A 72,089-nucleotide genomic window follows, 5' to 3' on the forward strand; every position below is an offset into this window, starting at 1 on the left:
CCGAGATCGTGACCTGAGCCCAAGTCGGACGCTTAACCGACTGAGCCACCCAGGCGCCCCAAAATTTTTTTTAATGAATGTGCACAGTCCCAGAACATGAGGGGTCTGGTGCCCATTGCTTTGTCTTGGCTGGCAACCTGAACTTCTCTTCTGCCTCTGTTCTTCTGGTCTGAGCATTTGTATTTTTGCCTTCCCCTCACCATTGCTAACCCCTTGCCCTACCTGTATCCTTGTGACTTCAACCCCAGGCAATGGCCTCTTGACCAGTATCCTTAGAAAGTAACCATAACAGTCCTTTTAACAGAGGGGAGATTCGGACACGTTTTACAAACCTTATCAGCTCAGGGCTTCTGGGCTGGAAAACTTTGGTCTTACTCAACCACATTCCTTTTTCTTTCTTTCTTTTTTTCTTTCTTTTTTTCTTTCTTTTTTTCTTCCTTCCTTCCTTCCTTCCTTCCTTCCTTCCTTCCTTCCTTTCTTCTTTTTTGTTAGTTTTTATTTTAGAGAGAGAGAGCATAAGCTGGGGAGAGGGGCAGAGGGAGACAGAGAAAGACCCCCAAGCAGGCCTCATGCTCAGCATGGAGCCCACTGTGGGGCTCAATCCCATGACCCTAGGATCATGACCTCAGCTGAAACCAAGGTCCAGACACTCAACCAACTGAGCCACCCAGGTGCCCCTCTTTTGTTTATTGAGTTGTAAGTCAAATTTCATCCAAAATTTATTAAAAGCTTCAAAGTACCAGCTGCATATTGCCTGGTGACCTGTAATTTTGTGTCCAGTCTCTCATGGCTTCTTTTTTCTTTTTTTTTTTAATTTTTTTTTCAACGTTTATTTATTTTTGGGACAGAGAGAGACAGAGCATGAACGGGGGAGGGGCAGAGAGAGAGGGAGACACAGAATCCGAAACAGGCTCCAGGCTCTGAGCCATCAGCCCAGAGCCTGACGCTGGGCTCGAACTCACGGACCGCGAGATCGTGACCTGGCTGAAGTCGGACGCTTAACTGACTGCGCCACCCAGGCGTCCCTCTCATGGCTTCTTTAGTCCAGGCTCTTCCTGCTCCCAGAATACTGCATGGCATATGTAAATGGTGGTATTTTGCCATAACTCTGTTCTCAGTCTCACTCTTGATCTCCTCACCTTGAGCAATTTTGTGGACCTTATTTTATCCCACATATGCCTGGCTTTCTATGTACCCTCCAGGCTCAGTTTTTGTTTCTGTCTTTTGCTGTTCTATATCCTTTTTTTAAAATAAAGTTTTTATTTAAATTCCAGTTAGTTAACATACACTGTAATATTAGTTGCAGGTGTATGATACAATATAGTCATTACACACTTCCATACAACACCTGGTGCTCATCTCAAGTGTACTCCTTAATCCCCAGCAGCCATTTCACCCATCCCCCCACCCACCTCCCCTCTGGTAACCATCAGTTTGTTCCTTACAGTTAAGAGTGTTTCTGGTTTGCCTCTCTCTCTTTTGCTTGTTTGTTTTGTTTCTTGAATTCCACATATGAGTGAAATCACATAGTATTTGCCTTTCTCTAGTTGACTTATTTTGCTTAGCATGGTACCTTCTAGCTCCATCCATGTCAAGATTTCATTCTTTTTTATGGCTGAGTAATATTCCATTTTATATTGTGTCTTCTTTATCCATTCATCAATCTATTTGCTTTTGCAAGGTGTTGTCTTCCTGGGTCTGATCTGGACTCCTGTTGGCAAGGATCTGGGCCTGCTCCTGGGTTTCTTGGTAAAGTCTTTCTTGGGGGTGAATTGCCCAAGGCTTCCTACCCTTTTACCTACATGGTCATTATTCTCACCTTATTTTTCCCAGTCCTTTAAGTGATGTCTGGTATTTCCTTCAGTCTCTCACCTTCATTTTCATTAGATTTTCTCAGGATGATTTAATTTGTGAGCTGGAAGAGACCTCAGTGCTCATCTGGCCCAACCCTTTCATTTTCTAAAAGTGTGAACTGGACAGAGGTGTTTTGCTCTAACCTGTGTGTCGTTAACTAAAAGAGGGCTGCTAACCCTGGTCTTTGTGTCTCTTGATCTTTCTTCTGGTTGTTTTTCCATTTAACCAACATTATCAAAGTGTTGTTGCTCAAAGAAAAGTTCTGTGGTCAAATAAGTTCAGGCAACAAAGGGCTACCAACGTTTTAAAATGTTTCTTTGCTGTAAGAGTTTTCTGAGCCTTTAAGATGGATATCCATAATGTGAAACTCGGGTGGGTAGGGGGTATGCTATATTCAATGATTCCCAACTTATTTGAAAACAGAATTCCAGATACACCCAGAATTATGCTGGATAGTGTTCCTCAGAACACTTGGTAAGTGTGACACCAGCTTCAAGGCTGGAGGTTCTTGAATATTTTCACAGGTAATTAAGTACTCCTCAAATACATATTTTTTTAATTTTACCCACCAAAAATTCTTATTTATTTTTATTTTTTAGAAGTTTATTTATTTATTTTGAGACAAAAAGAGAGAGTGTGAGTGTGGGGAGGGGCAGAGAGAGAGGGAGAGAGAGAATCCCAAACAGGCTCCATACTGTCAGTGCAGAGCCCAACACAGGGCTCGAACTCACCAACCGTGAGATCATGACCTGAGCCGAAATCGGGAGTCAAACGCTTAATCAGCTGAGCCACCAAGGCTACCCCCCAAAATTCTTTTTAATAATACACTGCTTGGGGTGCCTGGGTGGCTCAGTTGCTTATGTGTCTGACTTTGGCTCAGACTGTGAGGCCATGATCTCACAGTTTGTGGGCTCGAGTCCCATGTCAGGCTCTGTGCTAACAGCTCGGAGCCTAGATCCTGCTTTGGATTCTGTCTCTCCTTTCCTTTCTGCCCACCCCCCTCAATAATAAACAAACATTAAAAAATTTAATAATAGACTGCTTGATTCTTTTTAAAAAATTTTTTTTTTTCAACGTTTATTTATTTTTGGGACAGAGAGAGACAGAGCATGAACGGGGGAGGGGCAGAGAGAGAGGGAGACACAGAATCGGAAACAGGCTCCAGGCTCTGAGCCATCAGCCCAGAGCCCGACGCAGGGCTCGAACTCACGGAGCGCGAGATCGTGACCTGGCTGAAGTCGGACGCTTAACCGACTGCGCCACCCAGGCGCCCCTAGACTGCTTGATTCTTGAATCATCTTTACTCAATGAGGTCAAAAGTGCAAGGTGTTAAAGAAGATGGTCTCATTCAGGTTCTCAGTTCCTCCCCTTCAGGGAAATATGTGCAGGATTTTTGGCATCTGGCTTTGTCTTTGAGTTGGGTCCCCTATTTGTCAAACCTTTAGATTTGGGTTATAAACATCGAGGTCAACTGAAGGTGAAACCAAACAGTTCTAAGAAAGCCAAGAGGCAAATGCATGTAGTTGATCCAAGAATGTTCTCAGGGCATTTAGCCTTTCCAAGCTATTAGCACTCAGACACTGTTATTAGCACATAGACATCTAATCACCCCATGTGCATTAGCCAAATTAGATGTGTTGATTAAAGATACAAATTGTGCGATATGTTTATATATCAAAATAAGGTAGTTTTAGTTTGACAGGAGAGCTTTGCTCTGGGTGTGTGTGTGTGTGTGTGTGTGTGTGTGTGTATGTGAGAGAGAGAGACAGAGAGACAGAGAGACAGAGACAGGTAGAGAGGGGCAAAGGAGATGTGGTAAGTTATCAGAAAAATCTCTATTTTGGAATTTTTTTAAAAAAGCGATCTCTGGCAAAAATCTGTTTTCCCCTATCTGACATGGTATTACAGGGAGATCATTTTAAAAATTAAGTGTGTCTATAATGTGAAATTCCTAGTAAGTGTGAAATCAGTTAAGAAATCAAATACGTTGAACATTACAATAGCCAAGCGGGACACTGTGATATACTGATGAGTCTTATAAATCTTCAACTTCTGTGTCACTCATAACAGAAAGTGTGATTCTAGCTGGAACCATGTCACTTTAAGGAACACTCTCATTTCATAAGGAGGCGTCTTTAATGGAACTAATAAATTGTTTATCACCTTTCAAAATATGGCCGTACACAATGAATGATCACTGGACCCAGGAAGGAGTTAGTTACAAAGGGCTTTGTAAGATAGCTGAATTATGTTTTATCTTTGGTAAAATTCATAAAACAGGGTGAAAGAGGTACAAGATTATCTGCATTTAGAAGAACATAAAAATGATAGTGAAGAATCACACTGAATGTTTACATGCAGCTCTTACAGCCTCTGCCCCTTAATCTTGTGGGTTATATCCTTATAGGCTGCTAAGATAAGGCTTCTCTGTACACTCATAGTTCCTCAGACACTCTTGGGCATTGAGAGGCAGGGGTTACCTTTTAGGACCTCTGCAACCTATTCTTTTTAATTTCTCGCTACAGAAGAGATTAGCAAAATCCTTAAACATTTAGCTCTTACATTTTCTGATATTTCCTCTAAGGAAGACATGCATACACAATAATTAGTTTTCCTTGACCCTTTTATCTAATTTCATCAAACCCAGAACACCATGGATTGTAAGAGGCACCATTGTTTTGTGTTCCACCAAGAAAGATGCTTCTGCTTAACCTATGACATGCCATAACGTATAAGATGCATCTTAAATTGAAATGTTAAAATTGGAGGAAATGGGTGTCTTATCATCAATGAACTATGGATGTATAATTTCTGGATCTAGGTAGAAGGTTTTGTTCTTTGGTGTATTCCTAGTCTATTTGGGAGTTAGCTTGCTACCCTGACATCATGGTTGAACTCATGAACTATGAGATGATGACCTGAGCCAAAGTCAGACACTTAACCGACTGAGCCACTCAGGGGCCCCTAATTATTTACTTTTGAATTAATTAGGATTTATCTTCCTAGTTGGATTGTACGTTTTTATTATTAGGTCTTCCAATTCAGCCCAGAGTAGTGACCCTTGCAAATAGCAGGTATCAGTAAGCACTTCATTTCTTCATATGTTCATTCATTGAACAAGGATATGTGCATATTGAACACCTACTATGTGTCAGTTCTTTTGCCAAGTGGAGGAAATCCAGTGAACATGGCATAGACTCTCTTTTCAAGGATCTTTCTGGATAGTGGAAGAAGCAAACAAATCCATCACTACGATACAGAGTGTGAAGTGACATGATTCAGTGGCCCCGGGTGCGTGGGAGCATAGAGAAGGCCACCTTATTGAGCCTTGGGTCAGGAAGACTTCCTGGAGGTGGTGAGCTAAGCCACATTGGGAGTGTGGGTGTCAAGTGTTCCAAGTAGAGACACTGGGTGTGAAGGTCAAAAGTCAGGAGAACATGAGAGTCTAACATACCGAAAGGAACTCAGCAAGGGTGGAGCACAGATTGGACGGAAAAGGGGATGGGGAGATGAGAAATAAGGTTGGACACGTAAGTAGGTATCACATCATGAAGATCTGAGTTCTTTTTTTCTTTTTTAAGATTTTAGCTTTTTAAGTAATCTCTACACCCATCGTGGGGCTTGAACTCACAACTCTGAGATCAAGATATGCACGCCCTACTGACTGAGCCAGCCAGGCATCCTAAAGATCTTAGTGCTTCAACTTAATAATTTACTGTCACCCATGTTGTCAGTTGGTCAGTCAACAAGCATTTAGCCTTTCATGTGGTAGCAAAAGAAAGAATCATGATAATAAATGCTTATACAGTGCTAAACATTGTTCCAAGTCCTTTGGATTAATCTTGCCATCTAATGTTCCCAACAATCCATAAAGTGAGTATTACTGACATCTCATCTTTCAGATGGGAAAACTGAGGAATAGAGTGGTTAAATAAGTTGCTTAAAATTTTACAGAAACAATGTGGGATTCAAACGTGCAGTTTGGCTCCACCATCAGCCCATTTAACACCACTGTGTAATTCCTTCTGGTGACCAGAGAAGGCTCCTGTCCATCACAAGCTGTGCCCCTTGGTAGCTTGATGTGAGAATGAGGACTAGAATTCTCCCTTCTTACTATGACGGTGATGCTAACAGGTGACAAAGGCACACTGAAGCTGCTACTGGATGGCAGGAGTAATAAAGCAGCTTGTTTTCCGATAATGACAGTGGAGACACCCACATGGGAAGGGACCGCCAACCTAGGACCTACTCCCAACACTGGCCTTTGCAGCTGGCCTTGCAGGAAGTTGTATGGTTTATTGTATATATCTTGGAGCCATTTGCTTCTTGATCTTGATTTCATCAGAGTGAACTTCTGGTCACAACAGCAAGTTTCAATAGTTCTGAATAGGAAATAGACTTGAAAGGTAAGGATCTTGTATTTAATTTAGAAACAAAGGTGCATGGTTCTCCTTGGTGACATTTTTCTCCAGGATGTGTTACTTGATCTTTTTTTTTTTTTTAACTAAAGGAAGGGGCCATCAGTCCACTCTTTCATACCTGTTTTTTAGACATTCTATCAGGAAGGATGTCTATCTTTAAAGTTAGTGGATATATTCATGACTTTCAAATATCTTGCAATCATAATAAGTAGGAATAAATATGAGAAATAACAATACAGGCAGATTCCTAGCTTCACCAGTGTGATTAATAGATTTCCTTTTTCTATCACTGAATATTATGACAAGCACAGGGAGAGGTACCTGAATCTTATCCAGTGATAGATCCTAGGAGTTGATCTAGGTCAGGTTTAAATTTTTTTTTAATGTTTATTTATTCTTGAGAGAGAGAGAGAGAGAGAGAGAGAGAGAGAGAACATGAGTTGGGGAGGGGCAGAGATAGAGGGAGACACAGAATCCGAAGCAGGCTCCAGGCTCTGAGCTGTCAGCACAGAGCCTGATGTGGGGCTTGAACCCATGAAATGTGAGATCATGACCTAAGCCGAAGTCAGAGGCTTAACTGACTGAGTCACCTAGCACCCCAATCTCTGGCAGGTTTAAAAGATGGAAACAGTTATATAGGTTTAAGTTATAAAATGAGTGGGGTGTAAATGAAAATAAATTCTAAACTGACCGCATTAATTTGTTTTCATCTTCCCTTGCTAATTTTGTCTATGTCTTCACCTCCATTTACTTTGCAGGAAGCTTTTCTTTCTTTGAAGTCGAGCCAGTAGTTAGCAGTTTTCTAGTTGCGCTCTAAGATTCTCTGATATGATGTAAATCTCACTGTTACGAGCAGTGATTTTTAACAAGTCAGGGTGCAGAGTTTCCTTTTAAAGAATTGGCTAAACATGCAATCTTTTTAAAAGTGATAATCTTTTTCTTCGGGGGTAAAATGTGATTTACATTTTTCAAAGTATTTTCACAAACATCGCTGTTGATTGGACTTCAGAACAGGCTCCTGAAATTCTGCCTGTCGACACTGAACTTGGGGGGAATGAAAAGAAACAGAGAAGCCACATAATCTAGCCAATTTCCTGTTGAGACTTGAGAGTTTTCTTAATGTTTGGGCTATTTTTTTAATGTTTGGGTATCTTCACTGCCACTGGTACAGGGGAATTGGCTGCCTCAATCCTCTTCCAGTGAAGGTCTGTTAGCTCCTAAGCACGAGGACTGAATGAAGCCCGGAAGTTGGATTCAAAAATGTATAGCTAGAGGTTGCCTTTCCGCCAGTTGCTGAATGGGTGACCTTGGGTGCGTCGTATAACCTTGTGAAGCTTTCTATTTTCTCAGTAGCATAGGGTTAGCAGTTGTGCCACATACACCTAAGGTGACTCCCAGTGAGTCCCAACTTCATCTAATCCCTCAGGTGGAATGTGGGAGGACCCTGTGAATTGCTTCTAGCCAATAGAACATAGCAAAGGGGATGAGATGTCACCCCCTTGATTAGGTTACATTATATAAGACTCTTAGGAGGCTGAAAAGAGAGGCTACCCTTGCTGGCTTTGAAGAGGTACCTGCTTTGTTATGGGAGGTCCTATACACCGCACGTGTGTTCACGCCAGATTCATAAGGTGGCAACTAATCCTCAGTGGGCTGGTATTTGGAGGTGGGGCTTCTGGGAGGTGATTGGATCATGAGGGTGGAACAGAAGTGGGATTAGTGCCCTTAGAGGAGAGACCGCAGAGAGCTCCCTCACCCTCTCTGCCTGAGAGGACAGAACGAGACCATGAGAAGAAGATGGCTGTCTGTGACCAGGAAGCGGATTCTCAGCAGACACAGAATCTGCTGGTGCCTTGATCTTGGACTTCCCAGCCTGAAGAACTTGAGAAATAAGTGTTTATTGTTGAAGTCACCCAGACTATGGTAGCTGGTGACAGCAGCCAGAACAGACTGAGACTGAGGGCCCTGTGGCAAGGAACTTCCGGCAGGTACTCCTAGGACCTGAGAGCACCCCAGCTCACAGACAGCAAGAAAACAGGTCCCTCGGTCATGTGATCACAAGGAAATGAGAGCTGCCAACTACCTGAATAGACTTGGAAGGGGCTTCTTTCCTAGTCAAGCTTTCGGGTGAAAATGTAGTTGTGACAACTTGATTATAGCCTTATGAGACCCTGAGGGGAAGACAGCTAAGCTGTGCCTGGAATTCAGACCCATGGAAACTGAGAGATAATAAACATGTTTTTGTTTTTTTTTTATAATTTTTTTTTCAACGTTTATTTATTTTTGGGACAGAGAGAGACAGAGCATGAACGGGGGAGGGGCAGAGAGAGGGGGAGACACAGAATCGGAAACAGGCTCCAGGCTCTGAGCCATCAGCCCAGAGCCTGACGCGGGGCTCGAACTCACGGAGCGCGAGATCGTGACCTGGCTGAAGTCGGACGCTTAACCGACTGCGCCACCCAGGCGCCCCAAACATGTTTTTTTAAAAAAAATAATTAGTTAAAAATTTTTTAAATTGTGTTGAAATATACATAATATAAAATTTACCATTTGGGGTGTCTGGGTGGCTCAGTCGGTTAAGTGTCTGACTCTTGGTTTCAGCTCAGGTCATGATCTCATGGTTTGTAGGTTTGAGCCCCAAGTTGGGACTCTGTGCTGACAGTGTGGAGCTTGCTCGGGATTCTCTCTCTCTCCCTCTCTCTCTACCCCTCCCTTGTGTGTGCTTGAGTGCACATACACACACACACACACACACACTCTCTCTCTCTCTCTCTCTCTCTCAAAATAAACTTAAAAATAAAAATGGCCATCTTAACCATTTTTAACTTCAGTGGTATTAAGCATATTCACATTATTGTGCAACCAATCTCCAGAACAATTTTATCTTGCAAAACAGAACACTAGCCGTTAAGCAACTCCCATTTTCTCCTCCCCCACCACTCTGCTCTAGAAATCACTGTTCTACTTTCTGATCCCATGAATCTGACTAATCTAGAGACTTCATAAGTATAGGATCATATGCTATTTGTCTTTTTGTGACTGCCTTATTTCACTTAGTGTAATGTCCTCATGGTTCACCCTTATTGTAGCAGGTGACAGAATTTCCTTGCTTTTCAAGGGTGAATAATATTCCTTGTGTGTGTGTGTGTGTATCTATCACATTTTATTTATTTATTCATTTCTTGGTGGACATCGCGTCTTGGCTATTGTGAATATATGTGTTTTTAAGCCTCCAAATTTGTGCTAATTTGTTACTCAGCAAAAGAAAACGAATACAACAATAAAAAGGACCACACAGGGATATGGTAAAGATTAAGAAATAAATGCTACAAACTACTAAGTACAGTATAATTTTACAGTGAGGTCACATTATCTGCACATTTAACCTAGTAGAATTTAACAATAAAGGCTCAAAAAAAAAAAAAAAAAAAAAAAAAAAAGAAAGGAAAGAAAAAAGAAAAAGAAAAAGGAAAGAAAAAAGGGCCAAAATACATTTTTCAGAGTGTGAGTAATTCTGCCAGTCGCTCCGCAGAGAGCTCAGCTCTGGAGTGTGCTGGAGAAGGGAGGTGGGACTTTGTTGTGTCTTCGGATGCCTGAGACCTTCAGCTGACTGAGGTGCTAGTGTTCCTGAACATGTGCTTTTGTGCTGTCACTAAGTCACCACAAACTCAGCAGTAATGAAAAAAACACATGAGTGTTATCTCAGTGTCTCTGGATCGGGAGCCCAGACGCTTAACTGCCGTCTCTGTTTTAGGGTCTCATGAAGCTGTGCTGGGGGCGTCAGCCAGGCTGCGTCTCTTCTGGAGGCTCAAGTAGAGAAGAATCCGCCTCCAGATTCGCGCACAGTGTTGGCAGAACTCATTTCTTCGTGGCTGTCGGACCGGAAGCTTTAGCTTTTTGCGGGGTGTCGGTGGGAGGCCGCTGGGCTCCAAGATGTCTCTTGTGGTTCTTTGCCACGTGGCCCCTGTGTGGGCAGCTCACATGTGGCGGCTGGCTTCCTCAGGGCCAGCAGGAGAGAGAGTCGCTAAGCAAGTCGGTGAGCAAGATGGAGTCTTACAGACTGTGAGGGAACAGTCTGTAATCATCCCATCAGTCCCATCATCTGGGACTGTAATCAGTCCCATCATCTCTGCCAATTCTACTGGTTAGAAGCAAGTCCCAGCTGCCACCATCCTCCAGAGGAGGAGGTTGTACGAGGTCATGACACGGGGCGACAGGGGCATTGGGGGTCCCTTTCTATCTGTTTGCCACACTAGATTAAGTTGCAAATATGGGTATTTAGCCTAGGTGGGCCTTAAAGACAAAACAGCCCAGTGCTTCCCCAGCCTAAACTAAACCTACAAAGGTATGGGGTTGAAAAACAAAAACAACAAAAAGGAACATCCCTGCTGCCCTCTCCAAATGCTCAGAATCATCGTTTCTGGGAGGTGGAGTCCAAGCAATCGTGGTTAAAAAACAAAACAAAACAATCCATAGTGATTCAAAGGTGATGCAAAAGCACTAACGTTGTCTAAATACCGCCTTTTAGAGCCGAGACACTTGGGCTGAGAGTAGCTCAGTGACTAACCCCAAATCACACAGGACATCAGAGCACAGCCAAGCCTAGACCTCAGGAATTCTTAATTTCATTTCGTGCTTTTTCTGTTATACCGTGCTGCCTTCTTAATTTGGAATTTGTGAGCTAAGCTTCTTCACAAGCTGTGGGGGGAAGAAATCTTCAGTAGCAAACTACTTGCTTTCAGTGGTGGGTCAGAGCTGGTTCACACTGGCTCGTGGCATTTCTTCCCAGCTCCTGGTTTCGGTGATTTCATGGTGGTAGCTCGAAACTCGCCATGCTGGAAACAGTTACACCAGGGGAATTGGCAAATGCTGTGAGTCTGGCTTCCCAGCACCCCTCCTACTTGGATAGCAGGCCCACCTTTATCAGCACTCCATTGGCTATTTAAATTTGAAAAATGCTGAATGCATTTTTACAATCGATGTTGCATGATTATGTCTCCTCTTGGCCAGAATGCAAATTGAGTTAAGAAAATTAAAGGTATGAATGATAATGCAGCACGGTCTTCCTTCTTAGCCTCACACCATATTAATGAATGTTCGGCGGGAGACTGAATGAACCCTTTGTTCATTTCTGTCTTCGAAGTTCGTGTGGGCTGTTGGGCTCGCTACACAGGTTGTTCATTTATCCTCAGAGCAGAGATCACTGTCCATTTTTCTCCCATTTCCAGTCAGTATTTCTTGCCCCACAGTCTTTATCCTACTGACTCTGTAAGATATGACATTGATTGAATTCTAGGCACATCTCTGCATTCCAGATTCCTGACAGAGAATCGGGTGGGACCCTTTACCTGTTTCTCTGGGCACAGTCTTTCTATGTCAGGGAGAAGAAAGCCAGGATGCTGTTTACAGAAAATAAAATCTGTTGGGTTGACAGAGTGAAGTTTTCCACCTACTTCTGCCCTGAGGGGGCCTTGAGGAAGTGTTTCTGTCAGTTCTGTTTCACAGCTATGAAGTGTCACTTTGAGCTTTGATTTCATGGGGTCTCCAGGCCCGAAGCCCCAGGACTGGGCGGAAAGCAGGACCGTCTCTGAAAACAGTTCTGAAGAATTTTCCCTTGATGTGAGAGGCTTGCTCATTCTGTGGCTTGCCAGCGCTTTTGACTCCAAATTGGGAACCACGAACTTCGTATAGATCTTTCTCCTTCCCCCTCCTACTTATTGATCTTCAACTGCTGTGCTCTTCTCTCTTTGTCTTTGAGGGAAGTCAGTATGGAGAAAGAGTCAGCATGGTTTAACTGAAAAAGCACAGGTTTGATGTTAGACAGACCTGCATGGCTCTGCCACTTACCAGGTGCATGACCCCAGGGCCAGTTTGCTCTCTGAGCCTCAGTCTTGGAAAATGAAGCCAATAATACCTGTTCTTCAGGGTTGTTTCTGTTGGGAGGATAAATGAAAATTACATGTAAAAAGATGAGCTCTGGGCCCGGCACACAGCAAGAACAGTGAGTGGTAGTTCCCTCTAGTGGATATGTCCTGTAATAGCAATAGCGAATATTCATTACTATTTGCAATTTTTATGAATATTCACTACTCTTCAATTTACATGCATTTATTTCATTTTATCTTCACAACAATTTTCTGTAATTTGGGAGATTAAATTTAATCTCTTCAATGAGGCTTTTATTGATAATTTAATCTAAGATTATCCTACCTACCCATCATGACATCCCAATGCCTTAGTATATATATTTTCTGCAGCACTTACCATTATCCAGAATTATATTACTTATCTGTTACATACTTATTGTCAGTGTCTATCTGTTAACACATAAGCTCAAATGAGAGAAGCAGCTTTTTTTTTTTTTTTTTTTTGATTTCAGTTGTACTTCCAGTGCCTGGCATGTAACAGATAATAAACACTTCTTGACTGAATGAGGGTAGCACTATTACTATCTTTATTTAGCCTCAAGAAGAAATACAAACTTAGATATGTTCAACAAATAGTCCTAAGTTAGGGAGCTAGTAGCAAGTGGAAGAAACCTGTGTTGGAATTCGTTTTGTTGGACTCTAGGAATCTGTGCACTTGATTATCACCCTACTCAGGCTTGAGTTCCATGGGTGAAGTTTTTAGGGACAGTCCATGTGTTTCTTGAAGTCTTTAGTAAGCTACATTATAGATCCAGCACTGTCTTAAGGAATATGAGATTAAAAAAAAAAAAAGCTTAACTCCAAGATCTTTATTTTGACAGAACTTACATTCTGGGAAAATAAAGTGCACCTCATAAAATGGAGAATAACTCAAGAATATGCTTGATCAAGTGCTCAGGTTGAAGAGGAGAGTAAGTGGCTGTCCTCCTTTTGGTACAAAAGCCAAAGTTGTTTTTGTTTCTAAGTCCTTTCAAGTCATTTGTTCATTTATCCAGCAAACATTAAATACCTACTGATTGCCATGCACTAAACTTGTTATACACTTTGAGTATACAGAGGCATAAGTGATGGTCCTCCACTCTCAAGGATCTCGTGATTCATGGGCAACACAGACATATGCATTATAACTATGCTGCAATATATTAGGTATAATTATAAAGATTTCCGTAGGACATCAGGTACCACAGGCAGAGAGAAGAGATAGTGTGCCTAGTAGCCAGGGACCAGTTGATGAAGTGCCATTTTTGCAGCATTAGGGACTTTTGGCTTTGTGCTCTAGGTGAGTGCTTCCTTTTTTTTTTATAATGTTTATTTATTTTTGAGAGAAAGACAGAGACAGAGAGCGAGAGAATGTGAGCAGGAGAGGGGCAGAGAGAGAGGGAGACAGAGGATCCCAAGTGGGATCTATGCTGACAGCAGAGAGCCCAATGTGGGGCTCAAACTCACGAATCATGAGATCGTGACCTGAACTGAAGTCGGACCCTTAACCAACTGAGCTGTCTAGGCACCCCATCTAGGTTGGTGCTTCTTAAGTGGAGGTGATTTTCACCCTTCTAGGAGACAATGTTTCGGGACAATTTTGATTGTTTTAACTCAGGGGGTGCTACCAACATCTAGTAGCACAGGGATGTGGCTGAGCTCCTACAGGGCAAGGACAGCTGACCACAACAAAGAATTTTCTGGCTCCAAATGTCAATAGTTGGGTTGAGAAATCCTGCTCTTAGAAAGGAAGGTAGGTTGTTGCAGGGCCTTAAATGAGTGAGTGGCACATTCTGCGTTAGACAATCTACGTGGAGGGTAAATTGGAACGTGCTAAGGCTTCAGACAAGAGGTTAGATTCCTGCAGTAGGACAGTGAATGTCTGGACTAGAGTCTTTGTAGTGGGAGAGAAGAAAGGAGTTTGAAGATTTAGTGATCGGATGTGAGTGGTCAAATTTCTGCCTTGTCTGGTCCAGCCATTACCTGAAGTCAACCCAATAATAAGAATAGATACTGGCCAGAAGCAATGACACTGATGCAAGCAAGCAGGTTTGAATTACGCATGGGTCATGTAGGCAGAGACATTCAGCATGCACTGAGTACACAAATCTGAATCTTAGGAAACACGATTTTGGAGTCATCAGCTTAGAGTAGTGGATGAAAGCCAAAAAGCAAATTAGTTCATCCAGGCAGAATGCGCAAAATGAAAACAGCAGCAGGTCCAGAATATTACTCTCAGAAATACATGCAATAAAGGGGCAAATAGAAAGAGAAGAACCCTTGAAAGAGATCAAGGGGCAATATTCTGAGAGGTAGGAGGGTTAGGGGAAGGGGTGTCATGGAAGCTTAGGGAAGAGAGGGTTGCATGAGGAAATGAATGCTCCACAGAGTCCAATGTTGCTGACAGTTCCTAAGAGAAGGATTGAAAAGAATTTATTGAGTTTGGCAATTCAGGAAACATGGGTGACTTTGAAGAAGGCATTCCATTAATTTGATGGTAGCAGAAGCTAAATTGCAGTGGGTTGAGTAGTGAATGGAAATGATAGAAGTGCAGGTAAGAGAGAGTGCTCTTTCTAGAAATTTGGTAGTGTAGGGAAAGAGAAGGATGTAAAGTTAAAGGGTGATGCAGACAACTTACATCAATTTGGTCATCCCTAACACCTCGGCTCCTTTTGGTTAATAACAGTAGCCACCAAAATGTTGCTGTGTGTGAGGGTGATCACTATTCTCTTACGTTCTTATTGCCAGCTTATAATGAAAGCAATGGTTAGACCAAATTTGGACACACTTACAAGTATTTATTCACCAAACATATATTATCCAGCAGGCAAGACAATACATTCAAATGTCTGAAAATCACATGAACTCTCAACCTTCTGAACTTCTCAGTGATGACCTTCACTTTGATGAAAGGTTCATGGGATGCTTACTCAGCAGTATTCCAGAGGTATAATTCTATTGCCCTCTGCTTAGTATCAGGGAACCAAAAATTCTCTAACCCAGTGGGTGGACACTGTTAGGAATCAGGTCTCTGCACCATTTCTTTTTTATTTTTTAAATTCTTTTTTAATGTTTATTTATTTTTGAGAGAGAGAGAGAGAGAGAGCAAGCAGGGGAGGGACAGAGAGAGAGGGAGACACAGAATCCAAAGACAGGCTCCAGACTCTGAGCTGGCTATGAGTACAGAGCCTGAGGCAGGGTTCAAGCTCATGAACTGTGAGATCATGACCTCAGCCCAAGTTGGACACTTAACCGACTGAGCCACCAGGTGCCCCTCTGCACCATTTCTAAAAGTAGAGGTTTGTGAGGGTCTCTCTCTTTAAAAAAAACAACAACAAGTGTTTTTTCATTTATTTATTTTGTGGGGTTGCGGGGAGAAAGAGCAGGGGAGGGGCAGAGAAAAAAGGAGAGAGAGAGAGAATCCCAAGCAGGCTCTGTGCTGAGCCTGATGCAGGGCTTGATCTCATGGACAGTGAGATCATGACCTAAGCTGAAATCAGGAGTCACACCTCTGGGAGGGTCTTGCCCTCTATTCAGGAATGGGTCATGTACTGGATTGAATAGTGTTCCCCCAAACTCAAGTCTACTCAGAACCTCAGGGTGTGACCTTATTTGGAAATGTGCCTTTACATTTACTACTACATTGTACTTAGCTGAAGTCATACTGGATTAGAGTGGACTGGTGTTCCTTCAGTGACTCTTGTCCACATAAGAAGGCCATGTGAAGATAGGGAGACACAAGGGAGAAGGATATTAAAGGTGGAAGTAGAATCTGCAGTGATGCAACTACAAGACAAGGAACACCGAGGATTGCAGGGAACGACTAGAAGCTAGGAAAAAGTAAGAAAGAATTCTTCTCTATGGACTTTAGAGAGAGCATGTCTCTGCTGCCATCTTGGTTTCTGATTTTCAGTCTCCATAACTGTACTTTGTGGTCCTTTATTATGGGAACCTTAGCAAAGTAATATAGTTGGGAGTGTCTCTAAAATAGTTAAGCCAACTCACACATCTTCATGAATACCATAAATTTCACCAATGAGGGTCCATTTCTAATATCCATGATATTAACAAACCACTAATGTCCCCAGTGATAGCTCATTTCTGACCTTCATTATGTTGATTATCAAAGCATCTGGTGTTAACTGAGATAGGGTAACGGAAGTGCTTATACAGGAGCGTCCTCCAGAGTGTGAGCTTCCTGTCAGCATACTACTGCATTTTCGCTAAGCACACGTGTTGTGCTGCATTTTCTATGCTGAAGTTTTCTTGTCATAAAGTTTATTTATTTATTTTGAGAGATACAGAGAAAGTGCAAGTAGGGGAAGGGGAGAGAGAGAGAGAGAGAGGGAGAGAATCTTAAGCAGGTACTGCATTGTCAGTGCAGAGCCTGACATGGGGCTCAAACTCATTAAACTGTGAGATCAGGACCTGAACTGAAATCAACAGTTGGACATTTAATGGACTGAACCACCCAGGCACCCCTATACTGAAGTATTTTAAGTTGCAGAAACCACTGGCAAAGGAGATCTGTATTCTAGAATGAGCAAGATGAGGGCTTAGAGAGGAAATTTCAGGGGTGGAAAGACCTTCAGGGTTCAGAAGAAACTGACAGCAGTAACTGGTATCACCCTCAAACTTTTCCAATTAGTGGAATCACCAGGAGCCTCTTAATGTGTCTTTCTTTTTTTCACTTTTGCTGGAAAATCATCTTCTTTTTCCCTTTTCAGTTCAGTTACACATTCTAAAAGATCATAGCCACAACTGATATAATATATGGAGTCAAATTATCCCAGTTTGCCTGGACCTTTCCCAGATTTAGCACTGAAATTCCCACATCTTAGGAACCTCCCCAGTCCCAGGCTAATCAGGACAGTTGGTCGCTATTTCCGTATTTGCTTGAACAGAATTCCCTGCCTCTTTTCTGTCCTACTTTCCATATTTTTAAATTAATAAATAAGATCTTATTAGTTCCTGTCTCCTGAACCAGGGCAGTTTAGTGGTGTTGGGCCCAGGAGAAGTAAGGGTGGGAAGGGGGAGAGTTACCATGTGAGGACATACTGGCAACTAGACAGCCATGATTCTGTCCTGTGGTTTGCTGTTGCATGTAAGTAACAGGTGAGCTTCTGAAAACGTCCCAAAGTCATAGCAGGATGGGGGCCATTGATCGGTTTAATCAGTTTGCTGAATTCCTTACTCTTAGGTCTAAGTTAAAGGACACTGGTTAGAAATTCTTACAATCTGTAATATAGATACATTGATCTATAAACAGATAGGTACCGGGTGAATATAAAAAATTTGCATGTTAGAGTTTTGTTTTCCCTTGGCAGGTATCTTCTCTTGCCCCTGAGTGTTTCAAGAGCAGAGAGGTAATTTATTTCTTCCTTCCTTCCTCCCTCCCTCCCTCCCTTCCCTCCCTCCCTCCCTTCCCTCCCTCCCTCCCTCCCTCCTTCCCTTTCTTTCTTTCTTTCTTTCTTTCTTTCTTTCTTTCTTGTATTTATTTATTTTTGAGAGAGAGAGAGAGAGAGAAAGAAAGAGAAAGAGAGACAGAGAGAGACAGAGTGCGAGCAGGGTAGGGGCAGAGAGAGAGGGAGACACAGAATCTGAAGCAGGTTCCAGGCTCTGAGCTGTCAGCACAGAGCCCAGCGTGGGGCTCTAACCCACGAACTATGAGATCATGACCTGAGCCGAAGTTGGATGCTTAATCGATTAAGCCACGCAGGCACCCCGGTAATTTCTAATTTGTATTGAATTTAGCTACTTGGAAAGCAATTGATGACCAGGCAGTAGGACAAAAGACTTTCGAGCAGCCAAAGAGGAGACACCAATTAAATATAGTAAATTCATGGAACTTAAGTGATTGAAGAACGCTTTAGGCCCTCATTCTTTGTCTATAGATTGTTGTTTTACACACAATTTAAAGATACATGTTATCTCTTTTTAGGCTCTCAGAGATTTGGAAGTGGGCAGTGTGGATGCTGCTAGAAGGCAGTCAGTGGAAGGTAGAGGTGCCCACACCACCCAAGAGCACAAAGGAGACAGAAAAATTGTTATGCACAGTCACAGAATACACAATGGTTTGGAGGCACATAATGCTATACCGCTTGATACTGAGTGTCATGGTGGTAACAATAAGGACGATATTGATCATACAGAAATACAGCACTGACAAGGAGATTCTCATTGAGAAGCAGAAGGCCAGGCCCTGACAAGCTCACGCTGTGAGGTGTCTCCGAGTCAGCTAACTGGTCTTCCCCTGATGGCCCTCTGCCTCCGTGCCTTTTCCCCCTCAAACTTCAGTGGCACCTCCAAACAAACTGATGTGAGTATTGGAGAAGATAGGAGTGGAGCAACTGAGAAAATGGAGTAAAACAATCTCTTAAGTAATTTAGGTACCGACTGTGATCTATAGCAACTAAACCATAGAGGAGAACAAGAATGGCAGGACAACATTAATGCTTTCCAATTTGGAATGTAATAAATTGTGGGTTTTATGACATTTGGAAGCAAGGATGCAGCTGTATCACCAAACTTATTTGGGCAGGAGCATGTGTGACATGATTTGGCTAAGAGCCCTGGGCAAACTACAATAACAGTTTAGAGATATGGATTAAACTGCGGATCTCACTATGTGCAATAATTTCCCCAAAGCCTGATGTCTCATCTGATGGCACTCAACGGGGGCTTTAGAAATCCATGGAGTTGTCGAATGAGGTGGGCACAACTCCAGGCTTTTGGGAGTTTCTCACCAGTTCCCAACCTTTGAACCCTTTCATATCTTCATGATTTTTCCACTTTTGATCCCTCCTCTGTGATATCTTCCTCCACTTTCCATCTGGAAAAGTCTTACTCAACATTAGGACACAGTTCCCATGTCTCTTCTAAGCCTTTTCCAAGTTGGCTTGTAATTTATATGTGTGTATATCTGTCCCTTTCACTAGATCAGGGTCCGACACATTTTTTTTTTTTTTTGGAAAGCGACAGACAGTAAATATTTTAGCTTTTTGGTTTATCTGGTCTCTGTTGCACCTACTTCACTGTGCCATTGTAGTGCATAAGCAGCTGTAGAGAATACATAGATGAATGGGTGTGGATGTTTTCCAATAAAACTGTATTTATGGATACTGAAGTTTGAATTTCATGTAATTTTCATACATCACAAAATATACTTTTAGAATTTCTTTTAGTGTTTATTTATTTTTGATGGAGGGAGGGAGAGAGAGAGAGAGAGAGAGAGAGAATCTGAAGCAGACTCCAGGCTCTGAGCTGTCAGCACAGAGCACGACATGGGGCTTGAACTCACCAACGGTGAGATCATGACCTGAGCTGAAGTCGGACACCCAACTGACTGAGCCACCCAGACGCCCCCCCCACTTTATATATATATTTTTTAAAATCACTTAAAAATGTAAAAATCATTCTTAACCTGCAGGGCATCCAAAAAGAGGCAGCAGAGGTTTTGGCAAACAAGTTCTGGTTTGCTGTGCTAGTTTTCTATTGCCGCGTAACAAGTACTACAACCTTAGCAGCTGAAAACCATACACATTTATTATTTCAGTTTGTGTGGGTCAGGAGGTTAGGTACAACTTAGCTGGATCCTCTACTCGGAGTCTTAAAAGGTTACAGTCAATGTTTTGGCAAGGCTGTGTTTTTCATGTGGGGACTTGATTACTTCTGGGCCCATTTAGGTTATTGGCTGAATTCTTTTCCTATGGCTGTATGACTGGGATCCTCGACTTTTTTCCTGACAATCAGCTGTAGTTCCTTGCTATGTGGGCTTCCTGAACATGGCTCTGTAATTCCTCAAATGAGCAAGATGGCATCTTATAAAATGTAACCTAATTATAGGGAGTGACACCCCAACACCTTTGCCTATTGTATTGATTAGAAGCAAGTCACGGGTCTTGCCTGCACTCAGGCAGGAGATTGTACAAGGTCATGAATATCAGAAGGTGGGAATCATGGGCACTATCACCTTAGGGTATGGCTGTTACAACAACCCCTATACTAGATGATGAGTTCTGGAGACAGCAACTGTGGAGGTGACTATAAATCATTTTGATATCCTCAGCATTAGCCCAAGGTCCAGCACATAATGGGTGTCAGTAAATGTTTATTGCAAGAATGAATGGATGGTTGCTTATACACAACCAAAATGGTAGCATAGAATTCTTGTAATTCAAGGCTGTTGATAACACTAAGACATGTTTGTGAGAAATAGGGTTTTAAGCAGAAAGCTCAACTTGGCTGACATTCTTGGATTTGGATTTATAGTTAGATCAGGTTCATCAGGTATCAAAAGAACTTTCCATGTGATGAGTAATTAGTTATTCAAACCACATTCCAGTCAATCAGCATAAAAAGAAGGTTGAAATAGGGGAATCCATTTTAAAGCTCTAAGCATGGTGCTGGTATAATGAAAAATTTCCAGAAACATTTTTCCACGACCTAGCAGAGGTAGCTTCTCTGGTGTTTATTTCCCTGAATAAATGTAGCTAAAAATAAGGTGAATTTTTATTTAAACAAAGGCTACATACTTTAAGCAATAATAGGAAGTAAGTAAGAGAGAGGTAGAATGTGAAGTCAAAGGCACCCCCCAAAAGATATATATATACACACTCAAGTAGGTTTCTATGGAGTGAACTTGACTGTGGGCAAAAGCCTCCAAACTGCAAAACTTTCCCCAAAGCCACAGTTACTGAAGATTTTTTAATTGAAACACATGGCATCGCAATCTTCACACCTGTTTCATCTGCCAACTTTTATCAAACACCTATGTCTATTGCCATCTATTGCGATTTCTGTTGCATTATCTATCTAATTACCTATCTATCTCTTCAACTTCTGTTTTATGGTTCACCTGATTATTTCCTTTCCCATTCGGAGAAGGATTTGGGGTAAGAGTTCCTTTTTATGTGGTTTATTTTGCGTCCTGAATGGAACAGATGGTTTCTCTAAATGCACATCTGGTCGTGGACTATAAAAGAGCTCAAACTGGGCTTTGCCAATGGAAAGCAAGACTTGGCTTCCCTTTGCTTTTGGGGAAATATCCTCTTTTACTGTGATTAAGAAAAATCTTCTTGGGGCGCCTGGGTGGCTCATCAGTTGGGTGTCCGACTTTGGCTCAGGTCATGATCTCACAGCTCCCCCTTTGGGTTCTGTGTTGACAGCTCAGAGCCTGGAACCTGCTTCAGATTCTGTGTCTCCCTCTCTCTCTGCCCCTCCCCTGCTCATGCTCTGTCTCTCTCTCCTTCAAAAATAAATAAACATTAAAAATACTAACAAAGAAAGAAAAAGAAAAATCTTCTCTTGATAACCAAGTCATAAAAGTCAGAGCCTCACTGTTTAGATTCAAATAGCCCAATGACTTTCTGTTAGCTTTGACACAAGTTGCTTTGGGTCGCAATGTTGCCAATTCTGCCCTTAGCATCACCTTCCCAACCCACCCAGTGCCAAGGAGGGAGGGTTAGAGATCTGGGTTACAGCTTGGCTTCTGATCTTGGCCACTTCATTTCTCTAGGCCTGTCGCCACATCTGTTGAGATGACTGAACTAAGTCATCTTTAAATCTTCTTCAAACTCAAACTCTAGAATTCAAGGGTTATCATCAGAATTTATACACAAATTTGCTGAGTGTCGATAATGTCTAGATTTGGCTTTGTTCATTTTGGAAAATGAATTGATTATTTTTGCCTTAATAAAATGTACGTGCAACTAAATTATGACTTTATTAATGAAATTCATACAGGGAAAATACCTTTGTTATTATACACCTCTAACTCTTCATCTCCTAACGAAGCACACCAAAACAAGTGTGTTTTTAAGAAAGTTTTTGATAAAATAATGTTGCTTGGGGAATCTCATTGTTATATAATAGTAAACCAGATTGTCCCATGTTGGGCACTGGGCATACAAATGTGGATAAAACATGCACTCTTCCTAACTTAAATCCATCCTCCACATGGCTTTTGATGTGGATGAAACAGGTAAGATGCTTCGTGTCACTTTGAAACTCTTCAATGTTGTCCTTGGTTTTATCTATTTACTCAACAGACATTTATTGTGTGTTTACCATATGCCAGACATTGGGCTTGACACGGGGCTACAGAATGAACAAGACAGACACGGTGCTTACATTTCTAGAGGGAGAATTCAGGTAATAAATAGGCAAAGAGCAAATAAACTAGATTTTTTTTTTTCAGATTGCTGTAAGTGCTTGAAAGGAATAGTTAATTTTGGTCCAGCTTTACCAATGTGATCAGGACATCCTTACTGGAAAGGTGCCATTTAAACTGACCATTGAGGGGCACCTGGGTGGCTCACTGGTTAAGCGTCTGACTTCCACTCAGGTCATGATCTCTCAGCTCATGGGTTTGAGCCCTGTGGGCTCTGTGCTGACAGCTCAGAGCCTGGAACCTGCTTCGGATTCTGTGTCTCCCTCTCTCTTTGCCCCTCCTCCACTCACACTCTGTCTCTCTGTCTCTCAAAACTGAATAAACATTATACAATTTTTTTTAACTGACCACTGAATGATGAGAAGGAGGAGACAGAGGATATGCTTGGGTTTTTAGATGTAAAAAGGTCAAAGTGAGAAATCCCTAGATATGTTTAAAGGGGGAAAAAAATAGAGAAAGCAACAGAAGCCAATTTCTAAAGCATGGTGAGCAAGAAGGAGAGTAATATGAGAAAAGTCGGACAGGTAGGCAAGGGCCAGATCATGTAAGGACTTAGAGACAGAGGTACTTTCCCCCTAAATGCGATGGGAAGCCATTGTAAGGCTTAAGTGGGTAATGGCACGGCCTACACTGTTCTGAAAGGATTATTCTGGCAGCTCTGAGGGTCATAGTTGTATATACACATTGGCTGGAGTAGGGACAAGGGACAGGTCAGGAAGCATGGAAGCAGGGAGAGATGGCTGAGGTAGAACAGGAAGAGGTTTTGGGGGTTTGGATTTAGGGTGTGGAGGTAGATAGGCATGGGTAGATTTGATTTATCTTTTGTAAATAGAGTTGACGGGACTTGTTGACGTAATGGACGAAGGAACTGAAAGAGGAGAAAAACAATCGAGGATAATTCCAAGTGTGTAGTTTGAAGAATGGTAGATACTGGTATCATTTACAGAGCCGGAGAAGACCAGGGAGAATAGAGGTTTAGGAGACTAAGAGGAATCAAAGAATTCTGGTGGACATGATACATTTGAGATCTCTTTAGCCAATGCAAATGAAGACGTGAAGTTAGTGGTTGGATATATAAGAGAAGAAGATAAATCTGGGGCTTGGGAGAACAGAAATGGTATTATCTGGGGGCTGGTTGATGATCATTTAAGAAGAAAGAGAAGATAAAGAAGAGGAGAAGGGCCTTGGACAGAGACCTGGAACACACAAACACTTTTGGTCCCAAGTGGCAGAAAACAAGTTAAAACAGCTTGAGCAAATACGGAAAAAAGGGAATTTATCAGAAAGATTCCAGAGATATTTTAAGCAATGGGAAATAAGAACTGGAAAGGAGCTTCCATGGATTCCAGACATCTCTTTTTTTCCCAGCTGATTCTTTGCTGGGCCCATTTGCTTTATTCTTTTCATCCCAAGGACAGCTCTTTAGGCTTCTCTCTGTGCATGGCCACCACATAGCTTTTACATTCAAATCTTTATTCAAGAGAACAACCTGGATTTATCGGTGGATTCTTATATCAAGTCCAAATTTACCAGACAGGATCTGATTGGCCCAACTTTGCTCACATGGGCACCATACTCCAATCAACTATGCCCAGGAGGGTCATGTGATAGAAACATGACTGCTAGGAGCTTAATCCTTTGGGTGAAGGCCACTTTTCACAGAAAGGAGGTTCCTGTCATTTGGGTATTTACTTCATCACCACCTGGGCCATACCTTCTTGCTTATTTCAATTTTGTACATGTGTCACTTGCAGTTCTAGTAGCTTCCCTCATACTCTGTGCTGATTCATGCTTCTCATCATTACTTTAAGCTGTTGCCTCTGACGGAAATGACAAGGCCTATCTTTCTTTGTCTGTTTGTCTTAGTCTGCTGAGGCTACCATAACAAAATGGCATAGACTGGGTGGCTTAAACTACAGAACTGTATCTCTCACAGTTCTAGAGGCTGGAAAATCCAAGGTCAGAGTGCTGGCATAGTTGGTTTCTGGTGAAGACTCTCTTCCTGGTTTTCAGACAGCCTCCTTCTCACTGAATCCTCATATTGTGGGGACAGAGAGTGAGAAAGCTCCAGTGTCTCTTCTTATAAGGGCACTAATCCCACTGTAAGGGCCCCACCCTCATGACCTCATGTAATCCTAACTATCCCAAATCCCCATGGGGTGCCTGGGTGGCGCAGTCAGTTAAGTGTCCGACTTCAGCCAGGTCACGATCTCGTGGTCCGTGAGTTCGAGCCCTGCGTCAGGCTCTGGGCTGAGGGCTCGGAGCCTGGAGCCTGTTTCCGATTCTGTGTCTCCCTCTCTCTCTGCCCCTCCCCCGTTCATGCTCTGTCTCTCTCTGTCCCAAAAATAAAAAAAAAAAAAACGAACAAAAAAAAAAACCAAATCCCCATCCACAAATATCATCACACTGGGGGTTAGGGTTTCAACATATGAATTTGGGGTGGGGGACATAATTCAGTCCATAGCACTGCCTAACTTTTCCCCGTTCAGATACCCTGATACTTCCTCTAGGAAATCTTACTAGATTCTCCATGAGGCCAAGGGCTCAGCTACTGTTCTTTCAGATTGAAAGTGCCTGGGACAGGTATGGATCTGAACATTTACATTATTATGTTCAAGCCCCTTGTTTACAACCTGCCTCTCCTCAGGCAGGATCTGTGTTGGATTTGTTACTAAGTTTCCAGCTTCTGGCACACAGTAGGCTTTTATAGGGCTGGCAGAGCTCGAGAAAAAACTAGTTGAGGAGACAAGACAAAACCAATGGATAGATGAGAATACAGTCTGACCAGTGCAATGGTAGGTTCAAGGTGCACAGAGGAAAGATTATTAATTCCAGCACCTGGAGAGGGGAAAGATAATTTTGCAGGGGCTGTGACTTCAGAGCTGGAATTTGGAGGGTGTTTAGGAATTGGTCCGTAAGACATTGGTGTGAGTGTATGTGTGTGTGTGGGGGGGGGGGGAGGGGATGCTGTGATGAGGATAGGAAAGCCATTTTAGTACTTCGTGTGGTATTGAAACCTAAAGAGGGATATGTCACTATCCCTGCCATTGAGAGGTGCATTTTAATTAGGTAGGTGGGAGTGAACTGAATCAAAAAGCAGGGCTGCTAGGTCTAAGTGCGGAATTCTTTGCTATTTGCTGATAAGAAAGCCAGCCGTAATGCCGCCAATGATTTGTAACAGAGAAACAAATGCATTTGTAAAACGTTCAGTAAGAGGACTCCCTCGGCCTCTTCCCCCTGCCTGCGTGAGAAGCCCTAGGAAGGCCTGGGCAGAGAAAGGGAGGGTCAGCCAGAGAAGGGAGGACTAAAAAGAGAAGAATCTATGGACAGGAAATGCCTGTTCTTATATATTTTTTGACCGTTGTGTGCCATCTGGTAATAGTACTTTATTTATAAAATACTGGTGGTGATAACATCCCTGACCAACATTGTTATAACTGGGCTTATGATTTATACCACAGGCCATGTAGAGCACATCATACCTACTGTGGCACATAATCTTCAGAATACCTAACTGTATGTGGTGGGCACTACCTAGAGAAAATCCTCATTTTCCACCTGAGGAAAATGAGGCACAGCTAAGGACAAAGGAATTGTGATTCTATTCACCACTAGGGCTGGGTGGCTTCTGCTTATCTTTCAGGGTCTCTGCTCACAAGTGATTCCTCAGAGGGGCCTACTGTCACCACTTAGTCTTAAGTCATTGCCCTCAGGGCTCTCTCAGAGCAACCTTTGCGCTAGGGCTTTGTATTAGTTCTCTATTGTTGTGTAACAAAGTGCCAGCAAACTTGCTTGGGGCAACACACATTTATTATCTCGTAGTTTCTGTAGGTCAGAGCCAGTTGCCCAATGGAGCCTACTATTTAGTAGGTGCTCAGTAAACGTGTGCTGAAGGAATGAAGGGTTTGTTCAGGGTCACACTGCTAGTCAGCAAGGCATCCTATCTTTCCACTATAGCCATTCCTGCCCAAGAGCATAAAAGGAAGAAGATGAAATATTGTGTAGGAAGGAACCATTTTGCTGCTTGATCAAAGTTATTGGAGACTCTGTTCTTACCAAGATTGTTAAGTTAAAATGTGACCTACTTGGCAGAACTTTGTTACCTGGAGTGTGGGGTGTTGACTTTGATATCCACTAACTGATGTAATGACTTGTCTTCAGCTTCATTTTCTGTTTGTCACCATCATAATTGAAAGAGCTCAAACAGTCCCTTCTAGGATTCGAAAAAAAAAAAAAAATGGAGGAAAATGCTATTGTTTTCACCCTCATATAAACTTTTAGCCTTGAAAGATATGAAAGCCAGTTAGACTTTGATAAAGAAATACCTACCATGGTCTAGTGGAAAATGTCAGATGGAGTAGACTTGACCGCTAGTTTTAACCATAGCTCTGTGAACTTAGGAAAAGTTCCTAACCTCTCTGGACCTTAATGTGCTCATTTAAAATTCATCCTACAAGGCAGGGTTGTCATGAGTTTTAAGGGAGGTTATGTGGGTGAAGTTGCTGATGTTTTCTAGGCTCTAAAAAAATGTTTACCTTTGTAAACATTTGTAGACTGTGGAAGAGTAAAATAACTTTAAAATAATGAGACCGTGAGATGTGCAGAGAGAGCAGGAGCTATTAACTGCCACTTCCCAGTCCTGGGTTAAGGAGAAATGTGCCCTCCAGTTCTGCTTTAGGCATGGAGAGGAAAGGATGACCTGAGAAATATCTACCCTCCAAACATGGGGAGTGGGTTACCACTGAGAGGACAGCAGTCCTCCGTTTAGCCAAATTGTCATCGTTATTCTCTGAGGCATTCTGGAAGCAAGTAGGAAGATCACTCTGTAGCAGAGACCACGGGACCACAGCAGGCTGAATGAGGATGCCCCACTTTTACTACTTCTTCTCTGTTGAACAGCTTGGAGGAGGGTGCCTGCCTGGCAGGATCAAGGTTGAAAGATGAACTTCTGTTTTGTTCTCTTTGTTTTCTCTTTCTGTTTCAAGCAGGTAATTGAGACTTCACTTTCTCTTGCTCCCAGGGAAAAGTGCTTTGAAGTTGACTGAAGGAAGCATGTTATTTCGGCTTTGGCTTTCAGTGATCTCACCAGGAAACAGGGAGAGAAGCGAGTGCCTTTGGGAGCAGGGAGGCCGAAACTCTAAGAGGAGAGGAGAAGTTGGCCCAGGACTAGGAAGGCACAGGCGTTGGTGATTTTTGTAAACAGGGAGGACCCATGTCTTCACAGTCCCTGGAGGTGACAGGACCCCAGAGGAGGGAGACCATGAGGGACACAAAGGTTAGATTTGAGGTCCCAGAGCTTCCAGGTCCAACCAATCTCAATGACCAAACCTGGCATGAGAAGCAGATGCTCTTGGTGTTCTGCCCGCATCTCCAGACCCCATCCCTTCTGTGTGTTCCTGTGGATTTTCAACTTCGAGTATGTATACCTCTTTGCCATAGATGTTCCTCAAACGTGCCAGGGAATTAACACCTGTGGGAGGATCTCTCTTCCAGTGACTCCAGGGAGCTGAAGTATAAATGCCTCAGCAGCCTCGCCCCTTAGGATGACTTTGAAGAATGTATTTCGTGATGTTTTCCATAATTTCCCCCATGGAATCAAGCTGCCGTTGCCCAATCATCGAATTGCTGTCTTTCCTTCCCTGCCTCACCTCCTCCCTCTCATATCAGTTGTGCCTGCACCTCCCAAACAAACTGCTTGCTCTCAAGTCCTTATCTCAAAGTCAGCTTCTGGAGAACCCCAAATACAGCATCAAGGAAACAATAGAGGGCTCCTCCCCTCATGGAACCATGACAAAGACATTGAATGCATCAGCAGTGACCAGTATAGATCAGAGACCAGAGGAGTCTTCCTGAATTTTCTGCTGTGACACAGATCTCAGCACCTTTAAATGTCTCGGGGGTGAGTAGAGTATAGCACTCAGGGGTCCCACCTGAGTGACTGCCAGGAGAAGTTGTGAAAGACCAAAATGGGTGAAGACGATGGAGTGTGCTGTCTAAACCTACTTATCTTACTATCTGCTTATCTTTATCTTTTGCTGTCTCTGACCTATTTTACAACTTTGTAAGTGGCAGAAAACTGATGCTAGGGAAAGGACTATTGTCTATAGGAATGCAAATTAGTCATGTCTGGTGGGATGCCATTGCTTATTGCTATATGGACAGATCTGTTTTGTGTCCATTTGCAAATTCACTTCGGCATTCCTTACCTGCCTAAATAGGTGTGGTTCTTTGAACTCCTCTAACACTTTCCAGGTTCTCTCATTCTTTAGTGAGTCCTATAAATTTTTGACACACGTTCATGTTACATTTGTATGAAAGTCACGATTGTACCTTTTAAAAAAGTTATCCTTTAGCCTGACTAAGATGAAAGCTGCCCCCAGCCTGGTGAGATGGGGGCAGAGTCAGATTTAAGGAGGCCTCTGGCAGGATGCACCGGAGCTCAGTAACATTGGTTGTTGCCTTCAGGGAGGGAAACTCTGTGATTCAGGAGTGAGGTGGAGGGGGAATTTTTGTTCCTTTTGAATTTGGAATTATTACGTATTCAAATGAGTAAAAAGTATGAAGAAAAAGCTAAATAATTAAAATTAAATTGAATTAAAATGAAAAATTAAAAATTAAATTAATAAAAAACCTTACCAAGACCTAAAAAAAGTTTAGTGTCTCCAGTGGCCCCTCTGGGTCATGAGTTTGGAGTGGAGGGAGAGTGGATAAGTCTTTACTTACATTGGCTGTTAAGGTTTCTTTTGTGGAAACTTTTTGGAGGTATTACAAGTGTTGAAAGAGAGAGAGGAAAAAAATAAAAGAGAGAGAGAGATTAATCCACATATCTGGGCAAAGATAATCTCTGCTGTTGTGCATGTGTGTAGCCGATTGGAATTCTCCACCAATTCAGGTGTGCCCCAAACAGTTATGTTGGTTTTTCTAAATCATTTTTCCATGTTCATTTTTCTAAGAAGTAACACATCAAAATGGCGCAAAATTCAAAAAGCACACAAGTTATAAAGTGAAAAGGAAGGCATTTCAGTATGTAACAGTTTTTTATTAAAAAAAAATCATGCAATTTTGTTTGATTCCTAGTGTGACTGTGCTTGTTTTAGAATAACCATAATGTTCATCTCCTCATGTGGCTAGAAAAGTGCCTTCCCTGGGGAGTGCCACTGTGCCCATCTTGTATTCTCACCCCTCCTGGCCCAGAGCCCCACAGATCAGAGGCTCTGTCCCTCCTCCATCTGCTGAGCATGGTCTGAACTCTTCTCTGAATGTTTATTATTTTACCTTTGCAGGGGACTGAGTGAAGTAGTGACAGTCATGTAGGCCTTGTGAGCTGAGTGGAAAGAAAAAAAAAGTGTTAATTTTATTGCAGTTAAACCAAATAACAATAATTTTTTTTTTTTTTGGTCAAGGTTTAATAGTTGAATAGCTTATGCAGTAGTAGGTTTACATCCATGTTCTGACGATAAAACCAAATCTAATTCTAGGTTCAACTAATTACTTGTCGAATGCTTTAGAAATGTAATGTGCTTATATAAATGCTTAACAACTATAGTGTGGTGTTATTTTGGAGTTTGTTGTCTTATGGGTAGGGATTCCAATTATCCTTTTGACTAATTGGATAAAATAAAGTAATAACATTGATTTTTATTATAGGATGTTAAATGCCAGCTGAAAATGGCGTGATACTTCAACTAAAATGGCGCACATAGGTTGGATTTTTCTCAATTCTTATTGACATGGAAAGGCAGTTGAAGTGTTTACCAGATTCTGGGGCTTGAGTTTTAATCTAGAATACTCATAATTCGCCATTGTTTCTAAGTTTTTTATCCAAATAGCTACACCTGAAATTGTAGAGTTCTCTTTAATTGCATCTATAGTTCTTACCTCTGGGTAACAGCATCAGTTTTAAGTGTTTTTGAAAAATAATTTATTCATCGAAACAGGTAGCTAAAGTTATACCTGTAGTTAGACTTCACACATACACATATATTTATTTCGTTTAACATTTCGTGTAAGTCTTCACAGATTCAGAAATTATAACAAACCTGTGTCTAAGTCCCCATTTATCTGGAAAATTGGGATATTGCTAGCTGCCTCAAAGATTAGTTGAAAGGATGAGATGACATATCTATGTAATATGCTTAGAATATTGCCTGGCAAAAAATAAGTGCTTCATGAATGTGATAATAATAATAGTAATTATTAGTAGTAGCAGTATAATTTTAGTTGTACTGGTTGAAAGATCAGGGCAACAGAAGACTTTTAGAAGAAGCTGATACGGAAGTTGAATTTTTTTTTAAAGTTTATTTATTTTAGAGAGAGAATAAGAGTGAGTTGGGGAGGGCCAGAGAGAGAGGGAGAGAATCCCAAGCAGGCTCCCCACTGCCAGCTCAGAGCCTGATGTGGGGCTTGAACTCAGGAATCGTGAGATCATGACCTGAGCTGAAATCAAGAGTCAAACTCTTAAACAACTGAGCCATCCAGACACCCTGGAAGCTAAATTTTGAAGCTGGAGAAAGAAGAGAAAAGGGGTAAATGAAGAAGAAAAAAGGCACAGAAGGGCAAAAACCAGCAGCAAGTTCCAGTGGTATATGTGGGGAATTGGAAAATGGAAGGAGCAGAGGCAGGTAAGACCAAGAATGGGCTCAGCTAATGCATTTGAAACTTATTCTAAAAATAAAAATTTATCCCGAAAACCAAGCCATTAGCAGTAAATGAGATAATCAGGTATTCATTAGCAGTTATCCTGAAGAAGTAATAAAGCAGGTGCCCAAAGATATGCTTTCAAGAATGATTAAATAAAGTGCTACCGATATATCAAAAATTTAGAAACCACCTAAACATTCAGCAGTGGAGAATATTTATTAAATAGTTTGTGCCAGGGGCACCTGGGTGGCTCAGTTGGTTAAGCCTCTGACTCTTGGTTTCTGCTCAGGTCATGATCTCACAGATTTGTGAGTTACAGCCTCGCATTGGCTCTGGGCTGGCAGCATGGAGTTTGCTTGGGATTCTCTCTCTCCTTCTCTCTCTCCCTCTGCCCCTCCCCTACTCGTGCTATCTCTGTCTCTCTCAAATAAATAAATAAACTTAAAAAAAAGCTGTGCCAACGTCACAATGATGTTTATGTGCTTTTATCTGTTAGCCTGGCAAGTTGTGCATATCCTGTCGAGTAAAAAAACCAAACAGGCTTTAAAATAGCTATGGTATTGTTTTATAAAAATACACACATATAGAAGTGTTGGTATGCTGGGAAGAATCTGGAAGGATATACATGGGAATGTTAACAGTAGTTATCGCTACGTTGTGGAATTCTGGGTGATTTAGGTTTCATGATTTTAATTTTTCTTATCTATTTTTCCCAGTCATTTTATAATGAATACGAATTAATGACTTGATTGAAATAGCAAAAGGGAAGGAAAGTGGTTATATTGTGTCATACTAATGTTGTTCATAAATTAAGGGCAGAACTCTTTTGTGCAAGAGAGAACAATTTCATAAGTGGTGCTGGAGAAAGCAGATTGCAGGGAGTGGGAGGTGAGGAAACGCAGAGTCAGCATAACTGCCTGGAACTGAAGAAATGAAAGGAAACTCCATAGCATCTAGAGGAAGTCGTGGTTAAGGGGGGATTTTGAGAAGGTGAGGCAGAGCCCTGACCTGCGTACATTTATTCCCAGAACCCACTCGCTTCTCTCGTACATTTATTTATTATTCCCAGAACCCACTCGCTTCCCTTCCCTCCCTCCCTTCCTTCCTTCCTTCCTTCCTTCCTTCCTTCCTTCCTTCCTTCCTTCCTTCCTTCCTTCCTTTTTCTTTCTTTCTTTCTTTCTTTCTTTCTTTCTTTCTTTCTTTCTTTCTTTCTTTCTTTCTTTCTAGTTTATTTATGTTGAGAGAGAGAGTGAGAACACGAGCAGGGGAGGGGTAGAGAAAGAGGGAGAGAGGGAGAGAATCCCAAGCAGGCTCTGAGCTGTCAGCATGGAGCCCCACATGGGGCTTGAACCCACAAACCGCGAGATCATGACATGAGCTGAAATCAAGTCGGATGCCCAACCGACTGAGCCACCCAGGTGCCCCATCGCCGTTTCCCTTTCTTGACAAATCTCCTTATCGAGACAGCACTCCTCAGGTGGTCTGCCACAGATTTTGCACTTTCTGGGAGACGGCCAAATTTTGGTCGAAGTGTCAATCCGTATTTTTGCTATAACTGCATATATCATGGGAAGGTCTATCAGGTAGGAGTGGCGGTGACATTCCAACCTAAACAAATCCCAGTCTTGTGTTACCTCTGACTTTTTTATATTGACCGCAACAGCATTGCAAACACTAGCCTTGAATCGAGAGAATGGGTTCTGTTTGTGTCACTTATGAGCTTTATTTTAACATTGGGCGAATCCTGAAACTAAAAGAAACTATGGTTTCAGTTACAGGGAAACGAGTGAGTACAAGTGAAAATGTCTATCGTGAAAGGTAGTATGAGGTTTAAAAGCCACCATGTACGTGAAGGTGCTTAGGAAACACCAAATCTAATAACGTTTACAGAACACTGATACATATTAAGTGATGTTAGTACATGTGCTCCATGGTGAAATTCAAGTGACCTCCAGGGGCAGTGATTGTATGTGGTCCACTGGGCATTACTGTTGCTAACCAGTATCTCCCCCTACCACACTATACAATAAGATTGCATGCATATGGCTTGTGTCTATTCATGTGTTTTGAGGTTTAAGTCATTGACTTGTCGATATGGGTCACAATTTGTAGATCGATTAGACATTGAGTTCCAGGAACTGATTCAATGAGAGCTTGGGAGTGAATTTCACAGTGATTTTTCAGAAACAGTGAGGATTTTTTGTATCGCTGGCGTGTGGTTTTTTATGAGCTAGACTTTTTTTATGTTTACCCTTAAGAAGGGGGTGTTAGTGAATGCTGATGTGTAGATTGGTTGTGACCATTGAAGGGTTAATGCTCATGCGGTGCTTCATATCCTGGAAAATGCTGTTTATTCCGTTACAACACATGGTTCCAGTCACCACCATCCCCAGGAGTGGTAAAGTGGTAGCCCTTTCTGATGCTTTGGGGTGACAGAAAGCAGGGAACGCCGTTGTGACTTAGTGATTTCGGCAAGGGATATTTTGAAGTGCCCTGAAAGCAAATTTCCAGGCTCTTGTTAGAAAATTAAGAGAAAGCTTATGGAAAAGGCTCATTCCACAGTGCACCAGGGTCTTTGGATAACAGCCTTGACTTTTCCAGTGCTTTCATGTAATAAAACCACCACTTACATAAGCACTAACTATATGGCAAACACCATTTGAAATGCTTCACGTATATTAACCAACTTAATCTTTACAACAACCTTCTGACTTAGGACCTTTGCTTTGCCCTGTTTCAAATAATGTCACATACCAAATAGGGGACAGAGATGGGGCTTGAACCCAGTCAGTCTGGCTCTTGAGCCTGGACTTTTTATCATGATGCTGAGTTGTCTCTTAAATTTCATCTTCACAATGGCCCTTGAAATAGTCAAGATAGATTTTATTATCGTCATGTTTTGGGGTAAGAAACTCAGGTTTTGGTGATCGTAAGGGACACAACTCAATTAAAATCAGTATTCCAGGGCCTGCCAAACCTCAAATCAGTATTCCAGGGTCTGCACTGGACCCTGATTAATTCTTTTGGTTGCCGGGAGACAAAAGCAAGTCAAAGAGCTTTATGCACACAATTCTAGGCTATACTATTCAGTTATTACCTCTTGTTGTAATCTTCCTGTGTCAAACGTTTCTGAGTCCCAGTGCTGCTCAGTGCAAGGGTGGGGGGCTGGTGACTGGGGAGAGGAACTTCAGTGGGATCTTGCTGAAGCCTATAGCTAAGGCCTTAGAGAGACTGGCCCTACAAGAGTAGGGAGTATATAGCTGCTTTTAAAGGTTTTCTCTAGGGGCACCTGCGTGGCTCAGTTGGTTGAGTGTCTGCCTCTTGATTTCAGCCCACTTCATGATCCAGGGTTGTGGGACTGAGCCCTGCATCAGGCTCTGCATTGACAGCACGGATCCTGATCGAGATTCTCTCTCTCTCTCTTTCTCTCTGTGTGCCCTCTCCCCTGCTTTCACACACATTCTCTAAAATGAAAAAATAAAAATAAAGTTTTTTCTTGGGATCATAAATTGTGAGCCCATGTTGGTGTCTGACTGGAACCTACATTTTGTCTTTCTGAGGATATATGCATGCAAGCCAGATTTCTAAACAAAGAGGCTTTTTAGCTAGGAAATTTGCAGATGTCATTTGCTTTCCTCTCTCACTGCAGATGTGAGGTCTATCTTTTAGGAGGGGACACGGGGCCCTTAGCATTCCCTGATGTCAAGGTCAATGGCACCTTTCTAGCAAGTCCTTTTGTGCCTAGGAGAAGAGAAATCACAGTGGTCTTATACCCCATTGTGGGTCTTTGGAGGATTTTCCATAACAGTCACAAGACTAGTAATTAATGGAGTCAGAACTGGTGCCCAGGGCTTTGGACCTCTCATCTGTTGTTGCTTCCAGGACCCCATAGTACCTCTATTAAACCTTTTGAAATTTATTTATTTAAAAACTTTACTGTTTCACTTTCCACATTGACTTTTTAAAAAATTTTTAAAAATATTTATTTATTTTTGAGAGAGAGAGAAAGACAGAGCATGAGCAGGGGAGGGGCAGAGAGAGAGGGAGACACAGAATCCGAAGCAGGCTCCAGGCTCTCAGCTGTCAGCACAGAGCCCGACGCGGGGCTCCAACTCACAAACCATGAGATCATGATCTGAGCCGAAGTCGGACGCTTAACTGACTGAGCCACACAGGTGCCTGGACTTTTTTTTTTTTTTTTTTTTTTTAGATTTATTTATTTTTGAGAGAGAGAGCACAAGTGGGGAAAGGGCAGAGAGAGAGGGGGATAGAAAATCCTAAGCAGGCTCCAGGCTCTGCACTGACAGCAGCAAACCTGATGCGGGGCTTGAACTCATAAGCCATGAGATCATGACCTGAGCCGAAGCTGGTTGCTCAACTGACTGAGCCAGCCAGGTGCCCCTTACTTTTTTTTTTGTTTTTTTTGTTTAAGTGGAATGACATTTTTTTTTTTAAATTTTTTTTTTTCAACGTTTATTTATTTTTGGGACAGAGAGAGACAGAGCATGAACGGGGGAGGGGCAGAGAGAGAGGGAGACACAGAATCGGAAGCAGGCTCCAGGCTCTGAGCCATCAGCCCAGAGCCCGACGCGGGGCTCGAACTCACGGACCGCAAGATCGTGACCTGGCTGAAGTCGGACGCCCAACCGACTGCGCCACCCAGGCGCCCTGGAATGACATTTTTTAAACTGACGTGCAGTACAATATTATATTAGTTTCAGGTGCACAACGTAGTGATACAACATTCTATATACATTGCAAAGTGATCACCACAATAAATCTAATGATGAGAGAGAAAACTCTCTCAAAGCCTGAGATACAGGGGAAGGCATTTTAGATTTCTAAGTCAGCATGACTATACATTAACTTTGTTCAAACCAAAAGCCTCATTCCTAGCCCACTGAGCATACATTGTGCACTTGCTTTGTGAATTAGTAGCCTGAAGGAAAACCATCTTGTCCTTAAGACATCCATCAATGATCCTACTTTCCTGCGTTCTTTGACATTAGAACTTGTGCTTCCTGCTTATGTGCTAATCTATAATGTTTTGAGCTTTTACAAGGTTTAAGAAAGTATATAACCCTGTAAAAACTGTTCATTCTCCGGAGCACATTTTACTCTGTGAAGTGTGTTTCCCGGGGCAGTGGTCCTAACTTGGCTTTGAATAAAACTCTCCTTCTTACTTTTAGAGATTCTAAAAGGACACAAGTCATCATCTGTCACCATATAAAGTTGTTAAATGCAATTAACCATGCCATACATTGTATCCATATGTTTTGTTTATTTTATAGCTGGAAGTTTATACCTTTTCATCCCTTCCCCTAAGTTGCCCATCTTCCTACGTCTGTTTCCTCTGGCAAGCATAAGATCGTTCTTTGTATTTATTTGTTTTGTTTTGTTTGTTCATTTGTTTTGTTTTTGAGGTACTATATGTAAAGTGAAATCATACGGTATTTGTCTTTCCCCACCTGACCTATTTCACCTAACATCATACCCTCTAGGTCCATCCATGTGGTTGCAAATGGCAAGATTTCATTTTTCTTTATGGCCAAGGAATATTCCATTGTATATATACCACCTTGAGAGAAATTGAAGCATAGCTGACACACAATGTTATATTAGTTTCAGGTGCAGAACGTGGTGATTCAGGCATACAACATACGGATCCAAACAACTCTATACATGATGCTGTGCTCACCTCAAGTGTAGCTACCCTCTGTCCCCATACAATGCTATTACAGTGCCATTGACTGTATTCCCTATGCTTTACCTTTTATCCCTATGACTTGTTCATTCCATAATCTCCCTACTCCCCCTCACTCATTTTGTCCATCTCCCCATCCCCTGAGAATAATTTTAGTTTAATTGCCGACAGTTCCTCTGTGCAATAGAGTCACCTCAGCTGTTTTGTCACCCTATAGCTTCTTGGTGTGTGGATTTGCTACTCTCAATAATTCCTCCCTCCCTCCCCCCACCAAGTTTCCTTGTAAAATAAAACCTATCTCATGAGGTTACTGTAAAGACTAATGAGTTATTACCTACAAAGCATAGTAAATGCTCAGTAAATACGAGCTCTTGTTGTTGGGATGGGGAAGAGAACGGGTATCTTTTGAGTATCTGCTGATATGGACTGGGCTGGGGGGCAATCAGCATTTGTTACACCACTGACTAGTGAGGACAGTCTTTTGAATTTGATACAACTGATGTCTTTTAATTGGAACTGAGGAATCTGAAGCTTTGTCAGGTGATAGATATTTACAGACGTCATGAAGGAAATCAAAATTTGTTACCCCAAAATATCCTTTTGGGCATAAGGATTATTTTAGGATGATTATTTTTGAGAAACAGAAGACACAAGAGAAGCTCTGAAAGCCAAGTAGAAGTTATCCTTTTGTCAGAGACATCTACATTTTTAAGAAAAAATCTCCATCTTTAAAGGCGTCTTTGTTTTTGTACCAGGAAGAGAAGGATGACTAAACCTGTAAAAACTTTTATCAATGGAGAAGGCAAGGATTTATTTTTATTTTTATTTTTTTAATTAAAAAATTTTTTTGAAAATGAGGTTAGAGTGGGAGAGAGCCAAAGCATAAGAGACTTTTAAAAACTGAGAACAGGGGCGCCTGGGTGGCGCAGTCGGTTAAGCGTCTGACTTCAGCCAGGTCACGATCTCGCGGTCCGTGAGTTCGAGCCCCGCGTCAGGCTCTGGGCTGATGGCTCGGAGCCTGGAGCCTGTTTCCGATTCTGTGTCTCCCTCTCTCTCTGCCCCTCCCCCGTTCATGCTTTGTCTCTCTCTGTCTCTCTCTGTCCCAAAAATGAATAAAAAAACATTGAAAAAAAAAAACTGAGAACAAACTGAGGGTTGATGGGGGTGGTGGGGGGGAGGGAAGGGTAGGTGATGGGCACTGAAGAGGGCATCTTTTGGGATGAGCGCTGGGTGTTGTATGGAAACCAATTTGACAATAAATTTCATATATTAAAATAATAATAAAAAAATAAAAAAATTTTTGAGTTTATTTACTTCTGAGAGAGAGAAAGGGACAGAGCATGAGTAGGGGAGGGGCAGAGAGAGATAGAGAGAGGGAAACCTAGAATCTGAGAAGCAGGCTCCAGGCTCTGAGCTGTCAGCACAGAGCCTGATGTGGGGCTCAGACCCACAAACCGTGAGATCATGATGTGAGCCGAAGTCAGACACTTAACCAAATGAGTCACCCAGGCGCCCAGAAGGTAAGGATTTAAATCTGCCCAACAACAACCTTACCCTTGTTTGCTGTGTTTTTCTTGGTAACTTCTCATAATTGTCTTCCCAGTTTGTGTTTAGCTACAAATGGTATTTAAGGTGGTGGCTTGGGCCATTTCAGTTACTCAGTTTTCCTGTGTCTCTCTCATGCAGACAGGAGGTATATATGTTATTATATTTCTGTTTGTATTTCTCCTGTTAATCTGGCTTTTAATTACAGAGGGGTCTCAGCCAAGAACCTAGAAGGGTAGAAGGGAAATTATTTTCCCCACCAACACAGTGTGCCTTGCCTGCTAGGGTTGTGATTTCCACTGCTCCCTGCCTTCCCTAGACGTACAAAGTTGGAAGGTGGGAACGAGAAGGGTTTTAGTAGGTATCCAGATTATGGTCCAGTTTTCCAAGACATAACTTAAAAAAACTAGTTCAAGAGTTTGAAGGCAGATATTAATTCTGAAGGCATGGAAGGCAGTATACACATTGATAGGCTATGCAATAAGAAAGACATTGTGGGATTTGGAAATGCTTTTTAAAGGCCCATTTCAGATGGAAAGTGTTTTGAATTATGACGTGTTGAGGTTTGACAACTGAGAAAAGCTGTTATTTGGGGGTGTGACGGAGGTAAAGATGGTGTGAAACAAAGCAGGAGAGCGGATGGTCTGAGGGGAGGTGGCTATAAAATCCCCTCACTGGGACTTCACTCTAGATTTTCATTTCCACACCTTCTCTCATTTCAGGGCTGCCATCATTCTTGGCTGTGAGAGCCCTGTTCTTTGTTGTGGGTCTGCAGTAACACGTGCATGTGAACTTGGTTTGCGGGAGCAGCTCTGAGCAGTGTCCTGAGAAAGTGCTGGATCCACAGAGAAGAACAGACTAGGTTCCACCTAGTCTGGCTTCTGCCAAAGCCAGCTTCTGCAGGGTCCATTTGTCCAGTGACCAGTGTCCTTCAACCCCCTTGCCCACTCTCTCCAAATCAAAAAAAAAATTTGTTAAATGTTTATTAACTTTTGAGAGAGAGAGAAAGAGAGAGAGAGAGAGAGAGAGAGAGAGAGAGGCAGAGCATGAGCAGAGAGAGAGGGAGACACAGAATCCAAAGCAAGCTGCAGGCTCTAAGCTGTCAGCACAGAGCCTGATGTGGGGCTCGAACTCACAAACTTCGAGATCGTGACCTGAGTCTTAAGTGACTGAGTCACCCAAGCGCCCCTCTCCAACTTTTTATTTAAAAAAATGTCATCCCCTTCCATTCACATTTTTGTCCTTCACTGTGTCATTTGGGGAAAAGTTGCAGATACTGTGACAGCTTAGACTAATATTTGGGCACGGGTGTCCTGAGAACAGGGACATCCTACGACTCAAACAAAATATTGTCAGCATACCGGGTTTTGTTGTTGTAGTTATTAACATTTTTGCCTCCTTTTGAGAACTTATTTTTTGGTCCTTTCAGGATTTAAAAATCAGTAAAAATAAAACAAATGAAGGTCACTAAATAGTTTAAATTATAACCAAATCTGAAGTGTTCCAAAGTAAACAAAAGAGAGCACAATATGCCTAATAAACAACAAAACAATCCCTCCGTTTATGAAATGCTGTGACTTGGCACTGAGAGAGATGATCTGGAAATTCAGATGGCTTTGGTGTGGCTAGAGCTCAGGTGCATTTGCTGTCAGAGGAAGGGTGAGCCCAGGGGGCTGTGGGTGGGGGGGGGGTGTCAAGGGGACCCTTGGATGTCCTGCCAGGCAGTTCAGATTTTATCCCCAAGGCGATGGTGAAAGGAACGTTTTAAACAGGTCATGACATGTTTAGATACAAACTTTGGGAAGACGGTTTCCTATCTCAGACGGACGGATTGACAGGCTGTGGGAAGGGGCAGGAGGGATGGGCAGGCAAGAGGTTTCAGAAATAGCAGCAGGGAAGAGAACAGGGCCCTGGACCAGGCGCGGGGACTGGCTAGGAAGGACGTTACTGTTGTGAATCAGAGGAAACCATCTGCTTCATGCCCTCTGACCTTCTGGAAAATTACTGAATTGTGTCAAAATTGCAAAAATAAACCCTGGAGTTCTTAACAGTGCCTTTCCTGCATCATGGGGAGAACTGTTAATGTTGCTTCTTGGAGTGTACTTTATTTTCACATAGACACATTCCTAATGATAAAAAGCTCCTGCAGTGATCCAGGAATGTGGAATTCTTCATTTGGTTTGACTTCACTGTATTATTTAAATCTAATTTTTAGGGGGAAGGGGGTTTGGAGACTGGCTGAGTTCAGAAGTAGGAATATTACCTATATGTGTACAATTAGCAAATAAATTATCGTGAGATTAGATACTGACTTTTGCAAACCACATATGACAAAAGGTACCTTTGTGGAGGTCAGCATACCTTCAGATTTGTTCCAATAACTCTTGAGTTTTGATTGAATTAGCAAATATGAAAATGCTTCAAAGACCAACGGCATCCTTAAAGATAACATGTATGATTTTGAACCTGAAAATGTGTTATAGGTAACAGGCAAAGATCCTCCTTCTTTAATTAATGCCTCTGTAAATTAGCAATTACCTCCATTATTATTGTATTGATTGTGCATAGAAAATGTGGGAAATGTGTTTGCTCATCACACGTGCACAGATTCTGTGTTCTGGAGTCTGTACTGTGTGGGGCCCATACTGTAGACAGTGGCAAAGTCAGGGTCCTGACGGGGTGACCTTGACACTTGGGAGAGGCGTGTAGCTGAGAGAAGAAAGCTGGAATGGAAGACTGGGGTAAGAGCTGTCACCGGTGCAGGGATTCCCGAGGTCACAGAGTCCACTGCTCTCCACGGCCGGGAGTGGGATGTAACACAGTAGAAGGGAGGTGGGAGAAACAGGGCAGTCAAGAAAACAAATGTGCTTATTTCTACCATCATGGATGGTAGACCCAGCTGGGGAAGGGGGTGCCGAGAAATTAAAGCAGATTAGACATTTATGGAAATTTCCAAAATCAAAGCAGGCACTTTTTTTTTTTTTTTTTGCTCAAGCATATAGGCATCATACATTTGTTCATATTCCATTTCACAGTAATCCCTTGTATTAGTTTCCTAGAACTGCTGTAACTAATTACCACAAATGCGGTAGCTTAACACAACAGAAGTTAATTCTCTCGCAATTCTGGAAGCTGTTAAGTCCAAAATCAATGCATTGGCTCTGCTCCCTCTGAAGGGTCTGGGGGAGAATCCCTCCTTGTCTCTTCCTACCTTTTGGGAGTTCCCAGCCATCTTGGGTATTCCTTGGCTTTTAGACACATCGCTTTAATCTCTGCTCTGGCATCATATGGCCTCTCCTGCCTGCCTATCTCTGTATGTCCTCTCCTCTTCTTATAAAGACACCACTGGATTTAGGATTTTTACCCAAATCCAGGATGATCTCATCCAGAGATCCTTTCATGACATCTGCAAAGATCCCGTTTCCAAATAAAGTCACATTCATGGAGATAAGGGTGAGCACTTGGACATATCTTTTTGGGTCCCCTATTTAACCCACTAAGGTGCGAAGAGTAAGAATAAGTGGCCTTTCTAGAACATGAATCTAATCCTATCTCTTGTGTTTGTGCTCCACCCCATGGCCTCTGCCCTCTCTCTACTCCCACTTCCCAGCGTTTCTGCTGATACAGCTTGTGATCCAGACACCCCTGACCTCACCCTGTCCTGGGAGAGAGGCCTGTCCCTTTGCATATATATGCCTGTTGCCCATTCCACTGCTGCTGCCAAGGCTCTCCATTCATCTCTAGGACCAGTTCAACTGTCCCCTCCTGCAGGAAGCTGTGCTCTGTCGATGCCATTGTCATCATCTGTGTGCTAGTCACCCCATAGGATGTGTCATCATCACATCTACAGCGTGCTATTGCAACGGTCTATTAATGGTCCATCTCACCCACTGGACAGTGGGCCGCCAGAGGGCCTGACTCCCTTTCCCTCACCTCATCATCCCGGGCCAAACGCCTGACTGAGGATGATGGCTCAGTGAGCAATAAATGAATAAAGAGTGAATACTCACTGTCTAAACAGCGGCCTTTACAATCCCAACTTTACAATATACTACATGAGAATGTCCCAGTCTAAAGCACTCTGGGAGAGACCTCTACTCTCCTGGCATTGTGTTTTTGATGTTAATTTTTCTGTAGCTAGCATCTAGAGCTCTGTTGTCCCTTTCAGGAGCCATGAGTCATGTACGGCTATTGAGTCCTTGAAATGTGGTCTGAAATAAAGCTAGTGCTCTCAGTGTAAAATACACCCTACATTTTGTTTGAAGACTAGTACTACAGAGAGAATATATAATATCTTACAAATACTGTTTATATTGGGTTCACATTCAAATGATAATATTTTGGTACATTGGGTTAAATAAAATGTATTATTAAAATTAATTTCATCTGGTTTTTTTGCATTTTTAAAATATGGCTGCTAGAAAATTTATTATTTTTTAATTTATTTTAATTTTATTTATTTTATTTAATTTATTTAATTTATTTTAATTTAATTTAATTTATTTAATTTATTTTAATTTTATTTATTTTTGATAGAGAGAGACAGTGTGAGTGGGGGAGGGCAGAGAGAGAGACAGAATCTGAAGCAGGCTCCAGGCTCTGAGCTGTCAGCACAGAGCCCAACAGAGGGCTCGAACTTGTGAACTTTGAGATCATGATCTGAGCCGAAGTCAGACGCTCAATGGACTGAGCCACCCAGGGGTCCCAAGAAAATTTAAAATTATATATGTATCTTGGTTTCTATTCTGTTGAACATCACCGGTATTCAGCCTGCTCTGGTAAGAGCAAAGATTTAAATTGTTACAGTAACATTTTTTTTAACTTGATATAAATGTTTTTGTATATTATAAAGCAGTTTGAAAGTATAACGATTGAAAATAGGAACCTTCAGAGGTGCCTGGGTGGCTCAGTTGATTGAATGTCTGACTCTTGATTTTAGCTCAGGTCATAATCCCAGGGTTGTGAGATCAAGCAGGGATGGAGCCTGTTTGGGATTCTCTCTCTCTCTCTCTCTCTCTCTCTCTCTCTCTCCCCCTCTGTCCTTTCCCCCTGCTTGTGCTCTCTGTCTCTGTCTCTCTCTCTAAAATAAAATAAAAAAAAAAGAGAAACCTTTAGTGGTGTCATCTCTGTGATAAGTAGATAACACATTTTGGGGGTGTTTTCTTCTGTTTTCCTTCTGTATATAAAATAAAACTGAAACCCTACTACATACCTTCTTGAGCACCAAGCTTTGTTCACTTATAATTATGTGTATTTTACCATGTTGTTAAATATTGTTAGAAAAAAATGATTTTGATGGGCGCAGAGTATTCTGGTATGGGTTCAGGATGCCACACATCTCCCCTCCTCTCTGAGTTTCTGACTGGTGAAATATACACATAGGGATCAATACCAATAATGAATGAAGAACTGTTTTATTAAAGGATGCCCATGGAAGCTCCCAAGCACCCATATGAGTGTGAATCTTGAGACCTGTATGGTGTGTGTGTGTGTGTGTGTGTGTGAGAGAGAGAGAGAGAGAGAGAGAGAGAGAGAGAAAGCCAAATGACCTTCCCCAAACTTCCACATACGAGAGGATGAAGTACCTTTCCCTGTGGTCTACAATGCAGTAGAGAAGCACAATATTCTACTCCCAACAATCCCAGATAATATTAGTTCAAGCTGAACTGTGCAAATTGCCTGAAGTCAATTTGAAATTTTTTTAATGTTTGTTATATTTGAGAGAGAGATAGAGAGGGTGACAGAGTGCAGTCAGGGGAGGGACAGAGAGAGAGAGAGACACAGAATGTGAAGCAGGTTCCAGGCTCTGAGCTGTCAGCACAGAGCCTGACATGAGACTCGAACTCATGAGCCGGGAGATCATGACCTGAGCCTAAGTCAGACGCTTAACCAACTGAGCCACCCAGGCGCCCCATGTCCAAAGTCGGTTTGGCTGATCAGAGTTATGTTGTTTTGGTGGATATTGGTTGCCTCTAAGGATCATAGGTAAGTAAGGGTCATGGTCCCCTCCCCCATGACCTTGCTACCTACCAGGGGATAGGTTACCATGAAGTTTCTATGAATTCTGCCTGTGCAAACATTTATCAGAAGCAGTCAGAGGTCTGATCTTGTACTCTTGGTGAAGCTCTGGCTCTCTGCTCTTTGATATTCTTAAAAGCACCTTGCAAGAAGGGTTTACTGCAGGTAGTATTGGGTTTACTGCAGGCAGATGAAGCAGGATTCTAACTAAAGGTAGAACTAGCCAGCTTTCCAATTGGTTCAGGGAACAGAACTCTGTCAAGTCGTGCAAAATAGTATTGCCAAGAGACCAAGCTACAATATCCCGCTGAAGTAGACTGTTGGGCTCCTCACATTTTTATTCTCCATTAATGCTGTAGTAGAGATACCTATGTGGTATTTTAGCCAATCTGCATGTTTGAACACTGTTTATTTCAACAGTGAGAAATTATTTCTGAAATATTCCTTATGTTAAATGGATGACCTCTGTATTTTAGATGAAGAATTTGGTATTTGAAGTGATTGTCATGGAGTTTCTGGAGTTGGGACTTCTAATTAGGATCTTTCAAATGTTAATTAACACTCCTGGGGTGCGTATTTCTGATAAGGGTTCTTCAGATGTTAACTAACCTACCCTGTGGGGTAGATTGAAACTAATTTAGACACATATACACACACACACACACACACTCACATGCCCCCATTACACTTCCTATACTGTTGCACTTTAAAGTAAATTATAGATATTATAACATGAAAAGTCTGAAAATTTTGGAGGATTGTACAATCCTGAACACACTTTTCAAAGCCTTTAAAATTGAAAAATTGGTCTAGAAACATCATAAGGACAGGTTTATTAACGAGTTTCTTGGTTCCAAACTGGATTTGTTGTCAAAATAAAATAAGTTGAGCTAGAATAGGTTGATGTATGAACTATTTTTTCTAGTATTTCTTTCCCTAGCTCATTTTAGTTTTAGTTTTGTTTTGTTTTAAGTGTCAGATATTTGTGTGTGTGTGTGCGCGTGGGGAGGGGGGCTAAGTTACTCAAAAAATTACACTAAAAGCACAAAACACAACAGAAACATCCCACAAAGAAAAGATGAATTAATAGTGGTAGGAATATGAAAAATAAAGCCTGTAGGTTCTCTTTCCGGATGAATTCACTTTGCTGTTTATAGCTGCCATTGTTCAGACTCTGTGTGTCTTTTTGAAGACACACAAGGAGAGCTCACTGCTGTGTGTTTCTGCTAACACAGCTCGATCCAGGATTCCCGGGGTTAGAGTGGGCATATTCTTTTATGAACTGAATAATTAGCCCATCTGGTTATATCCTCAGAAAGGTGCTGGGACTGGAGAATTAACCTCAATACTTACTTCACACGGCTGTTACAGGAGGTAAGAGATAATGTTATGAGAGTGCTTTGTAAACTCTAAAGGGGTATTTATTTACCATTATTATGATGGCAATAACTTCACAAACCCTTTCTCTACACAATCTGGCGTCTGGTGAGCATTTTATTAACAGGTGATATGTATCTGTAGATCATATATTTAAGGTTTGTGTTTCAGTCAATCAATAAATAAGGTTTATGTTTCAATCGGTCAATCAAGCAATCACTTAATCAGTAAGTACTGAACACCCGTTAGCAGCTGTGGACTCAGTACAAGCACCAGCTATGGCTTTTGCCCTTTTGCCCTCCAAACCATTCATATGATTGGGAACAAGGCACGTGCTGACACATTTAGAGAACAAGGCAGCATATGCTTAGGCGTCAATTTGCTACTTGGTTTAAGAAAGGAGAGAAAGTAAATTCTGGAGGCCAGACTAGTGGGTGACATATTGCAAGGGGTTCATTTTCATTTTAAATATTTTTGGGAAAGCTGGAAGATGCTGTATTCTATTTTGCCTTCCTGTTCCTTGGGAGTTGGAAGTGGACATCTGGGATATATTTGGGGCTAGTTCCATTTTCATTTTCTTGGATTTTCTCTGAAACTTTTCCATGGGCCTGAGAGCCATTGGGGGGGGCGGTGTTGTGTCCTTGATTTATGTCTGCTCTCTTGCTTCCTCCAGCAAGCCCCTCGGCTCATCTGACACTCTGCTCAAACAGCGATTCCTTAGAACTGAACGTCCTGCCTTAATCTGTTACAATCAGCTTCAAACCATTTTCCTCTCTTGTTTGGTGCTTGATGAGTTTTGTGGAGACGGAGTGACAGCTTTTGTTGAAATCCTGTTGAAATCCCTATTTATGTCCAGAAAAAAGTGCTCTGTGACTTGCAGAAAGGTTGGAAAATGTTCTGAATGGATGTTCACAGGGCATCATGGATGATCTGGGAAGGGGGATGGGTGTGAGTATGAGTGTGTGTGTGTGTGTGTGTGTGTGAGTGTGTGTGTTACAATGTGGTGTTGGGAAAGCAGAAGTGAGTGTGAAGTTCTGTGTACTCTTTGGGTTCTCATTGTATCCTGTCTCAGCTTTCTTAAATCTGGTATACATATGACGTGCTCCCAGGAACTCAGACTCTGAGGTATTTACCGATGAAACTCAATAAAGATAAACCCTTATGGCCACTAGTGATTTTAAAGCTTTTGCTATTCTTTTTTAAACATTTTAAAAAATGTTTATTTATTTTTGAGAGAGAGAGAGAACGGGGGAGGGACAGAGAGAGGGAGACACAGAATCCCTAGCAGGCTCCAAGCTCTGGGCTGTCAGCACAGAGCCCAATGCAGCACTCGAACCCACAAACCATGAGATCATGACCTGAGCCAAAGTCAGATGCTTAACTGACTGAGCCACCCAGGTGCCCCATAAAGCTTTTGTTATTCTTTTGGTAAAGCAACAACGACACACATGAGAAGTTAGCAGCACGCTACCTACAGCCTATCGGTAGGAGTCTCCTTTTTGGCAGGGACATTGAAATAGAAAAAGTCCCTTCACATCCCTCTTCTGGTCTCTCTCCTCTAACCCACACTGCTTGCCAGGGGAGGGAGGGAATATTGCCGGGAAGTGGGGGGCAGCTGGCATTGCCTAGTGTGCATGCGTCTGCCTTTCGAAGTATCCTGCAGCTAGCTCTCTTTCTGGGAGTTCTTGGCCAATGCTAACATTCACTGGTAATACACAAGCCCTGGAGATGCTGGGCTTTTCCAGACGTCTTGACATTAACGTGCATCCTTGATATTGCTCCAGGCCTTTGCCATTGCCACCACAGGTCTGAAGAATAACCCTCTCAGGTAGCTGCCCACACACTCCTAGCATGGCTTTATCAGACCTCATAGTCTTCTCGTTCATATGCTTATTTATTTTCTGTCCATCTCCTGGAGAGTAGGGACCTTGTTTCTTGTATTCTGCTCTAGTAGGGCCTGGCACAGAGCGGACGCTCAATAAATACCAGTGGAATCAATTCCAAATTTACATGGATCCTGCCTTTCAACCAGGAGGAAGGAATAAAGCATTCCAAGAGGAACAGGGAATGTGGGTTTCACTGGGTTGCTCTAGTTAATGATAAGGAATTGAGAACATGCACTAGCATGTTGACAAATGTGACTCTGAGGGGCCCCTTGAAGGGTTAACCGTTGGCTGGGTCATGAATGTGGATCCCAGATGGACAAGCAGAAGACAGGGCAGAGGTGAGGCAGGTGGAGAGGAAGACACCAAAATAGAGGAGCAAGGTGGGGACAGAGCGGAAGTAAGGAGGGTGAGCCTCAGAAAATGCAGCAGCGTTTTAGGCTACAGGCTCAATATCTTGAAAAAATATATTTTATTTTCAGGTTAAACATTAATGCAACATCACTGTAAAACTAAAGCAAAATGTAAGTAGAAAAGAAATCAACATTAATCTTAGCACTTAGTCATGGTCATAACCACTGTGAACATTCTGGTGGGTGAACATTTCTTTCTATCTTTTTTCTTCATATACTCACACTTCTCTTATTTTGATGTTAAATATTTGGTCACATGATGTGCACCTGTTTTGCACTCTGCTTTTTTTTCACTTAATGCCATTTAAAATGCTTTTTTTTAAAATTTGGTGTCATTAAAAATGCTTTGAAAACATCAGTTTTCTATGGTTACATAGTCATCCAATCTTCTGGTTACATCATAAACCCTACCGTTGCATAATTTGCTTCTGTTTTGTTTTGTTTTTTGTTTTTTGTAGTTGAGCATAAGCTAGTGACAATTATCTTTACGTACACATTGCTGCCTGAACTGTTTCATGATTTCCTTCAGGTGGACTGCTAGAAGGAGAATTCCTGGACCAAAGAGTAGAAATCTTTCCCAGACCTTGAAGCATGTGGCCACATGGCTTCCGTGAGGAGCTGGAACAGCATACATAGAGCGTTTTAAAGCCGAGACCCTTCCTGGAGCAGAGCAGGATTTACCAGCTCTAGAGAGAATCACTTCTGATAAGATTTGGATCAGACTTTCATGTTCTGTAAATCAGACTGATTTTAGGCTTCTCCCACACTCTGTGTGACTTCACCTCTATTCTTCTGCAGTAATTTTAGGAGCAGCACTGGGGGAGATTCCAGACCGTCTCCATGGTGCTCAGAGCAGATAGAAAAGGGGATTCTGTCCACACATGGGACAGAGACGCCAAGAGGTGGGCAGCGTCCTTCTGGGGGGTCCAGCTTCCTGCTGGCAGGAGGAGGCCAAGTGAGACACCTCAAGGGAAAGGTGTCATATGGTGGAAGAGTAGAAACTTGCCCTGGAGCAAACCCTTAGAAATTCTAGTTTTTGTTTTAAGGAGAATGGGATTTCCTGGTGTTCGTTACAACAGTACCCATGTTCTCTTTGATTTACTTTCTTATAGACATTTTTGTCTGTTTTATGTATCGGGGGTTCATTTTGTTTGAAAGTGGGCTCTTCTAAGGGCTCTTTCCAATATCAACATTTTCTGATTCTACAGGCAGACATTATTACCCCATTTGATGGACGGATGAATTGAAACATGTATAAAGTGATGCAGGGAGTTGCTTTTGCGATGTGGTGGCTAACTGATCTTGGGCAAGTCAGTTAGTCTCCCTGAGCTTTGGTTTTCTCGTTTCTAAAATGGGAATGATAATGCCCACTCGACAGTGTTTATGCAAGTGAGAGCCAAACTCAAGGCCCAGCCTTTGGGAATAAGCATCTAACCTGCATTTGCCAAAGGCTGACGTCCTTCTTCTCTCCCATGCTGGCCCCACCACGATTCACTTTAACGCATCCTCTTCGGTGGAGGCATAGAAGAGGAAAGAAGTGTGTACCTTAAGGGAACCTTCGGATCTGTTAGAACACGCAGCCTCATTATAGTGATTCTTCTGTAAGAACAATGTTTCTTTTATGGTTTGGAGAAAGATTTTCTTCTTCCATCATGGAACTAAAATCTGGCTGCGTAGAATCTCTTGGAGCCATTGCTTGTACTGCTTCTTTGCTTGACCCTAACATGCTGTGTGATTTTGGGGTTCCATCTTCACCTCTCTGGATCTGGGATTTCTGTAAAATGAGATGGTCAGGAGAGGTGACATTAATGGTCCTTCCAGCTCTGCAGTTTAAACAATTTTTTAAATGTTTATTTATTTTTGAGAGAGAGACAGACAGAGCATGAACAGGGTTGGGGGGGGGGAGGGCAGAAAGAGAGAGAGAGGGAGACGCAGAATCTGAAGCAGGCTCCAGGCTCCGAGCTGTCAGCACAGAGTCCAAGGCTCGAACCCATGAACTGTGACATCGTGATCTGAGCTAAAGTCAGACGCTTAACCGACTGAACCACCCAGGCGCCCCATTTAAACAATTTTTTTTTCAATCCAGCTCTGCAGTTTTTAAACGCTACAAAGATTTGGGAATAAAAAAATCCTTGAAGTATGTTTCTTTTCTGTAGGGAAAAGGATCCAACAAAACCCCCCAAAACTGTCATTTTAAATTGGCCACTTGGGGTCGCCAGCGATCCAAAAGACTGGCTAGGGAAGGAAGGCCCAAACTGTGTGGAGCTTCAGCTAACGGATTCTGGGGGTGGTTTACAAAATTTTCTTTTTGTCTCTCCCTTTAGCTCCAAAATTCACCTGAAGACTTGATTGCATCATTAATATTGAGTGGACCGCAAGCGCGTGCCAGAGACAGTGTTCCCAGCTGGGCCACAGCATCCCGCCCCAAAGGAAAAGACAAAGAAAAAGAAGAAACAGTAATTCTGGAGCTCTGCTGCTTCTCCGTTTGGACTCTAATTCAAGCTGCTACATATCGTGGCTTTGCAATTCCCAGACTTGAAAAGTTAGTTCCACAAAGTGAAACTGCATGGCATAAAACATGCCTTAGGTGATGGAATAAACCTTTGGCTCAAAAATTCTGGGGCACAGAAATATTCTCACTGAAGAGCTTATGAGTGTCTCTGTTGGCAGTTCTCTTGGTGGGCTTTGCTGATGGTCGAGGTGGGGGAAGAGCAGGCCTGGAGGTCCCTGTAGAAATCAGGGAGGGACCACTGAGCAAGAAATAAATGAAATAAAACAAGAATCTAAACAGCTCAGTGTTTGCCCACACCCGGAACAGGGTCCTGGCAGCAGGCTCAGCACAGGCCAGACCCCTCTGCGGAAAGTTGGCTGAACCTTGGCCTCTGGGAGCAAGGAAAAGCGTCTCTCCTGCCAGGAATGCTGTATAAACATCCTTTTCCTACAGGATCCTGTGGCTTGGGGGTCCAGCGGAACGCCGGGAAAGTATCCTAATGGAGACAGATTTCGAACTCCTGCTGTCTTTTTTCAGATCATAAATTACTGTTAATTCTGTTTATACTCTCCCCCTCTCTTCTCTTAATAGTTTTAGAAAAGTAGTTGACGACAAAGTGGAGCCCGCAAAGGGTTTAAGGGAGCCTTGCTCCCCTGGCTGAGAAGCAGCCAAGTATTTCCTCATCCTGCACTTTGCTGCAACAAAAGTTAAATATTTATGGACCACAGGTGCCCTTCCTTGCCTCCTGCATACCCTCTAGTGGCTTAGCTGTTCAGGAGCAGGGCGAGGGCTTTCAGTGCTACCTCACAGGGAAGGGTAAGGTTTGCTTGCTTGCTTCCTCTCCTCTTCCAAATCCAGGAGGGGTGTGTAAGCCCTGTGTGGGCTTTGGGGGTTGGGGAGGAAGTCGCTCAGAAGAAGACCCCGGGATCTGGTAGTTTCTCCTTGCTCTGGCATCATCTTGCTTCATAGTGCACAGCCCCTGGGGGCATTTGCTGCAGTCAGTTCCAGCGTAAGTGCCCCAGCTCAGAATTGCTGGGGTTTGGGTTTAAATCCTACTGAGCTGTTGACTTAATCTCTTAGAGTCTCAGTGTCCCCATTTGTATTTCCCAAGAGGGTGGTGAGGAAAGTTAGATAATGTGTGAAAAGTGACTGCGACCTGGTAAGACCCAGTCCATGCCGGTTCTTTCTTCCCTCTTGACTCTGCCGTCCAAGATGGTAGCCACCAGCTGTGTGTGGCTCTCGAGTGTTTGAAATATGGTTACTTGCAAATGGTAAGTGTTGTAAACGTAAAATACACATCAGATTTCCAAGACTTTTTCTAAGAAAAAATAATTAAAAATATCTTGTTAATAATTTCTTATACTGATTACATGTTGAAATAATACATTAAATAAATGCTAACTACTCTGTAAAGTTAATTTCACCTGCTTCTTTTTATTTTTAAAAGATGTGGCTGTTAGAAAATTAAAAGTTACACATGTGGCTTGTATTCGTGGCTCATATTATATTTCCATCAGACTGCCCTGACCTCGTTCCTAATCCCCCCATCTCTCTGTTCATATTCTTTCCTTTGTTCAAGGCCTTGCTCAAGCTTTATTGTTCTCATGAGGCTTTTTGGTTCGTCTCTTCCTTCTCTGAAATCTCCTGGAGGTTTTGTCATTGGAGAAAGTCATGTAACCTAGGTTTGTAGGCTGACTTGAGCAGGAAAAGCATGTGAAGTGTTTAGCCCAGTGCCTGGCACATTGTAAACACGTGGATACTATCATTGATATTTTTCTTGTTAGTATCACTGGTGTCTGTCCCCCTAGTTCAGCACTGGTTATGTTATCTTGGATGCTTCTTAATTATTTTCTTATGTGTTTAGTCTTGTGTGTTTATATCCTCTAAGATATAGTGTCTTAGAGGATAGAGACCACATCTTCTATTTCTCCTGGGTCTGTCCGTAACCTATGGGACAGTGCTGGGCACAATATCTTCCTCATGACCATTCAGGGACAGAGGCAGAGCCTGCTGACCGACTGACCTGGCATCTTCTTTCTTTTATTCTTTCTGGAATGTCTTCTCTACCTCTCCTCCAATGAACTCTCTCTCTTTTTTTTAAATTTAATGTTTATTTGTTTTTGAGTGAGAGAGAGAGAGCAGGGGAGGGGCAAAGAGAGGGAGACAGAGGATCTGAAGTGGGCTCTGTATTGACAGCAGGGAGCCTGATGGCGGGCTTGAACACATGAACAAGGAGATCATGACCTGAACTGAACTTGGACACTTAACTGACTGAGCTACCCAGGTGCCCCTTCATTGAGCTAACTTACATCCTGAAAAGTGATAATAATGGTCAACACATGTGCTCATCCTATTCTAAATAGTTGACACATACTAACGGATTTAACTCTCACAACTATCTTGTAAGGTATTGTCATTACTCTCATTTTACAGATGAGGAAACTGAGGGCACAGAGAGATTAAGTAACTCATCCAAGTCACACAGTTAATAAGTGGTGGGGGTGGGATTCAAACCCAGGCAGTTTGGTCCCAGAAAGCTTGATGCTCTGAATCATCAGGGTCAATGTCGCCTTCATCAGAAGCCCTTCCAAAGCCCTTTTCTGCAGTCTTCTATGTATTATCCCTTTACCTCCTCCATTATACAACGGCCCCAGGTAAATATCTTTGCCATTGCCCTTGTGACCATGATTGGAATCCCTGGCTTACTTGTTGGTTCTCCTCACTGGCCTGAAATCTCCCTGAGGGTCTCGGTGTCTGATGCCTAGCAAGCCCTCCATGAGTGTCCCAAGGAAGAAAGAATGGGGCTTCAGGTTGCAGGTGACAGATTTCTCCAAGGATCCAAAGAGGTGGGACTGAAAGAAGATTTTCCTTTTCTATGCCATCATCCTGTTAATTATGTCATACCATTTATAACAATCTATAACCGTCTTGTTGGCTTTTCTTTACCTGTATAAAAAAAAACCCTTTCCTCTTCCCAAGAATGAAGGTGAGGAGCTTTTGTGTCTTATTCTCTGTTCTACTCCACTGCCTGCCATTGAATGTATATTCACTAAATATTTGTTGAGTGAATGAATGAATGAATGTATTGAGTGCCTACTAAGTGTTCCAGGCACTGTATATATGTCATGGTTCTTACCTTCACAGGGTTTCTAAGTTTATGGTGTGATGGTGGTGATAGGGAACACAGGGCAAGGACAATGGCAATATAGAGGTAGGGAAAGGATAGGATGTTTGGAGAAGAAAAGGAAAGAGACTCAGTGTGTGGGATGGGGGAGAGTCCAGAAAGGGTTTTTGCAGGAAGAAATGCAAAGCACAAAGCTGAAGGAGAGTCAAGAGAGGAGTAATGGGGGAGATGGAGGGGACTCTAGGCAGAGGGAAGGAGGTGTGGAACAGGCAAGGTGATCTGGTGATTTGTGAGCCCACTGGGTGCAGAGCGGAAGGAAGATCTCTGAGCAATGTGACAGGACACTTGTTGTCTGAGCTCTGCCGTTGCTGTACCTTCTCTTCGCAGATTCCCGTCTCTGCCCTCCAGCTACTCTTGTCCTCCTTTTCATCCTTGTTTCTTTCTGGCTGAAATAGTACGTAAAGTCCTTTCATCTACCAGCATTTTGTCCCTTGGTTGGGAGACTGCCACACTCCCAGCGAATTATGCGATCATAGCTCTTTATGTTTATCTCATGATCTGTGCCTTTGTATCTATTTCTGGAGGAGTCGTCATCTTGGACCCTCATGGTAACTGTCTGAGTTCTCTCGGTTCTCAGTCTAGACCAAAACCTATCAGTTATCAGTCCCTTACCTTCATCTTACCACGTGTATTTCCTCTTCTTTGCTCATCCCTACACAGGTGCTTGATCTGCCAATGAATTTCCATCTCTCTCTCTCTGTCATTCATTTAAGAACCCCCCCACCCCCCACCAGGCCAAAAGTATCCCATCTGATGAATACTTAAAGGGCAGTAGGATGTAATATTTATACTCAGATCTGTACTGAGAGGCCAAGGGTATTTGGTCTTAGATTTTATACTTTGTGTTTCCTTTGTTGTTGGGACCATCTATTCTGTCTTTGGACAGCTTGAATTATTTGGAAATTTCTTCTCAGGGAGTTTTGATGTGCCTATGCACGGAGTCCATCCATTGGTTCTGGCTCTACAGTTAGGTTCCATGGGGGCCGAATAGCAGAGTAGCTAAGGGCGTCTGAACCTTGGCTGTGCTGCGCACATTGCTGGCTTCAGAACCCTGTGCAGGCTACCTCGCTGTCTGTGCCTGTGTTTCTCCTCTGCAAAATGGGGCTAATGATAGTGTGAGAACTTCCTAAATGTTAGCTGTTATTATATTTTTACTCTTTGTGGTTAGAGTGAGCAAGAGAAGAGTGGGCTTCCAGTGGCCCCATGAAGTGTAATTTGAACTCACACTTTATAAAATGCCGCTTTTGACTCATCTCTCAGAAAAAGGAAAGATACGCTTTTAAGTCAAATGCACACTCCTCCAACTTATTTCTCTAAAGAGATTTGATAGTGTCATTCTGACAGTAAAACTTTAATTTATGTGGCATAGTTTCTTTAAGAAGTTACAACTTTCCTCACACTGTTGAAAGTTCTAAGAAATAAGTGGTAATAGTTGTATTTTTTGCAGAGAGGAAGGGATACCAGCCTAGAGCATTATGCCCTGGGCATATCCAGATATAGTCCAGGCTTCCATCTGGATAATGGCCCTGACTGGGAACTGGCCCCTCACCTGTGAGCCATCACTGACACCCAACTGTGAGACCAATGCCACATCCACCCGTATCGAAGTGTTAATCTTTGGGAAGAACAAAGTGGAGAGGCAGAGGAAGTGGGACCTCTGCCACCAAGAGAATTTAGGGGGGTTGTAATACCCAAGTCACACAACTCTTCCCCTCCCCCAAGGGATCATTGGGATCCCTTGGAAAGACAGTGGTCAAGCTGGGCTGGGGCACTCAGAAATAGGGAGGTTCTCCTGGAGGGGAAGCCTAGGGGCATCCTGGAGCCTAAGAGACAGGGTCCCACAGCTCCCTAGACTCCTCAACATATGAACCGGGGCGCAGCGTAAACATTTTATTGAAATCTGAACCCAGTGCTTTTGTGCCTAACCATTTTGGAACTCAAAGGGGAAACAAATAAAAAGAAGGAAATGAGCGAGAAAAAGGATGGAATTTGCCTACGATTCCCAGCAGGACAGACATCTCAAAGCACCCAAATTGAAACACATGAGTTAATTACATGTCCTTTAAACTATGTTTATTTACACTTGCTGCCTTCTGAATTTGGGCATTGCAGTCTCCTAAGACTCCTTTGTTCTGGAAGGAATCTGAATTCAAGAGGACAGCTGATTTGTGGGGCTTTAGCCAGAGGAAGTTAGGCTGGGCAAGCAAACCTGGGTGCTGCTGCACTGTTTGTTAAAAAATTATATTCTGATTCCTGTTTCTATTTGGCTGTTGGGCAAAACAAATGCATAATTAAGAACTTCACCTTTGACTGTTTAGCTCTCCTTAATTTTTTCTTTTAACACCAATAGGAAATTTCCATTTTCATATAGTAGCATCAAGATACCCTGCTCTATTGAATCAACCAGTAGGTTTTGAAAATAAGCATAACAAGCCATATAAAAAATAAGAAAATCCACTTTTAGGGTTTTAGATTCATGCCGTTTAATTGTTCGTCTATTTCCATGATAAGGTGAGACTGGTCCTGTGTCACCGGAGGGACTGTATCCTGCTGTTTTTTCCCATCCTCATTTACAATGATTATGTTATCAGGCTAGCCAGGCAAAAGGGTGGAGCGACTATAATTTCAAAGCAGGATTAGGTTGAAATAACGAGGTCACCAAGTTGTGGTTACCAAGGCAACGTCACATCTAAGAATATGGGATGCTTCTAGGAGATGAGGCAAAGCCTGGAGCCTTTTTTCCCCCCTCTGCACAAAAATCGCTCACTTCCTAGATAAAAATTCCTTATTAATTGCTTTTAAACACATTTATTCTTTATTTTTAGGAATCAGTTTTTAAAAAAATAAGCTTGATTTAAAAGTTTGTAGTTTTTATTTTTATTCAACTGATAATGAATCTCACAATAGTCGATTGGACCATTGTTTTCCCCTCCCTTTGGGAACTCGTATTTACTTTCTTCTTTCAGTTTTTTTCCTTTCTCTGCATGACCCCTGCCCCCCCCCCCCCCCCCCCCCCGCCTCCCTCTTTCCCTTTCTCTTTTAATATTGCAGGGAAAAGACATGGAACAAAATGAAAAAATTGAAAGTTAGGTGTTCTGGTCAGATTTTGAGATTACAAAATTGTAATAGGTGCTGAAAACTGTAACCTACAGCCAGAATATTCATGCCTCCCTCCTTCAGAAAAATGCTGAGCTCAAGTGAGAAAACCTTGGTCTTCATTGTCTCCTAAAATTTCAATCCACCTTTAAAATTGTGGACTATGGAGGTAAAGCAACTAAGAGGGAGAAGATCCAGCAGTCAGTGCTTCTGATCAATATCAGCTATCAGTCCGAACAATTCCCACCAATTAACCTCTTTTTCCTCCGAATTCATTTCTGTCCTCTGAGTTTTCAGATAATGGCTTCAAGTTTCTTCATCTTATAAAAAGCAGGCTTATTTTAATATGGGTTCGTGTTTGTGAAGCACGGATTTTACTTAGGTCTTTTCTTAAAAGAACATTTCTGACCCAGCGTGAATCACTGGACATCGCGCCGTGTGATTGGAACCATCAGATTCCTTCGCGTTACAACACGACTGCTCTTCAGGACATGTTGGCTGTTCACCTTTTGCCCTGGCTTTGCATAAGGAATATGAAGTGTGCTTGCAAACAGAACCTTGTTAGTGGGCAATGGTTTCTTCCTCCTGGAAACCCATGTCAAAGGATTCTCATTCTCATCATTTTGTTTTCAGTTTTGAGCCTGGGGTGATGGAAAGCTTCTGGATTCCAGAGTCTGCAGGATATGGGTTTGAAGATCTGCTGCGTGATCGTGGACAGGTAAAGTCGCCACTCTGAATTTCTTCACATGGCTCTATGAGGACTGAATGAGATATCATGGAAACAGCACTTAGCTCAATGTCTGACATTCAAAATAAACCTCACATTTCCAAAATAATAAAGATGCATATGAAATTAATCTGTCTTCCCAGTCTTGCCCCCTCCCTGTCCCCTAATACCTTCAGGATAGTTTTCCTAAAATTCAAATCAGATTATATCATTTCCTTGCTGCACTGGGTTGGATAGTGTCCTCCCCAAATTCATGTCCACGTGGAGTCTGTGAACGTGGCCTTATTTGGAAATAGAGTCTTGGCAGTTGTGATCAAGTTAAGATAAAGTCGATCTGGATCGAGGTGGACCCTAAATTTAATATGAACAGTGTCCTTATCAGAAGAGTGACATTGGGACACAGGGACACAGGGATACAGACACACAGAGACACAAAGAGGAGAATGCCATGGGACGACAGAAGCAGAGACTGGAGTGATGCGTCTATAAGCTGAGAAACACCAAAGGCTGCTGGCAACCACCTGACATTAGGAAGAGGTCTGGAAGGGTCCTTCTTTGGAGCATGCAGAGGGAGCATGGCCCTGCGGACACCCGGGGTTCAGACTTTTGGCCTCCAGTACTATGAGAGAGTACATTTCCAGAACTATGAGAGAATTGTTTTCTTGAGCCGCTTGACTTGTGGTAATTGGTTACAGCAGCCCTGGGAAACTAACACACCCGCTTCAAACCTTGCGGTGGTTCTCATCATCTGAGTGAGGTCCGAGGTCCCACGACCTGCTCCCTGATGGTCTCTGCAGCCTTACTGCTCCTGTCCTTTCTTCTGATGTCTCATCTGCTCTAGATGTCTTTCAGTCTCTCAATGCAGCGCTCTCCCGTGCCCCAGAGCCATGTCCTCCTAGAGACCATCTGCCCATCTCTTCTTAGAACAGCCTTTCTCTCCCCGGTCACCTAGTTAACTCCCCCATATCTTAAAGGTATCGCCTTAAACATCCTTCCTTAGGGGTCTTCCCAGATGCCTAGACTGGTGGAAGCCCTTTCAAGTGCTCCCCCAGCACTCATCCTCATTTCTCCTGTTATTTTGATGGCAGACCAGAAGCTCAGTGAGGTCAGGACCTGTCTCTGTTCTTGCTCACTGCTGGGTTTCTGCATCCTGGGATGGGGCCTGGGAGAGCACAGGCCCAATCAGCACAGATGGAATGATTCAGTGAATGAATGACTGAGTACATGATTGTTTGGCATGCGGTTAAAATCTTAGTAAGATCTGGTGAGAGGTAGAAATGCTGCTGATCAGAGATAAATTAGCAGCTAATCTACAATTTGGATTGATTACCATTGGTCCAAATTTATAGGATTTTGATTGTTTTCATGAAATATAGGCCCAAAGTTCCTCCTCCCCTCCATCTGATTGTCTACTTTTAACTAAAAACTGATACATGTTCATGGTAAAAAATGAAAACATTTCAATGAAACATAAGCTTTTCTTCCATCTCAAAACCACATCCTACCTGCTTTCCCTAGAAACAGCAATTATTATGAGTTTCTTATTATTATGAATAATCCAGTAGAAATAATCCAAACATACAAAACACACAATATGCACAATGTTTTGCTGTTTATTCACTTAAAATATGTCTTACAAAGAATTTTGTATTGGCACATATAGTTATATCTCATTCTTTTTTTTATTCGTTGCAATTTATTTAACTGTCCTCCTAATGTTGAAGATTTACATGGTTTCCTGATTTTTGATATTACAGATTATACAATAAACCTTGTACACGAATCTTGGTGAGGTTATAACGGTAGGATATATTTCTAAAGGTGGCATTGTTGTGCCCTAAGCCAACCACAAATACATTAGGCCAAGGGATCAATTGGAGAAAGAGAATAATTTTGATTTAAAAAACCCTTTAAAGTTTTGATACGATATAGATAGAAAACGAAATGGCTATTGAGAAGGTTATTCCAGGTTAATTTTTTTTTCTTAAAGATGCATTTGCTTTTTCTAATTTAGGTCAACAGAGTCCAAAAAAAATGACTCCTTAAACAATTCTGAAATTATTGTTCTAATTTTTTTTTGTGTTGTCAGCCATATGGCTAATTACCATATAGGCTATATTTTTAATAACATATAGTAAAAAGGAAAATCAAAGTAGGTTGAAAAAAGGAGTACGGGCTAAAAATAATTGTACATTTTAAAAAAAAATTTTTTTTTCCACGTTTTTATTTATTTTTGGGAGAGAGACAGAGCATGAACGGGGGAGGGGCAGAGAGAGAGGGAGACACAGAATCAGAAACAGGCTCCAGGCTCTGAGCCATCAGCCCAGAGCCTGATGCAGGGCTCGAACTCACGGACCGCGAGATCGTGACCTGGCTGAAGTCGGACGCTTAACCAACTTCGCCACCCAGGCGCCCCAATAATTGTACATTTAAAAAAACTAAACACAAACAAAATCTTACTTGAATGTCAGAAAGATTTAGGTAATCATTGTGAATTTATTATGCTAGTTACAAGTAGGTATGTTAAGATCCTTTAAAAAACAAGTTTTTAACAGAATTGGAAATTTCACACAACCAAGATTCTTGTAAAATACACAACATGATTTTGAAGACTTGAGATATTTATAAGTCAGGGAATGGGGGGACTTATGATCTAAAAAATCAAGACATATTGCAGTCTTCTTAGAAATACAGGGGGAAAAAGTCCATATAAAAATAGCTAGTTTTAAGCACCAGAAGTGCTAGGAATTTAATTCCACAGTCATTTATTAAGGACTTATGGTGTGTGTAGTTTCAAAGAATAGAAGGGAGATGACTTTTACCCAGAAGGAACTGGAATTTGTAATCCAAGACAACCATTTCTAAGAATGCTGCTGCTTTATTCTTTAGAATTTTCTACTGAAAAAAAGTGGGAACATAAATTGCTAGAAATAATTTCACCTTAAATGTGTGTTTAACCTTTTATCCAGTCATTCCGGTTTTGGAAATGTATTCTAAAAGAGACAATCATCTCTATCTCTATCTATCTATCAACTATCTGTCATCTATCTATCTATCTATCTATCTATCGAGAGAATGCCAAAGGTTTGTTTTCAGAGGTTGTTTTTTTTTTTTTTTTTTTCAACCCAGATGTGAGCAGCCTTCTTGACCTTGCCCTTTGGAGAGCAGGGTGAAATTGGGAGATGTTCCGACTGTCTGCCTCCTGCTTCCTGCTTCTTTCACACAGCTTCTTTTATTACATGTCAATCCAGACATGAAATCCAAGCCCTTTGTTAGTTCTGGGGAAAAATCCTCAACAAAAACATTGTTTATAAGTTAAGATTCATGGGGACAGGTAGACTGCAAACTATGTTCTGTTCTCTAGGGTTTGTTTGGCCACCTTATGATCAGGGACCCTCTCATGGCCTGTCCCCAGTCAGTACCCACCATTTAATCATGGCTCTCCTCTTTTCTCACTTTTACTTTTTCCCTCTAGAACAACAAGAAAATTCATCTCCCTGTTTTAGAAGAGCAGTTAATTCCCCTTCTTTGAAGTTTTGGGGACCAGTTGCCATATACTTCCTAAAATATCAATCTACCCCAAACTTTTAAAAAATTATTTATTTTTGGGGGGATATAATTGACACCCAATATTATGTTACTTTTAGGCATACAACATAATGATTCAATATTTTGTGAAATGATCACCATAGTAAGTCTAGTTAACATCCATCACCATACACAGTTACAGACCCCCCAACTCAAATCAAGGATTTTCCCCGAAGAAAGCTTCCCCCTAAGAGAAATTTCAGATGTTTGAATAATATTTTATTTCATTTTTACACCTTCCTCTCTATCTTTACTGTAATAGTAAACATTTGAAAACAATCTAAATGAAAAAAATAAGAGAATGGCTGGATGAATTATAATCATGACCTATACTGACTTTTATACTGTCCTAAAATTATGTTTACAAAGGTATTGTTCATTCATTCATTTATTCATTCATTCATTCATTCATTCACTAAGTATTTACTGAGGGCCTGTTATGACTTGGGAGCTGTGCTAAGCATTGGGGATATAGTGAGGTAAACAGAGGACACAAAATCTCTGTTACAATCTAACAGGAGGGACAGATATGAAACAAATATTTTCACATTCACTAATGAAGTACATTTGTGGCAAGTGCTATAAAACAGCGGCACTGGGTCCTGGGAAATTGCAAAAGGGGAACCAGAACTGATTTGGAAGAGGTAAATTTTGGAGGTCATATGTGAAGACCTGTTAACTGGGCAGGTGGAGAGGCAGTGATGGTGGGAGAGTTCCAAGCAGAGGGAACAACATGTGTAAAGGTCCTGGAGTGGAAGGAAACAGGCTGAGTTTGAAGAACAGGAAGGGTTAATGAGGCTGAAGTATAGAGAACAAAGCCAGGATGATGTGAAATGCATCTGGAATGAATGCTGGGGTCAGAACATGTAGAACCTTAGGGGCTGTGTTAACAAATTTGGAATTTTGCCTTAAAAATAAGGGGAAGCCATTGAACATGTTAAGCAGCAGGATGACATGAGATTTGGGTTTTTAAAGATACTGACTGCAGTGTAGAATGGATTGTTAGAGGCCGGGAGTAAATATAAAGGGACCCATTAAGGAGTAATTGAAGGTGTTCTGCTAAGAGATGATGGTGGTTTAAGCCAAAGGGGATTTTCCCTCTTAGGATACTTTTGGCAATGCATGGGGACATTTTCGTCTGAAATTAACTAGGGTAGTTTTCTTTCGATTAACGTTAGCATGGTATATCTTTCTGTACCCCTTTGCTTTTAACCTATGTCTTTATACTTAAAGTGGATGTCTTATAAACAACATGTAGTTGGGTTTTTAAATCCACTCTTATAATCTCTGCCGTCCAATCGGTGTATTTAGACCATTCATATTTAAAGTGAATATTGATATAGATGGGTTGATACCTACCATGTTTGACACTGGTTTTTCTTTGTTACACTTGTTCTAGAAATAGAAGTTCCAAGAGCACATAGTTTATGTTTTTCACTCTCTCTGCAGACTTGTCAAACTTCCTAAACATTTCAGGAATTAAGTAAGTCGTAAGGACCCACTACTGACAACATTTACTAACCAGACTGATATTTCCCACTCTCTATTGGGCATCGGTGTTTGACTTACCTTTGGCATCTCAAACTCAGTCTGTGCAAACCTGATTCCTCTTGATTAATGATGTCAATTTCCATCCAACCATTCAAGATTAAAATCTTGACATCATCCATTTCTGCTCTCCTTCTTTATTTCTCCTATTTAATTGGACAATGTGTCCTACAATTCTAAATCAGAAATGTCTTTCTGATTTGCTTCTGTTTCTTCCTGCTGTTAATACTTCAAATCAGGCCAGCATCATCTCCTACTTAGAAAATTACAAAAGCTTCAATAAGTGTTTTCCCCTTTCTTGCATCCTCTACATAGCCCCCAGCAATGCAATCTCATTTTATTACTCCCCTTATTTAAAATTTCCATTGGCTTTCCACTTCATCCCTAGGATAGCTCCATACTCTTTACCATGGTAAATAAGATTTTGGGAACCTGTCTTCTACTTTTCTGGTTTCATCTTCTATTTGTGCTCCCATACTGCTTGCTGTTCAGAGATATGGAGTGCACATTCTGCACTTGAATGTCTCAGTGCCTTTGTGATGCTGTTTCTTTATGCTAGAATGCTCTTTCCTTGCTTCTCCAAATGACCAGTTCCTGCTTGTCATTTACAACCCAAGTTGAATGACACCTTTTCACGAAGACTTCCATGACTTCTGTATAGAGGTTTGGATCCCTTTTTCATGTCACATGGCACTTTTCATTGATCTGAGAGGGACACTCAGTATACCTAATTACTTGCTTCCAGATCTTCCTTCCCCATTAAGCTGTGTGCTGTCTTCTTATTCTTTTAGGGAGGCACTTATTCTAGTGCCTTTATATAGATCTTACATACAATTCTTTATTGTCCTTATTGGTGAGGGATGAATACATTCTTTTGGTTTGATATTATTGGTGAGAAGAAAGAAAGATGCTCACTCTGTGGATTTCTCTTAAGGCTTTCTAGTTGCTGGGCATATTTCAGAGCCATGGACAAAGACAGTTCAGTTCTTCAATGCTTTCCTCTGCTCTCAGAAGCAGAATCAGACTTGTGTCCCCTACCAACAAGCACAAGACTGAGAAAGGCTTGACTAGAGTGTTCCAGATAGCTACACCCCCAGAATGACAGAAGCTTCAGGCGGCAGTCAGAAATCTTTGATGTGCAGTTTCCATGCACCTGTTGTAACTTTCTTTGGTACAAGAAGTAAGGTGGTCACAAAGGAAATTATATATTCTGGGCTTCTTCCTTCCTCCATAGTTTTTTAATTCCTTCTAAAATTAGGGTTTCCTGCAGTTATTTGATCATCCACCCCTTAGTAAAAAAGTCTATTTTACATATTAATATATCTCAACATTTGCCAAGTGTTGACTATGCATGGCTTGGATAATTCAGACATGGAATGATATCTCAATTGAAAAATAAACACACACACACACACACACACACACACAGGCTAGAAGATTATTTCACTTAGATGAGCCTAGTTTAGAATTTCTTGGGCTATTAAGTGAGAACAGTTCATCACCTAGACTAATGGCTGAACTTCTGTGTTGGTTCATGATGATTTTCCTTTCAAATCAGTTTACACATGAATATAACACAGACAATCCAATTTGATATTGTATCCAAATTCCATTGCTCAAATCAGAAGTGTAGTCATGGCCCAAGACTCCAGCCTACCTCCCCAGTTGGGGATTTACTAGGAAATGTTGGTGTTGCCTCTTCTGTATACATTACTGTCTGTTGCTTCTCTAATCAAATTGATTTTTCCTCAGGATGAATCTTTCCCTGGTACTCACTCAGGATCTTGTTGATGGAACATGGAGGAAAAATACATTATGCATTTCATGTGGAAAAAAGCTCTAACCAGGTGAAGTTTCATTAAAAAATATACAACTGTTTTTGATAGAATTTTAAGATAGAAAAGGTGTTGTCCTTTGTGATTGAGCCTCCAAAAGCATTCAGTCGGCTCTGGTGGTTATGTCTCCTAAAGGCAGCCGAGTCCTCTGTCCTTCTTCCCCTTCTTCCATTTCCTCCTCGCTTGTCCAGATTTTCCAGGGTCTGTGTCTCAGCTCAGCTCCAGAAGCAAGGTGGATCGAGTGGAGGATATAAACCTAGGGAAAACACGCTCAGCAAAGTGTCAGCAAGAAATACAGTATCAATAGCTGTTAAAAATATACCAGTAATATGCTATATAAATATATATTCTTTATAGTTATGTCTATAGTAGGAAAACAAAGTCTTATTTAGTAAGAAGATATTTTATCAGTTTCTCTAGACCTAATTTAAAAAAAAACAACCAGCAGTATAGCTGAGGAAAATGTAAAATTTTTACATTAATGGCTAGTCTCTGGGTACTTTAAATAATTCCAAAGATAAGTGTAGACCCTTTCTTTATGAACTTTTGTGACATGACATTATTATGTTACTGCAGAATAGATTAAAAACAGCACCTAATTTCTGTTCAGCCACAATTAGAGGTGAGGTTCCAACCCGGTTCATTAATCTTTCAGATAAGAAATAAACTTGTTTTTCCTAAACTGTTAGGAGATTGATACTCTCGCTTCCGTGGCGTTTTGTTTACTTGGCATGTAAACTGTCTGGGCTTGTGGGCACTGTACTTGATTTGTCACCTCAGGATAAGATAATTTGGGATCTTTCACATTTCCAAATCATGTCGTGCCTAAGCAGTTGAACCAGCTGACAAATGAGATGTGCCTGCAGTGCGGCTCCGGGGGTTGGGGGTGGGGGCGCTGGGCGGGGGGCTGACGAGTGTGAGCGGCATGTTGGTTTATTAACAGACACATTTGATTCCAGAGGTTAATGTTTTTGTGCACAAGACAGATTACACAGTGCACGATCTGCATCCCAGAGAGATACAGAGCTGCAGCCCATGGGTTGGGCCACCATCCCTTTGGTCCCTGAGCTGTTGTAGCTGCAAGGTTCCTTCGTGAGAAGTGGCCTGGTCATGGTTCTTGGAAGGCCAGGCTCCCGGTTTCCTGCAGTTGATTCTTTCTAACTGTTGTGATTTTTTCCCATTTCTCTGTTGTTTATGCAAGTTCAACTTTTTTTTTTCTCTGCTAGGAATTTGGGAGCACTGGTGGCTTGTGCTACCTGTTGCGTGTTCACTAACCCAGCATTAAGTCATGTCATTGTGTCAGTTAATGAGCAATTGTATGTTAGACAATAATAGTAAGAATAACTGCCATTCGTTGAGTGATTGTCTTATGCCAGGCACTGTTCCAAAGCTTCTCATGAATTAACTTATATCATCCTCACCTCAGGGTGAGGAGAGGACTGGTACTCTTGCCATTTTATAGAGGAGGAAATGGAAGCCCAGAGTCACTTGCCCAAGGTCATTATTAGAGACAGAACCTCAACAGGTGTCCTTTCAACTCAAATAAAGGCAGCTGCAGAGCGGCATGGGGTGTTGGCGTCACTTTGAGTTGTGGTGATGTGGCGCTCACCCAGGTAGGGATAACCTCATTCAGGGATCACTTGGATTTCTTTGTTTGTCTTACTGGGCCCTAGAGTCTGGCATTCAACATGATCACCTGTTGAGAGAGCCTCATTTGACGGTACAAGAGATGGTTCTCCGACCCAGAGCAGAAAGGAGTGTGCTCTGAATTGAGGTTTTCATACCAGTGGTTGAGTTCTTCATCTCTTTCTCTGCAATGGCTCCAAACATCCTTACTTGCTGAATTCTATAGCTCTGGGTTCCTCTGATAGCTATTACGTAGGTCCGTGTGGTGAGACAGCAATGAGATCCCTTCCCTGCCCCTTCCCCTCCTGCCCTTCTCCTCCTCCCCTTTCTTCTCCTTCAGGATGCTTTCTGTTAAAGGACAAGTCACTTCTGAATTAGGTTCTTGGACCGAATTTCCACATGTGTACGTGTGTAGGGGGCCTTTCCATACAACACCAAGCACTTCTTGGATGCCAGCTGGTGTCCTACAATGCAACTCAATTATCTACCCAGAGACAGCATCAGATTCCACAGGTTAAGGGTTCAGTCCTACAAGACTGCCCCCAGCCCCCTGCCAACTTCAGATGCAAATTGCAAGCCCAGGTTCTTACCTGTGCTTCTGACTGACTGCTACAATTTGGAGTTTCCCATGACCTCCTTTTTTGGACTTCAGACACTAGTTGCAAGCCCAAGTTGTTACCTGTACTTCTGCCGACTGGCTATAAATCAGAGGTTCCTATGACCCACTCCTCAGGTTCAGTTAATTTGCCAGAGTGGCTCACAGAACTCAAAGAAACATTTTACTTACTAAATCACTGGTTTATTATAGAAGGATGTAATGCAGGAATAGCTAGATGGAAAGGATGCATAAGGCAGGGTACGGGGCAAGGAGTTCCCATGACCTCTCTGAGTATGCCACTCTTTCCATATCTCCATGTGTTCACCAACCTGGAAGTTCTCTGAATCTGTCCTCTTGGGTTTTTATGGAGGCTCTACTACATACTCATTGGTGATTAAATCAATGGCCATTGGCGATTGATTCAAAGTCTGGGTCTTCTCCAACAGGTGAGGTGTGAGGGATGGGGAGGTGGGACTGAAAGTTAACCCTCTAGTCACATGGTTGGCTCCCTTGGCAACCAGGGTGGGGTCCAAAAGTCATCTTATTAACACAACAAGAGTCACCTTTATCACTGTCCACACCAAGGAAATTCCAAGGGTTTTGGAACTGTGAGTCTATGAAACTGTAGACAAAGACTAAATATATATGACAAATGTGTTTTGGTCATCTGAATAACCACATGTATATTTTTCTTTTAAATCACAATGTCGCAGCCTCTGAGCAGTGTCTTATGGATTTTGCCCTTCACTTGGTCCATGCTTTTTGCTGTGAAGCCAGGAGTCCACCAATGCTTTTCCTGAGGGAAGATGGCTGCCAACTTGATTACAATCTGAGAAAGATTGCCACCTGCCCCCAAGTTGCTGAATCTATGATATTCTCTGTTATAAAGAAACATATCCCTGTCCTTATTTGTTTCTTTTCCTCCCTCAAGTTATCTTCAGCAACCCTAAAGTTTTGCTATTAACCATTTTCTGTCTGCACTGTGTGGGTGACTCCATAGGAGAGCAAAGCTACTACAATTTCTCGATTCTGAAGTGCACGTTCCCCCCCCCCCCCATTTTAATATCTCTGAAATTGAGTGGTATCTTCCAATCAATGGCACACAAGGTTTAAATGGTAGCATTTTCCCCCTTAGAGATACATAAACTAGTACTGTATAATTGATGGACGCTTAGATTCAATGAAATGCAATATTATGTATTAGGAGACCAGGGGAAAAATCTCTTTTCTAATAAGTATTTGTCAAATACCTGCTAGATGCCAGGCTTTTGCCAAATGTTGGGGATACATACATGAAGAAGGCATAGCTCCTATGCCGAAGGAGAGCATAACCTCCAATTTGATGAAAGTTTAAGAAGTGAGGGCTGGGATGCATTCATATAACCAAAAGGGCTTGTGAAGTCTAAAACAATTGATTGGTATAAGGTATTATTATGATTTCCTGAGTTTTATAATATTAAAAATGTCTTCAGAATTTTACAGTCAGGACTATCACTCTTGAAGGCTGTCAGTGCGCTTCCTTGAAGGAACATTTTTCTGACAGGAATCTGACAGAAGTCAATGTGTCCTCAGAGCTTTTACTCTTAGAGTTTCTCTCAGCCTAACGAGGAATCCTTTATCTTAATTAGGTTTAAATATATCTTCTTTTGACCCTAATCAACCTCTAGTGGAGAGCTGTGAATTTCTTAGACTATTTTTTGGTCCTCTTTTGATTGGTTTTTCTTAGCAACTTCTTTCAAAAATGCATAAGTGGTAGGGTAGAGGAGAGAGAGAAAAACAAACTTGCATGGAATGTGCTTTGCATTAGCCATTCTCCTCAGTGTCCTGAATTCTTGCTACTCTCAAGTGTGGTCCAGGGACCAGCAGCTTCAGCATTGCCTGGGAGCTTTGTCGAAATGCTGCATCTCAGGCCCTGCCCTGGACTTACCGAGGCAGAAGCTGCATTGGAACAAGAATCCCAAGGAAATTCACATACACATTCAAGTTTGAAAATCACAACCTACATCATTATTATGTTTAACTTGAACAGCTACCTGATGACGGAGATTTTGCTATTCCAGTTTTGGGCGGAGGAAACAGATGCTTGGAAGGGTTAAGTGACTTGTTTAACATACAAAGTTGAAAAGTAGAGGAGGCAGGATTCATATTCTAGTTTTTTCGGACCCACATTATGTCTTTCTACACTGATTCTTCTGTGTCCCCTAGTTCGATGAACAGCAAATGATATATTATTATCTTTACCTTTTTATAAGTTTTGTACACCCCCAGACATAACAAAGAGCTTATTAAACTCAAATAGTAAAGATAAGCATTTATATCCTGATGATTGCCCTAAAGCACCATATCTCATGTGCTCAAAGGTCCACAGGGCTCAGGATTATTCCAGAAACTGGACTGGGATGAAGCATGTCAGTTAGGTGGACAAGACCTAATTATGACCGTGATTGTCAAAACAGCTCTGTTTAGAGCTTTGAACTTCATGTTCTGCCCTTCCAATTGTAGGAGGTGATAAAGAGGATGGAAAGGCCTGAATGGGAAGGGGGAGGAGGCCAGGAAGAGAGACATTCCCATGCTGGCTGGCCAGCTGGTGAGTGCACTGGAGAGAATTGTGATGGAGAGAAGGGAAAATTTAGTATTATGACAATATTATTTATTATTCATCTACAGTCTTAATTCTAATTTCACCTATTGTCCCCCAAATTATTCATGTGGAATTTCTAAAGATTCCAATCAAGATCTATACAATGCATGCATTACATTAGGTTTCTGTGTCTCTTTCATCTGCATTCACGTGCAACATTTCCTCAGCCTTTTTCTGCTTCTCTGGGCATTGATATGTTTGAAGAGCACAGGTTCCTTACTTGGTGGAACACACATCAATTTTGGTTTGTCTGATGTTACCTCACGGTTTGATTTAGGATATGCATTTTTGGCAGGAACGCCATAGCAGTGATTCTGGGTCCTTCTCAATGCAGCTGTTTCTTTTCAAATACCGACCCTCATGAAGAGGAGTGAGGCCTCCTTAGAGAAAGTCTGATTCTAAGGAAGATTCAGATGATCCTGGAGGATGTTGTTGCCCAGAAAACAAGGAAATGCTTACAAGGTTTCAGGATCCAGCTCTGAAAGCTACCTCTGGTCAAACATGGGACAAGGTGATCATTAAAAGTCAAGGATAGTGATCAACTGGTCACCTGTTGAATGACATCAATATCAATTATCAATGCGAGAATGCTTACAGTAAAATCCCCATAAATATATAGAGAAAGGAACAAGGAAGAAATTACATATCCCAACTTATAGATATAGAAGAAGGAAATAAATGCCAACTAATAAAAATGTAGAAGTTAGAAAACCACCATTTTGCAACCATGAGTATGATCACTGTTTCAGACAAGGCTCATCCACATGGATGCGAAATCATCCACATGGATGATAAAAAGTTTAATGAGGAACAGGTATTTACATAATCTCAAAGTATCTCCCCACATTGTTTATTGTAACCAAATATGTTTTTTATTAGAAATGACTTTAAGACTAAAATGTGCTAGCTAAAAATGAATATTTCAAGACTGCCATGCCAGACTCAGACTCATCAAATCAGAACGTCTGCTGGGATTAGATCCTGAGAATCAGCTTTTTTTTTTTTTTTTTTTTTTTTTTTTTTTTTTTTTTTAAGTGGGCTTCACACACAGCACAGAGCCCAGCCTGGGGCCTGAACTCAGGACCTGAGATCAGGACCTGCGCTGAGATCAAGAGTTGGACACGTAACTAACTGAGCCACCCGGGCACCCTAGAGAACCAGCTTTTTAATAAGCCCATTTAAATGTTGTCACCACTGACTAAGGACTTCCAATCTCTGCGTTGATGGAAATTCCACTCTTTTCCTCTTACTCCGTCCTGGTGGCTTGAAGGGTGATGACAGGTAGCAGAATCACCCATCTCATTTCCTTTTGATTCTGATTTTGATCTGATCGTTCCAGACCAGAGTGAAACGCTCTTTATTGACTCAGAGCCCTTGTGTCCACTGCAAAGCATCGTCTTCCTTTTTTTGCCAATCCAGCAACAAAGAATTCACATTACTAAACATACAGTGCTCTTTTTGTTATCCATGTGGTTTTAATTAAGTTTTAACTAATTTCCTTTATCTTGCCATAATTATTATGATCTTCCAAGTCATGTCACATTAATATGTGAAAACAGCTCCCTGGCATGTCTGGCCAAGGAACAAAGCCATTATGACCTGTCTTACTAAATTAAAGTGGGGAGACCAATCAACTTGCATTTTGTTGCTTTCTTTGATAATTTATGTTAAAGGTAAGCGAAGGTTCAAAGGAGACAACACATTGCAGCCTATCGTCCCCATCACATATACAGCAAATAAAAGTATTGCAGACTTTAAAAATGTACATACATCACCAGAGAAATGAAAAACAAGACAGCATATATCAAGGAAGCTACTGGTAGTGATCAAATTGATCTGTTGCAAGCCAGACTTTCAGGTTTATAGAAGTCTCTGTAATGACCATATTTTCGCTAATATCAAGTTGGCAACATATCATTAGACAATGGATTTTATTTTTCTGATTCGTGAATTTGTTTAAAAGGAAGGTTTGCAAAGGCAAATGCATGCAATCCCATTTATCCGAATGCTATTTATTGAAAAGAATGAAATGGAAACTCATCTGGGAAAATCTGGGAATAGAGTCACTGCAGGTGGAAACTACATTTTGGGTAAAACAAGACAAGGTAGGTTGGAAAGGATAGTACCTGTTCCCTCTGCTGGTGCAAACAGATGCTGACTACTCTGGGTGTGTTTAATGCAAGCACTTTTGAAGGCTCTTGCTGTGAAAACTCTCAAGTTACTGCACAGGACAGGACTGCTAAGCCTCATTAAATCTTTTTGCTGATAGATATTTTGGCACTTACTCACCAAGTGGCCTGTGTGTGTGCAGTTTAAGAGATCCTTATTTTTTTAAATACAATTCTCATTGATTAATCTTTATATAGCTATCATTTCTTGAGCACCTGCCATAGGCCATGTACCATGCTGAGTCCTATTCCCCACACTAATTTAATTCAAATAGTAGGCCTGGAAGGTAAGCATTACTGTCCCTATACACGTCTAAGGCGCTGAGCTCCCCAAGGTTAAGTAACTTGCTCAGCTTGTCTGTTAATAGAACCAGATTTGAACCCAGGAATCTGACTTCCAAACCCATAGTGTCTGGCTGGTCCTCTCTAGTGCACTTATGAGATGCTTGCAGGAATGATGAGTTCTGGTCATGCTCTCAACCTATCTGTTCTGGGTTCCTGCTAGTTTGCCTTTTTGCTCTGTGAGCAGGACTTTATTTTCTGGTCCCCAGACTAGGTCAGCCATGGTTCTTCCCTGTTATGTTCCCATGGCCCATTTATTTTCTTTATCATAACAAAGAAACATCACACCTTTTTCTACTACACATTTAATGTT

This window comes from Felis catus, chromosome B1 (genome assembly GCF_018350175.1).
Source record: "Felis catus isolate Fca126 chromosome B1, F.catus_Fca126_mat1.0, whole genome shotgun sequence".
NCBI classification, from domain to species: domain Eukaryota; kingdom Metazoa; phylum Chordata; class Mammalia; order Carnivora; family Felidae; genus Felis; species Felis catus.